The sequence below is a fragment of the Ammospiza nelsoni genome, chromosome 13 (genome assembly GCF_027579445.1).
Source record: "Ammospiza nelsoni isolate bAmmNel1 chromosome 13, bAmmNel1.pri, whole genome shotgun sequence".
Lineage (NCBI taxonomy): Eukaryota > Metazoa > Chordata > Aves > Passeriformes > Passerellidae > Ammospiza > Ammospiza nelsoni.
This window is the reverse complement of record NC_080645.1, coordinates 9,436,622-9,508,710: the sequence shown is the minus strand read 5'-3', so window position 1 is coordinate 9,508,710 and position 72,089 is coordinate 9,436,622. Positions and strand designations below refer to the sequence as shown.

The following is a 72,089-nucleotide window of genomic DNA, read 5'->3' as shown; positions in this document are numbered from 1 at the left end:
CCCCTGCCTGGCCCTGCCGCGCTGGGTAGCACATGCCTTTGTAAGCAGGGCAGAGCCCTTAAAATAGAAACAGAATGCTTGTGTAATATGTAGACAAATAATTTTTTTTTCCTTTTGTTTTCTCTCTGAAATGTCTCGTCAGAGATTTTCTTTGCTGGTGGGAAGAGATGTCTGATCCAGCCCCTTTGATTTTCCCCTGCTGTAGTGGCTGCTGTGGAGCATAGTTTGGGGTCTGAGCACAGACTAGCTCCGTTGCCTCCTGTAAGTGTCGCTAGCATCCAGAGGAACTGACTGTTTTTCAAAGCAAGAGGGATGCTGCACTGGAAAGGGCAGAGTATAAGCATTATTTAAAGAAAATTGTGGAGCTTGATCAGCCTCAGTTTTAAGGAGCTCATTGAGGGTGCTGTACAGCATGCTTTTAAAAAGTTCAGTCTCTTCGTTTGCTTAGAAAGACTGAAGTGGGGATGCTTGTCCAGACATAACAGTATATGCCTGAGTGTTTTCACAAGAAATGTCTAGATCATTAAATATAATAGGTCTCAGCTGCAGTTTTGATCACTGAAGCATGCACACAATTCATCACAGCAAATTAGGTACGTCTTTGTAACTTATCTTTCTGCAGTTTGCTGGCACTTCTAGAGAGCTGAAACTTATATTGGACGTGCTGCAGAAGCCATTTCAGATAAAATATTCTGTGTTTATTGTTGGAGAACAAGGATTCCCTAATAACAAAAACATGGAGCAGTGTGTTTCTGCTCCTGCATCTTGCAGAACCAGCAGTAGTACCAGCAGAGATCCCCAGCCACATTCATTATTTATATATTTCAGTGAATTTCTTGTCTGCAGTAAAAGAGATATAAGCTTCAACATCAGTCTGTGCCAAATTCTATGCTACAGCCCATTCAGAAACCTGAGGCAGCCGTGGTTCTCAATCATTACACAGCCCATTTATCTGATTGGAGTTTTGTCCTCTCTGCCTTGCAGAAATGTTGCATGTTCTTTAAAAGCTGAGTTTGACCTTTGGAAAGAAAAGGCATTTGCTGTTTTAATTTTAGGGTTTTTTTTAGAGAGAACCTGAGCCTACTTAAATGGAAATTGGCATTGAAAAGCAGCAGAGTTATTGAAAAGCATTTAGTTTATTACTAGAAGAGAACAGACGCTAGTGGACTCAAAAATTACATTTCAATGGACTCATCAGTTTCAGTCACTAGTTAGTCTGTGAACAGATGGATATATTTGTAGCAGTTAGCATGAATTTATGCCCTGGAATTTTACATTTGCCCTAAGAGCACTGCTATCTTAGTTGTTGCCTTGAAGGGTTTGGAGATTCATTTTATTTTTTGGAAAAAAGATATTTTTGTTTCTAATTGCAGAGATTTCTTACATCATAGAAATCGCCTCAGCTTTCAGAAATATGAATGATATATAGCTTCTGTGTAAGGAAAATGTTGTAAAAGAATCCCCAGTACAGCTGCTGCAGAAAAAATAAACATCTCAGCCTAAACCTAGATAAACCCCTGTGGACTGAGAAAATAATTTTCAATAACCAGATATTTTTAACTCTGTGTATCAAGGTAGTAATCACAGTCACCTGTATTTGCATCGAGGGTCTGCCACAGTCTAATTGCTTGTCTCTTTCCACCCCCGCCCCACTAAATTTTAAGGCTTCTGGTTAACTGAGCAATGCATTAAGCACTCCATCTCCAAAACAGAAAGAAATACTGCCCTAGCCTCTACCATGTGGCATCTTTAGGTTTCAGGGATTTCGTTTAAATCTGAAATTTATGTCCAGGAGAAATAAATTATTAGATTGTAAAAGCAGCTGGGGAGGGAGTAAATATAGTCTCTTTTGTCCTCTATATCATTTCCCCAGGAAGATAATAAATGTGTGGCAAGCGTCTTGTGTTTCCTCTGTCATACAAATGTTGTGTGTGTGCTGTATTTCAGATGTGAAGCTTAGACTCCAGACAGGAAATCCTGGAGTGATACTGTACTGCTGTTGCCTACTGCTGTGGTGCTGGTGGAGGCCCCATCACTTTTACTGCTTAGAAGGAATTTGAAAAATAATTTCATGAAGAAATTTAAAAGCCCTTGTGTGTACCCCTGATTTCCAGAGTAAGAGATTTAGGGTGTAATCCTAGGGTTTATCTCCTCAGCCAGTGGAAGGCAGCAGGAGCAGCAGCCCTGGCTGCTGCAGAGAGCTGAGGATAGGGGTCCTGCCCTGTGACCCCATCCCAAGGGCCATTTTTCCCAGGGGGATTTTAAAGACTGTAAGAGAAACTCCTATTAATTCCTCCCTGCCTTACCTGTTCTCATTCTTCTGTGAGGTCAGATACATGCAGCAAGCATGATGAGTGGCCAGGAAAAAAATTGGCCAGAACAGCAAAAGGATAAGGAATTGTTAGAAAGTCAGTGGTCTACTGGCTTTTCTGCCCCTGGCTGTGTGTATAGGACTGTCACTGCCTGCGCCTCCATGCTCCTGTCAGGAAGGCTGTCAGTATTCTCAGTCCAGCCCAGGGATCTGAAAACGAGCCTGGAACAGCCTTGCTGTTTGCTTCTTCCGTTGTTCCTTCCAGAGAAGTACATTCAATCATATACTGTTATTTGCCTAATTATACCCTGCTTTAACATTGTATTTTGAGAGTAGTTTTATACCTCCCTTTGACCAGAGGAGAAAGGAAAAACCATTCAGGATACAGCTTCTTTTCACGTTGTGCCTGTTCTGCTTATGTAAAATGAGAAGTGGTGGGAGTGTTTGGTGCAGGGTTGGGTGCATGTGTGCAATGACCCGACCTGGGCAGTAATCACCAATGTTCCCTTCATGTTAATGGAATAACTTATGAGATACTAAACTGTCTATCCTCAGTGAGGTGATGGGGCTTTGTTGGAAAAATCTGGATGACAGAGTGAGATGGTATGTGCTGATGGGATCAGTGTAGAGACAGCTCATGGCTCTGTGCAAGGTCAGCTTGGGTTCAGCGAGGCTCTGTCACCCCAGCTCTGCATGAGCCAGACCAGATTTGGCAGCAGCAGTCCTGAGCTTATCACTCAGCTGTGCTCGAGCTGATGCACTGCAGAGTGTGCTGTGTGTCTTGTGTGCCACATCCTGGGAAGGCAGTATGGACACCCAGAGGTCACCTCCATGCAGAGCCTGTCCCCACACCCCCATTGCCTTGGCTTTGCACCAAGCAAGAATGGCCAAAGCAGTGCCCACACTGTGCCAGCCTTGGGGGAGAGCTCCTGCCTGACTACCCAGCCTCCTCATTTGTTTCTGCCGCACAGTTAAACCTGAATAAATTGCCATGGGCATTGAGGTTTGGCTGTGTATGGCATATCTGTCATCTGTGTGTTACATTATTGTGTCTCCAAAAGGAGCAGTGAGGTTGTTTAAAACATACTTCTGAAAAATGTGCCCTCCTTTGGGGCTGGCACATGCTCTTAGTCTTTGCATGAAATCAGGATTGTTTAAGATGTGGCATCTTGCTGTTTAAAAAGCAGATTTTCCTGAGACCAGTGACACTGTTGTAATGGAGTAGCAATGGCTGGAGAATCCCATTTAACCCAGTTGTTTTGCACACATACCATAGCAATGCTGCCTTCCTGGTTTGTCCTGTGATGTCTTTGAGGAAAAGGCTCATGTTGGTGGTGTTTTGTCCCCTCTTTTACTTACAAGAACAAATTGGGCATGGCTCTTTCACACTCCAACTCCTCCAGGGTTAATTCCTTGTGGCAGTGGGCAAAGCACAGGTCTGTCTGCAGATTTCTGCTCTGCTGGTAGCATCTACACTAATGGGGCAGCGTGTAAAGCACTTCTGTAACTATGGCCTTGCTATTTTATAGCAGAGCTACTTGCATTGGAGGATTTTTATTCCCCTTTTGAAATTGGAAACCAGCAATAACAACCATTATGTCCAAGGCAACAGGTCACTGACCAGCTGTTTTGTCAGCACCAGCAGTGTGTGGGTGCCATGTGACAGGAATATTTATCTGCCCCTAAGGAAAGTGTATCCATAACACAAGGCAATACAATTTGTCAGATCAGTATTCCATTAGAGGGAATTTTACTTAGTTGCTGCTTCTTAAAGGAATGAGTGGTCAAAGGGCTGTGGTCCTACTGCAGGCAGGTGCTGCTTGTGTCAAGTCTGGCTGTCCACACTTGCTTATTTGGCCCAAGGAACTTGGATCAGCTGCAGCTCCCATCATTCAGTGGAGGATGTTGCCTGTTATGAATGTGAGAACTGCCCTTGTTAAATTGCATTAAAATTCACAGTTAAGACAGAAATTGTTATATACCTGTCCTTAATACCAGGAATACCTAGCTGGTGCCAAGGGGAAAAACAACAAAAAGTAATCAGATGTTCGGTGACCCTTGCCATACCAGAGAACAGCAGAGCAAGTTTTATGTTCAACTTTCAATTTCCTGGCTTTTGTTGATTTATATTCCCATGGAAACAGTCCCTCAGTGAAGCTTTCCACTATGCATTCTAACTTCTAAAGGTGTTGTGTAAAGTGTTTCACTTTTGCTCTAAGTATTTTTCCCCATGTCCTGTAATAAAGACCCAATCAGAAAATCATTTGGTGTTTAGAGGAGTCACACCATGTTCCACAATGATGATTCCAGCCCTCACAGAAGTGAACAATTAACTGGCTTATGCAATATGATTTACTTTAGATCAAGGAGGGATTAATGAGATCAGATTTGGATTGGTTTCTAAGAAATCAACAATTTCATGCTTTTAGAGGAAAACCTAAGAAAGATTCCTGTAAAATGGTTTACCTCTTGAAAATTATTTTGAAACATTGCTTCCCTGAGTAGGACCTGTAAGTAGATTGGAAACAGGTCAGCACTGGGGTGTGCATTGGGGTTTCTGGTGTAGCAGGGGCAAAGGAGTGTCCCTGTGGGCAGGAGATGCTTTCTCTGGTTACTGAAGCTGAGGTTTGAAAACAGACTGGAGGTGGGTGTTTGCATTGTCAAGGACAGCTTTGGAGGGTCACTTCAAAGCTGGGCACAGGCATGCTGGGTTTGTGACACATCATGGAGGAGCAGGGGTGGCTGTGACCCCAGTGGCTGTGGGACCAGCTTCCCAGGAAAACATGGACTGACCAAGCCCAGGTGAAAGCAGCACCACTGTCAGCGGAGCAAAAAAATCCTGCAAACCATTTTCTGCTCTTGGGATCAGAAATGGCTCTGGAATCCAGTCAGGGAGTAACAGTGGGGCTGAGGAAGGAGTGAAGGTATTCTAAAAATATTATGGCTTCATGCGCTTCTGACAACAGTAATTTGTCCCTCTCACTTTATATTTAGGAAGTGTAAGGTTCTTCCCTCGGCTTATTTTTGATCTTGTGCATGGCATACTGGAGACTACAAGGATGCTGATAAATTTGCATTTCTGAGTGAAATTCTCAGGAGCGTGTGGTCCCTCAGGACAGGTATTATTAGCTCCTTGTTTTCATTGGGTGCCTCAGTGAATCACGGTGTGTTTACAGCTAGTTTCTCTAAAAGAAGACTCTGGTTATCTCTTAATAATGTATTCCTCAGTGTTTTTTATTTCCAAAGTGCTGTGGTAAGGAGATTTTCCCAAAGGCTTCAGTTTGCTTTTGTGCTTCAGTGTTTTACCCAGTGTTTTTGGAAGAAACATAGAGACTTACTGGTGAGGCATTTAATAGAATACAAGAGGCTATGCCAGGCTTAGGCTGTGCTTGGAGTTCACTTGCATTAGGCTTAACTAGGTTTCTTCTGAGTTTTAGAGAAGAATAGAGATGGCAGATCTAGAAGACTGATGATACAAAATTATTAGTCTCAAGTGGAAAGGGGATGGCATGTTAGGTGAGTTTTCAAAGTCTGATTAGGACTAAACAATCTGAATTAGAAGAGAAATTAAATTCATAAATCGTCTAATAATTCTTAGTGGATATGAGGAAGCTGGCACTGGGAAAAATAACTCCAAGAAAGGTATTTATATAGAAAGGTAATTTTTCAAACCAGAATAACTGAGAAATGCCTATCAAAATCCAAGAATGGGTTGAAATGGGCAGAAGCAGTGTGGTCAGGAGCACACTGAGGCCGGGCGGGACGCGGGGCTCGGCCAGCCCTGCACACCCACACCTGCAGCTGTGGAGGAAAAAGAGTGACTGAGAAAAGGCATCAGCATCCAGGCAGTCACGTGTGGAACGGCTTTGCCCCACTGTAAATGTTATGTTCCCTTGGACGGCAGATGAGGTGCCGGGTCCTGAGCACTGGAGGAGCCGGGCGGGTTTCTGGAGGGCTGAGGGGGTGCCTCAGGTGAGCAGGCACTGAGGGAGGTCCTCATCCTCCCTGGTGGGTACAGAAACCCCTAGAGAGGCTCAGTCCCGGCACAGATGAGTGGATGAGCGTTTGTGTGTCCCAGCACCAGCGAAAGGTGCATTTACCCCTGGAGTAATCACGTGCAAGCATCAGAGTAACTCAGAGGCAGCTATTTCCATTGGAAACGGGCAACTTCGCTTTTCAGCAGACACCAAACCTCCAGGCATATTTTCTTAGACACTCAAAATGATTTTTTTTTCCCTGGTTCAATAACTTGTAAAGGACAGCTTTCTACCTGCATTTGTTGAAGTGCCATCTCAAAGTGTGCTGACACAGGGACTGACTGACGAATGGCAAGTTATCAGATGCTCAGAGATGAAGGCAGCCGTAACACAGGCAGCCGGTGCCTTTCACAAAGGATGTGCCACCTTTCGTTTGCCTCTACCTCCATTTCAAGGGACTCTTCAAATAAAGAAGGGACATGTGAACCTGTCCTGCCTGACAATTTTTTTTTTTTTTATTGCATACCATGATAACTTGGAGTTCACTTGTTACAAGCATTTTATGTAGTGGGTGAAATACCAAGGGAAAGGAAAGAAGTAGTATTGTGCTGCCTGAAAAACTATGATCTAAACATATAAATGTCACTGCATAAGTTACCTGAAACAACTGGAAGGGCAATTAACACCTGGTTTTATGGGAAACATTGGTTACTACTATCAGTTTTAATGAAGTGTATTAACTAAATTGTGTTCTGAGTATTCATTCAGCCCTGTTTATGGCACACTCTTGAGTACATTTACTGTTTGTCAGAAGTGCAAACTAGTGAACATATGAGGCTTTAAGACAGGCCATCTGTTAGTCTTAGACCCTTGGATAATTGTCAAACAGTTCTAAAAATAAGCACATACAAACTGCAAGGGGGTGCAAAGGTGATTTTTCTTTAGAGTCTGATAGGAAAGGGAAAGTAGAAACCAGAAATTAAAATTTAAAATAAACACTTTACCCTATAAAGCAAGCTTGCTCTCCTTTCTTTCTTTTCCACTTTCTCTTTCCTTTCCCACCCTCCTCCTTCAGTGTGACTTTTTTTTTAAATTTTTTTTTTCCCCTCTTGCTCTTCTGGGTCATGGCATCCCTTGAATGCCTCTCCAGTTTAGGATTAGAGCAGCACCAATTTAAGGCTCACAGCTTTCTGTAGAGAGCATAATCTCCAATGGTTAAAGCACAGGTCATCTTGTGTCCTCTGCCTAAAGTAATCCTTTTATAAAGTCAAGGCATAAAGATTTTTATCTTTATGGATTGCTGTTAAAGGGAAATAGTACCTGTGCACATACATGTGTATGCTTATGGATATGTAATGAGCAATAACAGCTGAGAGATTTATTTTTGGACCAGTTTGAATTCAAAAGATGCAAAACACTGAAAAAAGATTGATGCAGATGGTATTTCATAAATATTTAGACACTCTAGCTTCTGTTTGTAGCAATTTGGAGGTTTTGTTGTGTCTTTTTTTATATATATGTTCAAATGTGAGACAAACCTTTGCTTCAAGTCAGTGCCTGAATCTGAGGTTTAGTTTTTGTCTGGCAAGCTGTGCATGTTGGCAGTCAGTGGAGGCATCACTTCTCTTGTTTCCCTGCTCAGTAAAGGGAAAACGAGAGGGAATGGGGAGGAAGAGACACACAGACCCAGTGGTTCCCAGCAATGACTCCAATCTCTGGGCTTAGGATCCGACAGTGAAGGGGTGATAGAAGCCTGAACAGAGGTGGGGAGAGGCAGAAAGAAAATATCTGGGCTCTTACCTGGGTCTGGAGGCCCCCCCACACCCTGAGGAAAAAATATTGGGATTAATGATCACCCAATGGCTAATTACCAGTTCATTTTCATGTTGGCCAATTGTCACATGAATCTATTATCTCCATAATTCATATTGAAATTATTTTAGGAATGGTTTCTGTTCATTTCAGTGGCATTTGGAAGGGGGGAGAGGCTTTGTAGCCTTTCATCAGAGTCCCAGTCTCTGTGTAACACTGCAGAAAGCTTATGAATTTTACCTGGGGGTGGGGTATCACCAGCCTTGTTAGGCCATTTCTTAACCTTTCTATAACATATGGTCTTTTAGGGGTATGTGCTCATGCATATAGACAGTGTATTTGTAAATGGCTGATAGAAAATGTCTAAATCCATAACAGATGCACAATGGCACTGTAGACTGGATGTGTTATGGCCCCAAACCATTATCACACCCCTCACAGTTGCATTTTATTTTTTTCACCTGCTCCTGTGTAGTACACCTGTGACTTGTTGGCAGTGAGTGTTGTTGCAGGGTGGGAGACTCCCAGCTTGACTGCCTGGCTTGGAGCTTCGCTCCATCATGTGCTGCTTTTTGTGTGTTTTTTCTCTCAATCTTTATATAGCTTGTAAGAGTTCTTTGAACTGTTGTTAGTGATCATCTTTCAAACCTGATGCTTTCCTTCTTGACACAGAGCTCTGAAAATGGAGATTGTCATGCCAGTGTTTTCATATTCATGCATGTTAAAAAAACAGAGAAATATTCATTGTGGATGTCCTGCACAAATGGCTTGATCTGCATCCAGAGGGCAGGCAGGGGGTGTCTCCAGGGAAGATCTGGAGAACAATCAATATCTACATGGACAATAATTAACCATTCTTTGAAATCTTTTTATTTCCTGCAAAACCCATCAGCCAGTTCCTTGATCACAGACACTTCCATAAATGGTTCATTTGAGGATTGTGCAGCCAGTAGAAAATTCCACTTAAACACTGCAACAGCCCCGAGACTTGGGGTAGTTGCATTTTTCCCACTGACATAGCTAATGGAATTGCTATCCATTTTGCATGATTATTAAGAAAAGAAGAGATTTTCCAACCTTATCCTATAAATAAGCTGTGACTTACTTGATCTTGACAGGTGACTTAGTGCTGCTGTAGAGTTTTCCAGCTGCAATAATGTCTCAGAATGATGTATTCAGTGGGGTATCAGCTGTGAGCTGTGCGGAAACCAGGGGGTCTAACAGGAGCTGGGAAGAACCATTTTTCCTGTTCAGCTTCCAAATGATGTCGTGCCTCCTGCTGGCCCCAGACGGGCACGTGTATGGATGGCCTTGGAGCTGCTAGGCATGTGCACACACACAGGAGTGTTCCTGGAGGGCCTCCATTTTTGTGGCTGCTCTGTTTTCCTCTGGAAACAACCATTAAGGCTTTTTTATTTTTAACTATAATTTCTGGAGTTGATAAATCACACCTGAGCTGTTTTCAGCCAGCCCACCCTCCTGCTGGAAAGGTGGGTGAAGTTTCCTTAGGCTGCTTAGGTAGCAGCACTCCTGTAGTATCACATGTTTCCAAGCACTTGCTTCCTTGTGGTCTTCATGATTTCCTTCTGCTGCTTGGAACAGCCCAGTGGCTCCACTGGGGTCAAAACTGTTCCTGTGCACAGGGCATTCTTAATACTTGATTTTCAATTACTCCAAAAGTCTGATCAGCCAGGAGAATTTTCTGTGTCTGGGCACACAAAAAAGTGCCTAACAAAGGTATTTGAAAAACCATGGGTCAAATATAGAATACACACATGTGAGAGAAGAGACATAAGCCCTGAATGGGTGAGATGCTTTCTGACATCTACAAAGCACAATTCTAATGAGCTGCAGATGCTCAGGGCACAAGGAGTAGAAGCAAGAAGATAAGAAATTACAATTACTAGTAATAGTAGACAAGTTTTTTGGAAGGCATGTTTTGAAATACATTTCAGTATGTGAGAAACCTATATGGGTTGCAGAGGATACAGAGAGGTTCTCATGGGACTTTCAAACACACACAGTAGTGGTTATTTAGCCTTCACCCAGTGTTCACTGGTGCCTGGGTGTGCAGGACTTGGCACTTGTGCCATGGCTTGAGCAGGATGTGCTCAGAAAGGCAGGGGAAGGATGCAGAGCACACAGGCATCGTGTCCATAGGCATTACAGACCTGTTTGTGAGGCCCTGTGTAAAACCTGGCTCTATCTATTAACTGCATGGTCCAGGCACTAGCCAGCATATTGATTGTCATTAATGCATACCTGGGGAATAAATGGTACATTCCCAAGATACTAAGACAAAATAAAGATTTGCATATGAAAAATGTAATTTTTTAACTCCTAGCCCTATGGCACAGCTGATTTCTCAGCTCCTGCCTGACCCAGCTCTAAATGGCTGCAGTATTTGAGTACAATCTGTTTGTTCCTTTGACAAATTCTGATCCCAAACCCAGTGTATTTCTTGTATTGGGAATGTTCAGAACATGTTATTAGCTGATGTTTGAGAAGGGAGGGCTCCCAATAAAAGCTTCATTATCAGATTTAGAGCCACATACCATTCCTTTATTGACCTGCCTGGTGTAATCAATGCAGCAGCCACACAAGTTTGAAATCATGTTCCCTGACTGTAGGCTGTGCGTCATGCATCCAGTGCTGATTGTGCATTATCTTTTAAATGACACTGCCTAACTAAGTATGGATTTGTCTACCATGAATAGCCCTTCTTTCAATTTGAAGATGGTAAACCTTTTGGGTTTTTTATTGATATTCAGGATGACCTAAAAATAGAACCGTAATGAAGTGCACAAGGAATGGCTATTGTTAAAATGCTGAGGAGTGTATGAGCACAGAGGAGCCTGTGTATTCTTTCACATTTTCATGCTTCCCCAGCTAGGTTTAGTGGGCAAGCTTCTTGTCAGTGCTGCTATTGTGTGTGCAGGGCTTCATCCATCCTCCTCCATAAAGTCATTGTTAGACTTGAGAATAACACCCAGCACTGCAAAGGTCACTCCTTCTTAAGGCCAGGAAAATTTCCATGTATATCAAAGGAAAAATCTATTGAATTTTGTGTTTGGTGGTGTTAAATTGTCTAAAAGCAAAGCAGTTCCAGCCGTCAATTCGCTAATTTCTGATTTGTGGTTCTGCATATTCAGTGTCAGGGGTGTCTGAGAGGGTCGGTGCTATGCTGACCAGGGACTTTATGATTTCCCAGCTGGGATTTCGTTCGCAGGGGCTCCATCCGTGCTGCTGCCCCGCTCCTGCCGCCCGGGAGCTCCGGCGGTGGTTCGGGAGCTGCGGCCGTGGTTCAGAGCTGCGGCCGTAGTTCGGAGCTGCGGCCGTGGTTCGGAGCTGCGGCCGTGGTTCGGAGCTGCGGCCGTGGTTCGGAGCTGCGGCCGTGGTTCGGAGCTCCGGCCGTGGCTCGGAGCTCAGCAGCGCTTCTGACACCTGGCGGTCACGGCCTGGGAGTGCCACAAACGGGCCAAGCCGCTCCGCTCTGCCGCAAACGGGGTCACCGCCGCCGGCCCGCACCGCCCGCCGCCTACCAGCTCCTTCCACGGACGATCTCCATCAGGGAGATGTCATCTCTGGATAAAGCATGTAAAAGCGCATGATTGCTCTTTTATCCTGATCACGATGTGATCAGCTATGGAATAGCATAGAAGGACCAGATGATTTATGAAAAGTTAAAATATCTTACTTTATTTTAAAGCTTTATCACTGTAAATAAATAATTAGATTCAAAATTCATTTTGTGTTTAAAAACTTATTCTTCAAGCTGGCGGACTTGCCCGGCTCTGTTATTAGGCAGATGGAGACTAGGGAAATTGCTTAGGCTTGAAATAGCACAAATGAATTTTTATATTTGGGGATGCTGGGGGCTCAGCTCAAGAAAACCTCACCATGAACGACTTCTCTAGTTTCTCAAATAATTGGATAATCATACAAATAAAGCTAGGCTTATGTGTAAGACTGGGGTTTTGTCAGAACACAAAATGTGGGTGAATTGGTACTGCTCTAAAAATACGCTTCCGAGGTTGGATCCAGGATTTATTGGCTCCTACACAAAATGGCAAGACAGGTCAGCATCCTCTGATGTGAGATACTGTGATGACATTGAGGCTATTACAAATATACCAAAAGGAAAAAAGGGAACAAAAGAGACTCTAAACTGCTGAAAGAAATGTATAGAGAAAAGTACATTCTTTAAAGAGATTTAACTTCTGGGTTACATGTCCAGCCTTTTTTCTGCTGGGAATATTACCCTGGTGCCTGAGCTGGCGGTTCAGCTGTTATTGCCGAAGTATTTCTTGGACTGAGAAGTGTGTGTCACAATCTGGTGTCTCTTGCTGCCAGTGCTTGCACCCGGTACGAGTGAGAATAAAAGAATAAAATATGGCAAGGGTTCCCTCACAATTCAGATTTTTATTTTTTTAATTGTTACAGTGAAGGGAATCCCTAAAGGCAGTTTTTTTGCCCATGAAGTTACCATTTTCTTTATATGTATTGAAAGAAGCAAAAAAAAAAAAAGGAAACCTTCATGACTATACTTGGCTTGTCGCATTTTTTTTCTAAGTTCATGCCAGCATTAACAGATCTGTCAGAACAAAGCAAATATGTCATATTGGCAGCTGTTACTTATGAGTACTTTTTCTTTATTGCATTTTGTTTTGTAATAACTGAGAAGCTTTTATGTTGAGCTCTGCATAAATGGTACTGAGTGGGAGGGTATGGGCATGCTTTCTATTATTCTGCCCCTCATGCATGTCTCCTTTTTTCGTCTTTCCAGAACCACACATTGAGCCAGCACGCACAGTGAGCCACTGGCACTACAGGACACCTCTCTGCAGAAGACTTGACGGTGGCACAGTGGGGAGGACCATTTGAACATTACATCCAATCAAAGTGTCATTTGCAACCCAGATGTAAAACTCTAATGATTTGGCCATGAGGCGCTGCTATTATAAGCAGCTGGAAATGAATATTAATGGGAGAGATTAAAAGTATTCCATGCTCAGTATTTTTTATTGTCCTGCTTCAGCTAGTGTACTTTAGAGCTTCTGCTTCTGACTGAATTTATAGTGTTAGATAAATCTGCTTTGATGCTGTTGCCCTTTGTTGCTTCTTGTATTATATTGATAGTTAAAGATTAGGTGTGATTTTTTTCTTTTTTGTTAACTGCTTTTTAATTGCAATTTTAGGTAACTGTGCATTGTGATGTGATTGCTTGGCTATTGTCTGAATATTTCTTTTTAATTTTTTAATTAAAGACTAATGCTTTGATTGGATTTGCCAGTTCACCGGACAGTGATTAAAACTATGTAATGAATATAATCGGTTTCAGTGCAACTGGATGGTCTGCTTTATAAATGTGACTTAATCTGATTGCAATAACTAGTACAGTTCAATAAAGGGAATACATGAGCTTAGCGTCAGAGCTTGTCTGTCTGTCAGTGCCCCCTGCATTGCTGCTGCTGCTGGGGTGGCTGAATCTCAGTGATCACTCACCTGATGGCACAGAGCACTCTGCAGCCCAGGAGGAGGGAAAGCAAAAGCCATGGTTCTGTGTCTGGTATTGTGTTTGCTTCTGGATGTGCCTCCCTGGCTCCACGGTAGGTTGACGTGAGGTAAGAACATGTACTATGAAAAGGTATTGATAGCTTATAATGCTCATTAATATTTTAAAATTTTCAGCAAGAATAGAAGAACCAGACCTATAGCTGCCTTGCCCATATGTCTGTACTTCTTTGTTTTAATACAAAAAAAATAGTTTCTGCATTGTATACAAATGCGCAGATATTGGATCAGGCCTTGCAGACCGTGGTAGGATATTTTACCCACGCCAGACTCCCAGGTATTGTAGCTCTGTGTAAGTGCCAACAGAGCCAATTGCCAGGCTTTCTTTTACTCTTTTTTAACTTATCTTATGGTAAGGAGGTCAGGGAAACAGTCATTTTAAGGACCATGGACACCTCTGGAAAGTTAGAAAGATGTAGTTCTCCTGGTGTCTCCAGCTTGAGTGAATCATAATCATCATAAATATTCAGCAGTTGTGACAGCTGAAATGATGGGGTTACCCATTCCCACAGAGTACAAGGCTTTGCAAGACTGGCATGGGAACATGCACAGTCAGAGCCTTTCAAAATGGCTGCACTGAACTAAAGCACAACTTGTTGTCATTGGGCCATGTCTGGGCTTGGAGCATGTAAGTGATATTTTGTAGGAAATATGTTTTCATGGACAGATAGTCAATGCCTAAATTAGTTTATATACTGAGCTTTTTTACAAGTGCAAGGGTGGCATAGCTTGTTGATGCTGCAGCCCATGTTTTCAACAATTTAGATCCCTGTTGATGTTGACAGTGCTGTTGCACACACACGGTTCCTTCAGAACAGTACGGGAAGGCTACAATCGAAGCACAACTTCAGGCACAACTCAAGTAGGGTCATCCTTACAGCAGAAAGCACCAAAGCAGTCCTAACTTAAGAAAAGTTACATATTTCCCCAAACAAAAAAAGAATGTCCTGTTTGAGACAAATGATTGATGGTTTTTATTCTGCTGAAATAACATTGCTAGAATGGACAGTCAGAGTTTAGGCTCAAATGTGGCTTGTGATAAATTTACGAACCCTAATATAGCAAAACTAGGAATGACTTTTCTTAATTCCAAAGAGGACAGTTCTGTTTGCATCTAGACTATTCTTAGCTCAATGTTTCTTCATCAAAATCACACTGAAATGATCTCTTTCTAGAGAAGAGCATTAACTTTCAACCCGATTATTTCTCTCTAAACCACAGAACAGATGTTTACGGGCTGAAAAATTACTTAATGAAATCACCAATTCATTATTCCTGTTCATAATAGAAGGATGTTCCTAACTCAATTTTATTGCTTTAAGATGGGAAATGGGAAAGTGTCCTGCAGCACAGGCTCACAGACTTTCATGCCTTTGCAAGAAAACCTGGGAATGTACAGCAGCTGCTATGGAAAGAACTCAAGTGCCATCTTCTCCATGCCAAAGAAAGGTAGCAGGTTCTTACAATGCAGATATTGAAAAAGGAGGCTTTTTGCCTGACACTGGTTTGAAATTATGCTGGATCACTTCTGGGCAAGCCTTCAGAAATGAAAAAGACATAGGTTTCTACCTTCAGGAAAAGGTACTGCATTGTGAATCCCAAGAGCTGAACTGGTGTTTCCATGCAGCTCGGGGAGCTGCCTTAGTAGTGCTGTACTGAAGCTCATGCCTTTGTCTGAGCATCTCCCTGCTGAGTAGTTAAAAGGAGGTGCACAGTCACTGTGCTGAGATGGGGAGCTCCCCACGTGGGGATCCTGTTTGTAACTGCATATATTCCCCATGTTAGTGGGAATGTGGGCATGGGTTAGGGTGCTGGGAACCTGCTCAGCCCAGCTGTGCCAAGCAGTGCTTAAGCTCATGTTTCACATGTCCCAAACCCTGACCATGCCATGGGCAGGGTCAGAGTAAAAGGATAGCTTGGTTTTCCACCCGGCCTTTGAAAGGTAACTGTAGGTACCCAGCTTGTGGTAATTGGGACTGGGGCTGGCCCAGCCTCATCCCCAATGAGCTGCAGCTGTGAGCAGCAGGTGAGCAGCACTGACAGCAATGAGCCATGGAGTGCCCAGGGGCACTGAGCAACCACCAAAGGGAGCAGAGGGCACACAGGGGCAGGGCATGAACCATGAGGGGCACACAGGGGCAGGGCATTAGCAATGAAGGACACACAGGTGCAATGCATTAACAGTGAGGGGCACACAGGTGCAGGGCATTGACAGTGAGGGGCACACAGGTGCAGGGCATTAACAGTGAGGGGCACACAGGTGCAATGCATCAACAGGAGGGGATAAAAGGCTGGGCTAAAGAATAAGCAGGGCAGATGCTTGCAGCCTTCTGAGGTGGCATGGTGTTACTCTACATAGGTGAGTGCTCAAAGCCTTCTGCTATTGTGTGGTGATACTCTGTGTGTTGTGGCTGTCTCAACAGCAAAATGTGCTGTGACAGGTAAGAGGCTGAGTGAGGGCTGGGGTCCTCCTCCATCTTCTTCATCTCTTTTGGCATCTGAGCCTCACTCATGAGCAGCCCAAGTCAGGCTGGAGAAAGGGGCTGGACTGTGCCCCCACATCTGGGAAAAATAGCTGTGGTTCTCTTCTGCTCCTCTAGTGTTTTGGTAGTATTTGAACACCAAAGGATCAATGCCACTTCTTAAATATATTTCTTTCCTAAGACAATATGGGGGAATGTGCAGAAGGCTTGCCATGAATCTACTGGGTTATTTTGTGCTATTTTTGAGATAACCAGGCCAATACGAACAGTCATCATTACATGGTAAGGGACGGTGCTGCCTTGATAACTGCTTTCTTAGGGGCCAAAAAAATCCAGTTTCGGTTGTGGGGGTGAAAGCTACTGCAAAGAAGCAGAGGGAGAGCTGCCCACTTTTCTGTTCCTGCCATGGAGCTGTATCTGTGACACACTGGACACCTACAGCTCACAGAGGTGATCCTTAGCCTATGCCAGGGTGCAGGATTGGTGTCTGAGTCTGTTTTTGAGAGCCTGGAACCTTGCCAGGCGGGGCTCTGGGGGGCAGAGCTCTGCAGCACAACGTGGGGCCTTTGTCTGGTGTTTCCTGTGCTGCTGGTGCCACAGGGGAGTAGGAGCAGAGCAGCCCGGCACTGGTACAAAACAGCTTTGCTGCCATAGTTGCAATCACACCAGGGAGTGCTTTGCCAGGGTAGTATATAGTTCCTGTATCCGTTAAAAGCTCCTAGGGAAAACAGAGCCTAACTGCAGGTAGAAAGAAGATAATATCACAGCTTCTGGTACATGTCTGAGGTTTCACCCCCTTTTTCTTAGTGGCCAAGAAGTGCTGCTGAAGGGGCATTTGGAAAACAGTCAGAAATGTTGGGCTCCAAAGGCAGCTATATTTCAATAGCTATGACACATTGAAAACAGGCTGGAGAGCCTTTCCATAATCCCTGGATGTTTCCCTGCCTATCTGTGTAACTTGCAGCTCCTGTGTGGTGGTGTAGACAGGGGCTGCCACAGGCTGTTCAAGGTGTGGGCAATGTGGATCACTTACAGTGCAAACCAGAATTGCTGAAATTCTGGCTGAGGATGGGCTTTAGGCAAAATGTCACTTTATGATCCCAGTGGTATTAGGACCAGTGCAGTGTTGGAGATAATGAATAATTCTAAATCTGTAATGAAATGTCATACAGTTTAATATCTTCATGTTTAGAAAAATACTGAAATATAAATTCATATAAACACTAGATTAACAAAGGACTTGTATTTGTAGCAGTCTACTCTACCAGCCCTCATGCACTGAATGATCTTTGCATTTAGTTTCACTACAAACCGACACATCCAAAACACATGGAGATACTTAGTCAAGAAGTAAGCTTTACACATTTGTGTTCTACTTGATGCTTGTGTATGTTCTTTTCTGATCCATCACCTTCAGTAAGGATCACTGCTCCCAGTCTGGTGCCTCGAAATCTTGGAAAAAGCAATGTTTAGCCAATTGCCTCCCAGAAGAAAGGCAGACAAAAAATGTTTGAGGACCATTTGAGAGAGTGGGTGACTGATCACTTTGTGCTGAACATCTTGGAGTGGACTGGGCAAGATCACCCACTGAGCAGGGAAAAGTCAGGGAGCCAAGGGGCATGTTCCTCCACAACCTGACTGGCCTCCCAGTGGAGTTAATGAAAATTCTGCCTTGTAGATCTGCACATTGCATGTCCAAAGTGTACAAGTTACTCTGTCTGACCAATGTCTAAGAGTAGACGGGGTTTGGTGTGTTTATCAGGCTTTTAGTGTGTAAATCACTCTCTGGTATGAACAGTGAAGATTTTTCCTGTGGTCTGCATAAGTGATATCTGTGTTTTGGCTCACACCCTAAAGCAGGGAGGTTTCTGCAATCCCCTCTCCTCCAGAAGCACAGTCTAGGTTGGGCAGAGGTGCTGTGTCCCTGTGGAATGCTGTCAGGGATCAGCCAGGCAAGAATGGCCCCAGCGAGTGCTGTCCTGGCTGTGAGCATGAGGGCCCAATGCATGTACGGCCACAGAAACCCAGATGGTGGGAGCTGCCGCAGCCACGGGGCTTTGGAGCCGATAGGAGCATGGTGCGCTCTTCATTGCTTTGTCTTTTTTCCTTTTTTTCTCATTTTTGCCCCTTGTGAAATGCTTTGTTCTTAGTTTTGTCTGTTTTTATTACATTGCTGCTGTCCTAACAACTGTGAGGTCCCTCTCCTGCAAGTGGAAGAATATGCCTTTTGATCTGTGTATTTGTGAATTATTGTTACTTTCCTGACAAAAAGGAGCACCAAGCAGCATCTTGGCAGATTAGGCAACAGAGGGAGACAGGAGGTGTCCAAATGAGAAACACGGAGCACCCTGAGAGAGAGACAAGACATTGACTGATCGCCTTTCAGGCAGCTCCAGAGGAGCGCGGTGTGCGCTGCCCCGAGAGCCAGCTCAGTTCGGCCATCAGAGATTGCCCTTTGCTGCGGGAAAAGGGAAGCGTTTCCTGGGGGGGCCAGGAGGAGGGGGCCGGGGCCGGCCCTGTGCGGCGCTGCCCCTCGTCGGGCCCCGCTCGGCCGGCCCTGCCCTTGCCCGCGGCTGTCCCCTGCCTTTGTGTCCTTGTGCCGTCCGCGGCCATCTGTGTCCCCGCGGCAGGGCCGCTCCCTCACGGCCCCATTGTCTCCGCGCCGGGCCGCGCCTCGGCCTCCCCTCACGGCGGGGGCGCCGCTGAGGCGCTTCGGGGCGGCTCCCTGGGTTCTGTAAATCGGAACTTTGGTTCTGTTTTCTGGAGCGGGTGAGCTCCGTGCTGGACGCGAGCTGCGGGGGCTCGGGCAGCGCTCGGCTCTGTGGGGTTTTTCTCCCCCGTGACATCTGTGGGTGTCACAGCCGCCCCGTGAGAAACATCACGCTTCAACCCTGCTGCTGAGTGCTTTAGGGACATCAATGTCCCCGGGTAAGGTGATGCTGTGACAGCGTTTTCACCGTTTTACCCCCACTTGGCTCTTAAGTGCTTTGTCTGTATAGCACAGTGCAGTCAAGCTGCTCTGGCAGGGTGGAGAGGCAGTGCTGGGTATTACTGAGCTGTGGGAACATGTACAGACCAGCTTTTCTGGATTTTGCCTCTCCTGATGTTCCCAAGTACGTGTTGGTGTTTAAAGCCCTGTACAGCACTGATGGTATCCTCAAAAAGAAGAGACTGGAGAGTTAGTGAGTGCATGGTAGCCCTCTGTGTGAGAAATCCTGCTAGATGAGGCATCCCCTCTTGAAAAAACCTTTAGCCCCAAAATCTTTTCGGATCAACTAAAATCTTGCTTTGAACTTAATTTTTTAAAATTTATTTTTAATCTGTATCTTCAGTTTTCCATGACTGGAACAGATACCTGGCCCCTTCTCTGGTAACAAATGAGCGAGCAAAACGAGCCCTCCAAACTGCATGTGCAGAAGCTGTGTCCCTGAGGTGCTGGGCTCTTCCTCACCAAGCCTTTAATTTAAAGGAAAGGGAGAGAGAATTTTTTTTCCCTGGTTGGAAGCAATGCAATAAATAAGTGCATCCTCTTCCAGTTGCAATTTATAGGCACTGTTCCTCAAGAAATTGGCTTCTGTGCATGAAAGCTATAAATACAGATGCTGTGCTTCTTCTGTGTGTTTTCTGGTTTATTCAAGGTATGTCAGTGTAAGCCTGTGATGAAGAGAACATTAAGGAAGTGTGCAAATGAGTTCAGCTAATGCTTTTGTAATGGTGCTAAATGGTCAAGAGCTTCCATTAGCTTAGGTAGGAGAAACAGTTTGGGTTGCTAATTAGTAAGACAGAGTTTCACCCAAAGTAGGACTCAGAAACATTTGTCTTCATAGTGGGCTTCTAACTTAAGAGTTGGTCAGCTGTAGCATAATTCCCAATAGATATGCAATGTCATTATATGTTATATTACAGTATATAGCCTCAAATGCTTAAACACTGAAACCTGGAAGATGAAACCATGATTGAAGTCAGAATAAGGTCTCATATACAGAGCATGGAAAGAGAAATGGATAGTCCAAAAGGAGAAGGAGGGCAACATCTGACTTGTGTCAGAGCCAGTGGATGCAGTGCATGAGTTTAAATAGCTTTGCCTCTCTCTTTCTAACTGGCTTGATTGTGTCTGTGATGATGCTAAGAACAGTGGTCTTTAAATAAAATCCCATCTTCCACTTTGGTTTCAGTGCTGAAGCTGAGGGGGTGTGTGGGTGCAAGCACAGGGCCAGGAAAGCTCTCTGCTGAGTGGAGCCATGTCCATGATTTCTGTCCCTGGCTGCTGTACCACCTGTTCTGTTGCTAGGCAAACCCAGAGTTTTGGGGATGACCCTCTGTTGTGTATACTTCTCATCTGATTCCTTGCTATCTGGGTTATTTTTTTTCAAATTCCAGGTGTCTCTTTTTGCTTTTTCCATGTTCCCCTCCCTCAGCAGTGGCACCTGCACTGCCCACCAGGTTGTGAGTTTCCCAATGCTCACACAGTGGCAGGAGTAAGTCTGCCATGGGAGAATCTGCTGTGTTTGGTGTGGCTTGAGAGGGCAGGTAAGATTTGTTTTGTACTTGCAAACAGGAATGCCAATGCCCCTTCTCTTGCTGAGGGGTTTAGCACCATAATAGAGCATAAAATACCAATTAAGTCCAGAGTCATCCCTGCCCTCCATTTCTCATTTCACAGAGTATTTCCAGTTCTTGTTTCATTTCATCAAATTATATACCAACCTCATCTCCTTTCTTGAAACTGCCAGAAAAGTACATCTTCTTTTGTGCTGCACTGCAAATATGTGCACAACCATTTCCCTTGGCTTCAAGGAGCTAAATGTTCATACATGTCAGGCACACTAGGATCAGAGTCCTTGGTAATCTGGATAATTTAGGTAATCTGGGTAACCTGACTGTGCATCAATGATGCAGCAAGCTGTGGGAAAGCAAAAAACTTTTAACAAGCTGACCCCAAACCCTGAAATATTTTTGTGTGTGAGAGAAGTCTGAAGGGAGGAGGATGAAAAAAGAGTCAATATATCTTTACCTCTTTGTGTTTTGTTTTGGTTTATTTGCCTGTTTTTTTTCCAAATGTTATTGAGAATAGAAACAAAAAATTAGAGAAGAACCACTAAGGAACCCAGAATACCCCCATTGCGTGTGAAACCCAACTGGAACAAACAAAGAAGTAGGTGCTGGAAATATACACGCTCAATCTTTGCAGACACAAGTAAGCACCCGAGCTGTAAATTGGGCCTGAAAAACCAACTTTCTCTGCAGAGCTGTGTGTGGTTGCTTTTCTGAGACCTATCAGTTGATGCTATTCAGGCAGAGCTCCCCAGCTCAACTCTGTGCTACTCTGCCCATAAGGGTGTTGAACAAATATTTTGTATCCAAGAGAGACTCATTAATGCCTTTCAAACCGGATGCAAGTTCCTCATTATTCTTCTGCATAGGTCTGGTAATGGGAGCCTCCTCTAGAGATGCCCTACACAGATGTCTTTAGGAAATGTTGATGGCATGAAGCAGGAATTGTTTTCACTGAAAGATTTATAACCTTATAACCTTTCCAAGCCTAGGCAGTGCAAGTAGGCTGAGAACCAGCAGCAAGGGGTTTCTGACTTCTGCACTATACTCTAATACTGACTAACCCAGAGAAATCATTTTGGTCTAAATTTTTGCTGTTCTGGGTCCTCAGTATGAGGAGTGAAATGTCAGGGGGTTTTCAAAGGTACTGAGTGTTTCTGACTGCTATTTGAATTGAAGGTTTAGAGTCCTTATTAAAAAAAAAAAACCAACTCCCCCTCCCCCCAAGCCCATGGATCTTAATTTAGGGCTCCCCAAATCAGAAGCCACTTTGAAAGACATGCAGAAGCACAGAACAGCCGATAGATTTCCATATCCTGCAGGGTTTTGGCATGAATCCCCTTCTTTGGTTCCAGGCAGAAAAATACAAAGAGATGTCTGTGAATAGGACCTCACTGGGTGTCCAACCCTCTGAGTGAAATTTCCTGTGCAGAGAGGATGGTCTCGGCCTACATTTGCTAGTTATTATATAGAATTTGTTTCCTGCTAAGCTAGGAAAAAAAAAGTATAAAAACATAAAACCTTCAGTGGATTCCCACCTTATAGAGCTACTTCAAGCTGTACAGGCAGAATTTGTACTGGAGGAGTTGACATTGAATAGGATAGTTCAAGGGAGACACCAAAGCTCAGCAGAGACATGCTTTAAAAATTATTTGTCTTGTCTGCAATATTTTGTAAGTTGATCCAAATCAGATTTTTGAGTAATACCATTAAAGTCAACAACCAACACCCAGGATGAATCAAGCTCTTAAAGTGCCATTCAGGCTCCTTGAGAGACACACATCCCAATGACTCCTTTAGCAGTCATTAAACCAATTATCATCCCAGTCTATTTCCAACAATTATCATCATAGACTTTTTGGGTTTAATCAGCTTTTTAATTGACCTGTGAATAAAACAGGAGATACAAAATTCTCCCCTGATACCTCAGGTGTAACTGTTATACATTTAGCGTTGCTGTGCACATGAAATAATTTACACCATAATACTGACCTGGGGCTGGGATATGAACAACAATATACTCATAAATTAAAGATAAGAACAAATTAAAGGCAATAAGGGAGAAGAAGAGGAAGTAGTAATCCTAAATAGAATGTCACCATGCTTGGTGCCATTGCTTCTGGGACTTCCTTGGTCAGCAAATTTTGGGGCTGGGAGAAGGTTTTGTGGTTTGTTTGTTTGTTTTTTTTTCTAAAATGGTATGCAAAGCACAGAATGGATTGTGATACAAAATTTTTGACCATCTCAAAACTGCTGCAATTATAGAATTGTGTTGCAGAAATGCCTTCAGACAATTGCTTAGGATTTTAAAAAGAAATCAGTTTAGGCATATGTCCCAACTAACTTTTAGCATCCCCTGCCTTAGCACGGCACTGCAAAGTGGCCTGAATGCAGCAATTTGCGGGATTTGGCACTGAGAGCCCCGCAAGCACTTAGCAAAAGCAATTGTGTAGCTCTATTGAAAATCCCGCGTGTCATGCTGTGGGGAGCCAGCACTTTTTATCTGTCGGCACTGTTGGTGACAAATATTAAAATAAAAAGTATGACACTATAGGTGCTTCAAAATTCAAACTGCAAGTTTCCTACTGCGGGACTTCTAACCATGTAATAAAGTGCAGGGAAGAAAGCAGAGTTCAGACCCCATGCTGTAATAAAGGCAAGGAAATCTTAAGTGTTCAAATACATAATTCATTCTCTTCTGAGACTTTCTACCAGGTTTCTCCCAGTAAAGATTTTAATTTGTGCCTGGATGATACAATCTTTAATTTCTCTTTTACCTCCAGAGAGAGCTGGGAGGGCGCTGGGGTAGCCGTGCCCATTGCGGGGGATGAGAGGGAATGGTCAGGAGGGGTCGGGAGCTCCTCGGCAGTGGGAGGCTGTGACAGCCCCGCAGGGCCAGCCCGGCCGCAGGACAAGGAGCCCCGGCTGCCACGCGCTGTGAAAGTGCCTGCAGAAAAGTCACCGCAGCACTCAGTGAGCTTTGTTTGTTTCCCATAGAAATGCTTTGCACCTTAAATAATACCTTCCTCCAAGGATCTCAAGGCACATAGCAAACACTGGCTGAGCTTCACCTTCTTGTGGGGAGGTAAGAACCTGTTCCCACCTCTTCTTTGCTGTACTTTCTACTGACTGGAAGACTACTGTCTTTTTGTTACACAATTATCAAAACTGGAATACAAAACATATGACTTAGAATTTTTTTTGTTAGCTATGAATACTAGACTTGAGGATTTATTGCTTTGTTGTATAAATATTTTTACCTCTGTTTAATAATGTTTTATGTAAGGAACAGTGCAATTATCATAAGGGAAAAGAAACTAATGAGAAATTGGAGACATCTTTGCGTGTGGGAGTGGTACACAAAAGCAACAAGTTACTGAGACGTTATTGGCCATATAAATGAGCAAATATATCCCTGCTAAAAGTTCAGTGAAATCACTGCATTTATATCAGGGATAAATTTGGCTCAATTGTGAGAAGAATGCCTGCATCTCACTCTGCAGTGGTCATTTGACCTAAATTATATACATTGATCTGTGTTCCCCCCTGGTGTTAGCATGCCAAATTGACTGGATTACATATTCAGATGTAAAGCTACAGGAATGTGCCTCTTGACCCATTTAGATTTTCTAATCCAGGCTTTTAAGTCTAGTTATTTTCTTTTTAAACCCTGGTCTTTTTTCATTCCTTCTCCAGTAGCTTCTTAGGGACTGGCATCCATCTCATCCCAAGCCTGGTAGAGTCCTTGGCAGTCAATGCTTTAGAGATTGTTGTCTTGCCTGGGGTTTGGTCCCCCCAGGTAGGGTAATCCAGGCAGCAGTGTTTGCAGTCATGGGGTCTGTGCACTTTTGCTGCCTTTCCTAGGAGGAATCCCAGAAAGGCTTTGCGTGTTCAATGTTAAAAACATTTTTATTTTAATGCTTGTTTTTTTTTACAAAACGGTTGGAAAAATTGCGTCCCTGTTGATGCTGCTGAGAAGGCTGCCATGGATGTTGGAGGAGCTTGGCCTGCAGGTAGAGGCAGAGGACATCATGTTTCCATCTGGGTCTCCAGGAGCAGAGGATGGTGGATCAGGGCACAGCAGGGCTATGCTCCATGGTGCCAGCTGCTCCCAGGAAGCCCAGAGCCTCAGTGCCTGTGCCTAGACTTGCTCTTTCAAGAAAATATTATTTCATGCTGCTTTTTAACAGCTTTTCAGTGTAGGGAGAGTTAACTCTGATTCCTTTCTGCAAGACAGACTATTAATTAGCAGCATGAGCCTGGTGCAGCTGGGTTGAAATGCGTTAAAACAAACAATTAAAAAAAAAGTTAAGCACCCTCTGCCTACTTCAGTTTAGGGGAAAGGTCTCTCTAACTCTACCTGCTCAGAGGCTACATTGAGGCTCTTTGACTCTGCTCTGAGACTTGCTGACACTACTGATTCAACACTGTATCAAGACACTCCAACTGTGATCTGAGACCTGGAGCAGAGCAGGAGCATCTTGACACAGTGTCAAAACAGTAGTCAAGAGCGCATGGACGCAGCACTGAAAGGCTTTTGTCTCCCAAATGAAAAGGAGCTGGATTATTTTCATCTTTTTTCCTTTTTATTTCCTTTTTTTTTTTCCTATTAATGGTAGCTTTCTCTTAAATAAAAATCCCCACAGTTTATTTGCAGGAAGAAAGCATGACATGTCCCCCTCCCCCCTGCCTTTTTTTTTGATAAAGCAAAGTGACAGACAATGCCTTCACTGTACAATGCACTTCACTAAAGCTTCACTTTACTTCTTCCGCTTTGGAGAAGTAAAAGGCTATATTTGAAAATTATTCCAATTTGGGAACCAAAAGAGGCTAATCTTTTCATGATACTGCACATAATTTATCTGTGTCTCTTTGCATTTTTGTTTGTTGTATATTTGGAATTGCATATTTGTACAATAACTTAGTTTTGATCTGTCTTATAGTTTTGATCTGACTTGTAGTTTTGGACACAGTGTTGCTCACTAACCTCCCCACAAAATTCAAGCTATAATACCTGTGAATTCAGTTTTGAGTGTTGACCAATGTTCAAGAGAAGAAATTAGTTCAATTGTCAGAATGTGACGATGCCTGCTGAGACAGGTTTTGTTTCTGCAGATGAGATGGTCTTAATGCTACATGGACTGTGACTTTATAACAGGTTCAACTCATTTATTTAAAAAATGAGAATACAATTGAATTTATTTTTCCTTGCTGGGGTCACAGGTACCAAGGAATTAGCAAAACCATCTACTGCATGTTTTATAGATGACAGTGTTTTTGCTGAATGTTAAATGAAAACAATCCATTAAAATAAAAAATGAAAATTCTTTTTGTTTCCTTTTCCTCTTGGGCCTTCCCAAAAGGAGGTCGACACCGACCCAGTTTGAAAAATACTTACCTAAGCCAATCACTGCCCAGCATGTATTCCCTTGAGCAACTTGAGTGGGCATGATGCCATCTGAACAGATGGGCATTACTGTAGGCAACCAAGAGACCATGCATGTGAATCAAGTATGGGTGTTTACAGCATCATTTCCCTGATGAGAATGTCAAAATGGCAGCCCAGTCCGAGCCTTTGGCTCCGTTCACTTGCGTTTCACTAATTCAGCTCTAAAATGGACAACTTCATGAAATAAATTATTAACATTAGGTTGGGTGGTCCTGATTGTACTTCATTGGCTTGGGCAGAGCAGGTGGGTTATGGACTGGCTGAAAATACCATGCCTGGCTCCTGTCTGTAGCAGGGGGGTTTGTTCTTTTGTGAAATGAAGGCAAAGAAGCCCCCATGTCTGTGCCAACTATAACATGACAAACAGGCCAACACATCAGTACTACAGATGTACTGCAAACTGAAAAGAACATTTTTACATTTTTTTGAGGAGGCATCTTATTTCAATCAAAATTAAAACACTATAAAAGGGGACTTACATGCCTGATGTATTTGAATAATATCCCAGTGCAAGGTCATCTCCTTAAAGGTGCACATATTGAATTAGGATTTCACTGCTGTCCTAAAGAGAGATGCACACAAATTGTGTAACATTTCTGAGCCCATCAGTCATTGTAACTCCTGTATCTGTTGAATGAAGAGATTTCTACTGAATTCTCATTGGAAGTTCTCTACCATCTGTTAAAAAAAGAATGTCAAGTACAGAAAATAAAGACTGGAATTTAAATATTAATACCTTTGTCTACTTTTACAAAAAAGGCTATAAGATATGTGTTCTGGAAACTTTATATCAAGTGTATATCTGAAGTGCTGTAATTATTTTGTTTTTCTTTTGAGGATCTTGTATTTTCTTCTTGCCAGCTTCAGTGTGTGCTTGTGCAGTGCTAACTGCTTATGTACCCTTCATTTTCAGATGTGGTAATCTACATAACCTTTTGCTTTCCTGAGTGGCTAGTCAGCCTGAACTTGAAAAATTGGCATGCTGAACCATCAGGACCAGGTATGAAATACTTGAATCCATATTTCTTTTGGAATAATGCAATATCTTACAGATAATAGGTAAAATGCCTGGTGTTTTAGAATTGTTTCTGGTTTTATTAGGGATTGTTTTTGTTTTATTTAAATAATCTAATTTTTTAATCTTCTAAGAAGTGAGTGGTGAGTTTTGCATCTAATCCTATGCTTTAGTTGGGGAATTCAGGAAAAAAAGAAACAGCTTTTCAAAACCATATTAGGATTGTAAAAATGCCACTTTTCTAACACTTGGTTGGAACAAAGAGTATCTGAAATGTGCCATTTTCTGTATGCAGATTATTTAATTATTTTCCTCTCATTTCAAGCTATCAAAATCACCATTTTCATTTGTCTTCTACACTGTGCTGTGATGGTTCTGCCTTCTGCCATTAGACTTGCTAAAATGCTCTGATACCTTCTTTTTCATTTTCCAGGGAGCTTAATGTTTATTTTCTTGCTCAATGTCATGGTAACAGAAAGATTTCCTTTATATTATAGCTAAGTTTGTGCTTTAAATCCAAGCAGGGCAGGTTGGAGAGTGCAGTATATCCCATGTGGAAAGGCAGCACTTGCTTTCTGGGTGCCAGCACATACTCCCAGCTGTTGCTGTTGCTGTGGGGTCACAGATGCAGCTCACACTGAATCACTTAAAAATGTAGCAGATATGCTTGGGGACACAAGCTCAAATTTTCAGGGCCTGATTATTCTGTTAGTTTCATATGTGCAATTCCCACAGAAGTCAGAGGAAGCACTACATGCAAACCTGACAGTCTAATTTGGAGCCCAGAACTGCAAAGGATGTAATCATACATTTGATTTCTGTGCGTTCTTGGGATGTAATTCTCACCCATCTCCATGATATTAGGATATTCTACAGCTTTTGAAGAGTTGAATGAAGCTAAAAAATATTAGGTGACTTGTAATATTTCATTTTCAATAATCAGGGGAAGGAAAAGAAATCTGAAGTAAATGACTTCATATTGGACCAGCCCAGAGTGAAAAATGTGTTCTACAGTGCTCTGAAAACTGAGCTAAGAGTAATACAGAGTGTGGCACATTATGTGCAGGGAAGGGCCCCGAGGGATGAAGGCAAACTAATCAAAGGAATAGCTAATGGCCTAGAAGGAGAATGGGGAACAACCTGCTTCTTACAGAGCCCCTCAGCTCAGAGGGCTGGTGTGCAGACTGCTGGGACCCCAGCCTAAGGTCTCAATGAATTTATCCAAAACAAGTCAAATTCAAGACAATTTTTTAATGTCTATATATTTTATTCTTTTATCAGAAATTTCTTCCTCACAGAGAACAGAGACAAGTATTGGGGCTGAACCACCACTGCCACATCTGCACAGGCTTCTATAACATTACTCATGCCTGTACTCCCACAGCACACCAGGGGTAATACTGCTTGTCTGCTTTGCCTGCTGACTGATCAGCATCTCGGGGCAAATAAAATTGTCAAGTAAAATGGATTTAGCACTGGATCATTAAAAGATGATCTGCAATGGTGACCAGTCAGGTCTAAGCAAGCTGTCACTTGTTTCCATAAGCAAATGGAGACCAAAGACATCTTTAATATGATGCTCCCAGTGTCAGTATTAACTCTCTTTCTCATCTGTTTTCAAATTAATGGGACTGAGAAATCCAAGAAGGAAAGTGGAGGCTGAGTGATGCTGATTACTCTGGAAGGTATGGCAGTTGGTGCACTAATGGGGAGCAGAATTACAGACATCCATAAGAATTGAAGGAGCCTTACAACAACAAGGCAGGGCAGGCAGTGCAGCCTGCACAATGGGGAACACGGAGGTTCACTGTGCCCTCTCTCTTGAAGCCTACAGCTTTGGAAAAAGTTCAAAATGCAGTCTTGGGAATCCCAAAGTTTGTTGGCATCCCCAGATACGCTAAGATTTACAGGAGATGAAAAGTGCTCTTGGCATTAGGAACTGTTAATGATCAGTTTTCAAACTGTTTGTATCATTTTCCTGTGGTCATAGCAGAGGACAATGCTACTGAAATAGAGTAGGAGATTTCAGCCTGTAACACTGAAAAAAAAGTTAGTGCAAGGCCAAGGGTGTTTAAGGCTTGTGAATAAGAGTTAGTGTAAGATGGACACAGTACTGGATGGCCCCAGGGATGAGGGGTGAATGCAAGGTACTTAAAGTTTCTATTGATTTACCTCAGTGTGAATAAGGGAATTAGTGCCAGGAGCCACATCCTGGTCACTGGGTGCTGGCTGACATGGTGGGCCCTCAGTTTGGGAATTCCAGGTTAGGATCAGGAACAGCTTTATCTGGAAATTTGCCTGAGGAGACCTCACTCACCTCACCTGTATGTTGCAGTTGCTCCGTATGTCAAGGACCAATAAATAGTTTTAAGATTTAAAAAAATACAGCTTCTATTTTCACCTTTGAACAGTTATGTAGAAAAGCACCTTACAAGATGAAGTTCTGGCATCAAATATTCCAATATTTGATGAGAGTAGAGGCTGTAAATGTCAACTGCATGAAAGAAAAAGATGGTTCTCTGAGAATTCAGGACATCACAAATGCAGAGGAGAAGTTTGAAAGATGGTGGTGGGGGTACCTGGCTTAGGAGAGGCATAAACCAGGAGCGGACAAGGTTGGAAAGAGGGCAATAAGGGATAGCTTGGTAGAGCCACACATAGGGTGGATGGGGGAGTGGGATTGCTGAACCTGGATTCAGAAATGATTTGAAATAGTTGGCTACGTTCCTATAGTTTATGCAGGACAGTTCTAAGCCTGTTTTGCAAAATTTTAAATGTTGAAGGAAATCAAGAAGGTGAGCAGGGCAGACAGCATGTATTGTTAGGGAAAGCAGTAAATGAAGCACAGCAGAAAAGGAAAGCTTATGGATGGAGAATAAGTAGTCTGATTTTTAGGCTAGTGAGCTGAAAGCAATGGTGGGATATCCAGAAAAAAAGAGTCAGAAAATGTCAGAGATACAGAGGTAGATAGGGAGATAAGGAATCAATAAAATAAATTTGCTGTATAGTCTTGAGAAGGGTTAGGTTGCCTTAATAACTAGTGTGAATGAAGGAGAAAATACAGAAAAATGTGAATGCTGCTGACTTGTACTGGGAGGAAAAAAAGCTGAAGGTTACCAGAGAAAAAACCAGGGATCTGTCAAAGTAAGAAGAGATTTGCTTTGGACAGAAGGAGGGATTTATTTTATGAAGACTGATTAAGGAAAACAAACCTGGTATGAAGACCTCTTGATATGGCCAAGATGTGATCTTTTGAGGAAGAGTTTGTAGAAGCTTTCTTAGTGGAGGGACAATGATTACTGTGTGGAACAATTAGCCATAAATTAACTTTCCTGGTACTTTGGCAGTTAGATATTAAAAGCAGGTCCTAGTATGCCTATGTATATGTGTACATATATTTATATGTAAATATATATATTCATGCTGAGGCTGTCCCTGAGCCCCAGGGTGGTTCCATGTGAAGCCCAGTGCCCCAAAGTGGCAAGGGGGTTGTCCTCTGCATGTGTTTTGTACTGCAGCTATTCTGGCTCATCCAGTGATTTTGGGTTCCTGTAGGAGGCTTATTCCTACAGGGAGTAATATATGCAGCAGATGTTTGCAGTGACACAAAACAGCCTTTCCAAAGAGGCTGCATTTTTTCAACCCAAATATGTTCCTGTGTGAGAATGGCAATGCAGACTGACTGAGGATGTGCACAGGCTTGTAGTGTGAATTTCCAATGCACATAGATTCCTTTTCTGTGAGGGACACATAGATCTTATAGCTGTTTCTCTTACATGCTGGCCCTGCCTTTTGCAGAGGTTTGGATTCTGGTTTGTGGGTGGCTTGTACTTTGTCATTGGTCTTTCACTGCATCTCTGAGGTAATTCTGGACATGTGATTCTGCACAAGTAATTCTGTTCATCTCTGGACAGGCCTTCACAGCACTTAATGTGTTCCTACATGGCTCCTACTTCCATGTTATAGGGCAAAGACGAGCTTTGTCACTCTGTGTGACAGCAGTGATAGGAACACTTGGTCTAGGTTCTACATTCTGTTCATAAGATAGCATAGAAATTCTCCTCAGTTGTAAATAATTGTCCTTTTTAAACTAGTGAGTAGAAGGAAGCCTCAATAGCCAGTGCCAGGTAATTCATGCAGCACACATGAGTGTGTTTGCTTCAGAGGAGAACTTGGACAGAGGTAGACAAATAAATACAAACTAAAAGCACTCGTTTTAAATTTGTTTTGCAGGTGTCATGTCATTGATAGTTTTTGTTTTTTATGCTGATATTAACTATTAACTACACACTGTAAAGTGAAACCAGGATTTGGAAACTGTGAATTGCTACTCAACAAAATGAGTGAGGAAAGAAGTTTCAGTGGGAGACTGTAAGTAAAATGTGTTAATACTGCACTTAGCTGTGACTCATTGTGCAGATCCTTGCATTACAGGCACATATGTTTGGACAGAGATTTGCAGCTGGATTTCAGAGTGATTTCTTATTTCACCGTGCTTGGAGTAACTGCTGGCTCCTGGTGAAAGGGGCTGCATTGCCTGTTTCTGCTTCCACTCTGCTTGTTTGCCTTGCCTGTCCCTTTGCATAAACTCTACTGATGGTGTGGCAGCAGAAAGGAGAAAGCTTTCCTCAGAATTCAACAGAAGTAGAGTCTTCTGTCATGCAGGGGAGCTGAACTGAGTCATATGATAATTGCATGGTGTCCACATCCTGTGTGAGGGAGGGGCTGGAAATCTACTGCTGCTTGTGGGAGGAAAATGTGGGAGCAGAACCATCCCTTTGGTGGTAGCCTGAAGTTACACTGGGTTGGTTAAAGCAGGAGGTCTTTTGTCACTCTTGAGGCAACTGAACACATGGGACAGGTCAGTGTGAACTCATCCACGTTTGGTGGTGCGCACACAGCTCTTGGTGTCTGCACCAGGGACTTTGTGGAAATGAGTCTTAGAGAAACAAATCTGAGGTGGAATTAGCTTTTGGTTAGTGTGTTAATGTGTATAAAAAGAAAACCAAGAAATCTGATAAATTATTTACAAAACCAGCAGTCCAATGGGTGAGAATTTTGCTATTTTTAAAAATGCTTTTATGCACTACACCTGTTGCTAAACAGCTGTTATAAAACTCTCCTGGGTGTCTGTCAGGGTGAAGTCTTTACCAGTTTAGGGCTGGGTGAGAAGGGGAGCTGTGTTCCTTCCCTCAGCTTGTATGCATGCCAGAATTCAGAACTTCAGCTGCTTTTCCCTGCTCCCTTCATAACATCCATTGTCTCACACACAAGGTGTCACAGCTATGAGCTTTAGCAGCACAGATCTGTAGCTGTCACCAGCATCTGGTTTTTAAATCCCTTTCTGTGGGCTCATATGTTTAAGTTACTTATTTTTAAATTGCAACTGAGTCAATATTTTACATTGTTTGGGGGCATAAGCATCATGAATCAGGAGAGGCCTGATACAAGAACCTTACTCACATGGAGGATTTCTTCCTGATAATGCACAGATTATGATGCTCCCTGTAACAGCAAGGGTAGGGGAATTGCTCCACTTTGAGGCTTTTGAGTTCTATCAAAAGTACTCCTTTGTGGTTACTGCTTAAATCCTGTAAACACTTGTTGCTCAAAAGTGGCCCTCCTTCTGTCTTGAGTCTTTTGATTTTTTTTCCCCTTCTTGTAGGGATACACTAACAATGCTTTTATTATGTATGAGGAGGTAACATTTCTCAATAAAACCAGCTGTGTGTACTCCCTAGATTCCTAATCCTGTCCTCCCCATGTAATGGGCTTCATATTACAGCTGTTCCTTAACATTTTATTTTTTTAAAGTGGTCCTGGTTTTTTCGTACCTAAATATGGTTCTGTTTAGTTTTTGTGATTCAGTTTGGTTTGTGAGAAATGCTTGCACTTTATCTGCTTTGCTGCAAATGCTAACTTCTCTGAAACAAAAGTATGTCCTTTTCCCTATTTAATTGTGGGACTTCCTCAGCCTGTGTTGAACAACAACCCTTCTTTCTCTCCAAAGCTGAGATCTCCACAGTAAGATCTGAACATGGGCAGTTTTGGAGTTGGATTTTTTCTGTTTTGTGATGGGTTTGTTTCTTTGTGGATTTAGGGGAGGGAGGTTGGTTTGTTTTTATTTTTTGCCCAATGTTCATTAAGCAACTAGGTTTCTTTGGTGCTGAAAAGTGCAGTGAAATATGATGAAATGCAGTGTATCTGTCATTCTAATGTGAGTTTTAGTGCTGTTTAAATTCTGAGTAACTATGTGACTTCGGCTGACATGCTGTATTCTCTGTGAAGAAAATCAAGAGTGTTTGAAGTCCAGAAGACAAACTGAAAGCGTGATGCTTCCCCATTAAAAATAATTTTATATGTGGAGAGTGAACTAAATATTGCTTTTCTTTTCCTTATGATAGCCCTGACTCCTTTTTAAAATAAGTTTTTAATTAATTTCAGTTGGAACTTGTGGCGTAACTGTTTCATGGATATTCTTAATGGTACTTTGATTCCTTCTTGTATAGTACTATAACTATACTTTTTTTTCTGGCTGTGTATTGCCTGTTTGCCCTTCAGGCTACACAGATTACAAAATGAGATTTCTCTGCGTCTGGCCACTGATCTACAGTCTCTTTTCTGTCCTCTAATCTGCTGTTCTTTAGTACTTTGATTCCTTATGTTCTTGGGTGGCCTTTCTTATCCCTCTCTTTTGGATTTAGTGTTTTCTCTAGTTTTTCCAAGGCTGCTTTCTCAATGTTCATTGTCTGTTTGGCATCAGCATGATCTGTAGCTTCGCTCTTTCTTCCTTTCATCCTTCACAAGATCTCTGCTGCATATGGTGGACCACCTTTCTTTTAAACTGCTTTAGCAAAAGCCCTTTCAAAAACTTAAGCAATCTCCAATCTACCTTCTTGCCCATTCTTATCCTTACTGTTCCCTCCCCACTATGCTCCTAGTTTGAGATCTGTCAACTCTGCATGACTAAATCAGTGTAAATAGGCTTGGCAAACAGTTTTGGGTTCTTATATGTTGGCTCTCCCTGGGTCCTCAGATTTTTTTCCCCTCCCTCTCTCTGCCAGAAAACCTGCTCTTTTCTCTCTCTCGGCACCATCTCTTGAGCGCTGTCTCTTTCTCTCCTTTTTCTGTCTTTGTCTGTTGTCTCCAGGGTCTCCACTGTCACATCATACAGTTCTTCCATCATATCTGGCATTTCTGACCTGATCTTCCTCTCTAGCTTGCTGGCATTTTCTCATTAGTTACAGGCGTCCCCTGATTCTGTCAGGCTTTTTTTAAAGTTATTTCCTACAGCTTTTCTAATTTTTTTTTTCCCTGACTTTTAAAAATGTCCTCTAACAACTAAAGCAAACTGGTGGGAGTTTTGAGTTATCTTGCTTGCTTTCTTCCTTTTTTGTTTTGCATATTGACTTGCTGGAGCCATTCTGAAAACCTTCAGACCATCCCATTTGTAGTGCTGAACACCATCTGGATATCTGCAGCTACTGAGGAAGGCTGAGGGTAGCGGGTTACCCTGCCTTTGTGATTTCAGAGTTTACATAAAACTATCTACTGACCATCCTGATGCAATTTTTAGGGCTTTTAATATGGTTTGCAGTATGTTTTCTTCACTAACAGTTTATGTTGTCAGCGTGGTGCCTTGAGCTTCCAGTTGCACAGCTTTAGCAATCTTCACTTACTGACATTCTCTTTCCTAGGGCCAAGTTTCCCAGGAGATTTTCCTCATGTGACACAATCTTCTGTAAACTAGAGCACTGAAATCTCTTAGCAAAATTAGTTCATCAGGCTTTAGTACTGGGTGACCTCACTGTGAAACAGCCACTAAAATACATTTTATGTGTCCAGATTGTCTAGGTAATTCCATTAGTATCATTCTCATGGTAGCTGAGCAGGTAGATTGTCTTATTATCACAGAGCCTGATTTAAATTCAAGCTAATTTAGTGATGGTAAACTCTGCTGCTGCTGTGGGTTCCATGTAATTCTTCACTTCCATAAACTTCTCTCTGTTTTTAATGTGAACTTGTAAAAGAAAAATGCACTTCTCTTTCTCCTTGTTAACAGCTTCATTTTTTAAGTAATGCACACAAAATAAATGCTGGCGATGTATTTGGTGTGTTGTAAAAGTAGAAGAACTGTTTCGTTTTATTTGTCAAAAACATATTTGAATTAATATTTCACTCTTTTGATGATGCCACTTCTATTGGGACAGTCAAGACTGACAGGGATGGGTGTAGTATAAGCTCCTCTTTAGTGAGACTGAGCAATTAATTTTTCATTACAGAAAAGAAAAGCAGCCAATCTTTGCATTGTTTTACCAAGTTTTTTTTCAAAATTCACAAAACTTGTATTGCCTATAATCAAGTGGACTCACAAAATCCTGTTTATAGATTTTTTTAAACTTTAAACTAGACAAAAAAGCAGCATTGGATGGGAAGATTTGGATAATTATAGGACTTTTTTTTTTTTGAGATGTTGACTGCATCAAGGTGAAAGGGGAGGAAGGATCCATTGCCAGTCTTGCCCCAAGTGACTTTGTGACTCTGGATTTCTTTGCCTTCTTCCAGTTTCAGCCATGTCAGGTAAACAGTAAAGTCCAGAAACTTATTTTCTAATCTTTCTGTGAAGATACAAATTTTACCAGTAGCTACTGTGTTTTGCTTTTGTTGGTTACATTGCCTTCAGAACTGCCTTCATCCTTTCATACAAAGCAACAATTTGAAGTATGCTAAAGTGATGTGCTGCTTTTGTGAATCTCATTTATTCCTTCTCAAGATTTTCATATTTTTTTTTAATGCTGGAGCTCCCTGACAGGAAAATTTCATGATGTTACCAGGAAGTAATCCCATCCTCTCCACCTGCCCAGAAAACCCCCTCTTAGAAAAAGCTGTAGGAGGTAGACTGTTTCCAGTAAAATCTTTGGAGTTTAGCAGTGTTGTATGGTGGAATGCAGGATCTTTGAACGTAACTTTAATTTACAGGCTTGGCTGCTGAGTTTTTGTAACAATATTTGCTTTAAAGTGTAAAAATACCCAAACAGATGAGACTGGGGAAATAAGAAGGTTGCTTTATTAAATCATAAAGATTAACCTGCCTTCCTGACCAGCAGAATTGTTCAGCACTTCTGGAGCTGCACGCTCCTACTGAGGGAGGCAAAGCTTTTGAATCCCTCTGGTCAGGCTGCCTGTGCCTTGGGTTCCTTCTCCCAGGACATCAGGGTGTTCCCAGTGGATGACCCTGCTTGAAGAACGGTTGGGGAACAGTTGGGTTGCAGTGCATGTTCTGCTGCTTTATACACCATGTAAATTCTCTTGTGAAATCTGGCACTCTGTATTGGTTACTAAATTCTTCAAGGGGAGATTTCTTGATCCTGTTGAGAAGACAAAGCTTTTACATGCTGTGCTGGCAAGTGAGTATGAGACGAGAACAAGACAATCTCCTTTTCTTTTGTAAGGAGAGAGTATATTCATAGCTGATAGTTTGTTCACTAGTTCCATGTGTTATTTTCTCAGAAGTTGCTGTCTACAGCAGGAATACTCTGCTTTCACAAGTAGAACAGTTTTTAAATATTAAAATAATTCTATTAATTTACCAAAAGAAATAAAAAGAGGAAGTAAATGGTTTAACTGTCTATTGTCACATGCAAAATCCTTGATTTCTTAAAAGGACCATGTAGAGAGGAAGCAGTTTGTTTTAATCTCTCTGAGTTCTGTTAAGCAGCAAAGAACCACTACTTTTGTGGTGCAGAAGTCCACAGATCTGGCTCTGTGGTGAGTATGTCCTGTGGAGATCTTGCTCAAGGTTGGAAAAGTTCATACACTGGATCAGTAGAACCCAATTATCAGCTCTTTTTCCCCACCATCCCAATGTGTGTGTGTGTGCACGTGCTCACCATGGCAGCCACAGCCACCAGTCATGCACACACCCCTGGCTGAGACAAGTGCTGAAGCTTTTTAATTTAGAGAGCTCTTACTTGTGGGATTATGGTTTACACTTAAAATATCATCAGCTTTCACTGTAATGTAGAACACACAGCTGCTACTGTGTTTTCAAACAAGGTATTTTCAGCAGTAACTTTTGCTTTAGCAAGTATTCACACGTTCATGAAACCCCCCCGAACAAGTAAGTCCCTTTTTCCCTGGACTAAACACATAGGATACAGGCATGGCTATAGCCTTGTTCCTTCTCCATCTTACCCAATAATTTGACAGCACAGGCTCAAGTATTTCTATAAATTGATTTCTGGGCCATGACAGATACCTTTCTGGAGGGGCCCTGCAAGGAAGAGACATATGAGCTTTGTGAAGTACCTTTCTAGCAGCCAGCACATAAACATGTCCTGTTTATTTTTTTTATTTACCCTGTAATAGAAAAGATACAGTGTTATTTTCAGGCTTATCTTTTTCAAATTTCACAAAAGGACTTGAAGTTGTATTAATTTTAAAGGACATGCTATGGGAGATGAACTTTTCAACTTAGAGGAAGATAGTTTTTGCTGTAATTCCTTTGATAATCTTTGATAATGGAGTAACATATAAAAGGCTTCTACTAAATGAACAAATCTTCCTTAAAGTTCCAAAACATTTCTTCAGAAGAACATTTACTAACTCTTACATAAACTCTAAAATTTTCATTCTTTATACTGGGTGTCTGCTTTGAGCTTGACTTAGTTTTTGATCTTTTATCTTTCTTCATCCTCTTTGCTTAAGTTTTTATACTGTGGTTTTTATCTAGACTTCTAGTATTCTATGATCTCTGATTGTTTTATGTTTTCAGGAGTCCAGAAGTTTTAGAATATTTAAGATCAGCTTTATTCTCACTGCTGTCTGTCCATACACTTTTTTCTTAGTTTTAAAGAATTACGTGTTTCAAGGTAGAACCTTCTTTGCAACATTTTCTTCTTGCTAATTAGTAAAAAGAAGTTTGTGAAGTATTTCTGTCCTCAGCATTTCACATCATGGCCACGTGACAAGTGGGTAAAGAACAAAGTCCAAATTACAAAAACAAAAAACCCCAAATAATATCATTGTCTATAAACCCAGCCTCCTAAAGTGAGAACTGATTTTCTGAGAAACTTGCAATTTTTTGTATTTTTCAATTATCTTTCAGGAAAAAAACAAGCTAAAATTCAACTTGACTCTACCATTTTGAACTAAGCAAGTAGAGGTCACATGAGCTTTGGAGGGGATAGATGTGGTGCCAGATTTGAGGTGTCATGGTTTTGTTACTTTTCCTTGTGCTGTCTGAACCTCCTTTAAGCTGTAACTGGGAACACTTGCTCTTGGAACTCTTGGCTCTTGTGTGGCTGGAATGGCAAGAGGGGCTGCTGGGCTAAGGTGGCTGCAGTCACTTTATGCTTTAACAGAATGGAATGATGCAGCTGTGTGAGCTCATACACAGAGTGTCCTTCATCCATGACAGAAGCAGCTGAGCCTCACCTATAAAATAAATAACCTTGATATTTGGTGCCTAATTGGTGTGCAGAATAGACAGGGCAGGTTTTATAGAGCTGGCTTGCTTAAGTGGTGGTTAAAAAGCTGTGGGATTTACCTGGTAGTAAGCATTCCTAGAAATGCAGAAGTAATTATTTATATTTTTTCTCAAGTAATGAAGCAGCAGGGTGATTGTCTCTATTAAAGGCTTTCATTTAATACTAGCCAAAAATGAAAGTTTGACATCTTTTCTGTTACAGAAGAGTGTAGGTTTATTAACATTTGGGAGCTGCATGAATAAGTGCTGCTGACTATAGCTTATGTTTGTTTTCTAGAAATTGGAAGTTCCTCCTGATGATAGTTCCAGGAAATGTCAAGTACCAGGTTTCTGTTCAAAAAACTGCTCTGTACTGTTCAAAGTGGTGTAGGTGGCATGGTCAAAACCAATCTTTTGTTCTTTGGTTTATTTGTGCAAGAGCTTTCTGTAGCTTGATGGGCACTCTGCATGTGTTCTTTATTCTTCAGAAATCTCATTTGCCCCAATATTGTAGCTTGATACCCAGGTAATTCTGTGAAAAGCAGGAAGATCTTACTCTGCATTCCTCACCTGAGGAATGTAATGGGCTATTGCAATGGGGGCTGCTGCTGAAGGTCTGTTCAGGTTTTGTTTCGGGCTCTGGCTGACATGGCCAGCACTGGGCTTTCTGCTGACAGGTGTGCTCAAATACTGACTTCCTAGCTAGAGAGAGGTGCTGGACCCCCAAGTTAAATCACTAGTTATACACTCATACACTTTAAATTGACCTTGGAAATAGTCACCAGTACAACCGGAGGTATGGTACAAATTTTTTCTATATGCAGCATTAAGATTTAAGTTAATATCGCTCATAAATGAGGTGATGATTGGAGGAATTCCTGTTGAATTCCTGTTACTTTTTCTTTTTCCTTTTTTTTAATACAGATTAAGTTAATGGATTTCAGATAGACAAAATACATGGCTTGAAGAAGGCTTTTTTGTTTGCTTTTATTTACTTATTTATTTGTAATATGAACCCAGTCAAACTCTCAGTCTACTTGGATCTGGGTGGCACTGAACTTCAGTCAGCTTCAACCTTAGAAGAGGACATTGAGCCAAACAGAAATTATTCTATGTACGAAGAGAAATTCTGTCTTGGCACAGATTCTATAAGGTGTGTGCCCATTACATACTTCTGAACCTACAATGTCGTTCAAGGGATTCAGAAGACACTGACACAGAGCAGTTCACTTAACAGGACATCTAAATCCTGAAAATGGATGCTCACTGGTACTTCGTGCAAAAATAAATCAGAAACAGAGAACACAGCTCTATCTGAATGCCTCTTTGAAGCCTTTTAGGAGCTGTCCAGAATTGGGTGCAAGTGCTGTTTATTTTTCACTAGTTTCAGATGTATCAAATATTTAATCCTAAAACCTTACTGAGCTGTATGATTATTTTAACTAGTCTGTGAAATACAAGTGAAAATCTTAGCAAATGCTCTTCAACCCTTCCAGCTCACCCACACTGACCAGTCTGGCATTGCTCCAAGAGCAGCTACAATTCATAAACTTTAAGAAGCATTAAACACATTGATCACGTTAACCAAGAGAATAAAAGTTGCTGCCTTCTACCATTAGGTTCAGAAACAGCAATCAGTAGGGTTCTTTGGGACTATCATTTTGTACTAGTGGAGAAATTTAATTTCAGACATAATTTTATAACCTCTGCACAACTGTTCTACAATTTTCCATATGCTTTATTTTAATGCCACCCATCAGAAGCTGCCCAAGGCAAGGATGTCTGTCCTTTGCCTTTGACTTTTTGCTTTCATTCCTCTGCTCAATACACTTGCAGTAGCTGTTACTCGGGGTACACCCACCATAGCATGGAGCAGAGTTCCTTCCACAGCTTCAGCCTTCATGAGTCAGGAAAACACAGCTGGAACTTCTTGATCAAAAACCTCTTTGTCCCCAGGGAGCCCTGCTATCAGTGCTGTGGTTTTGTTTAAGGGAAATTCTGCCTCCATGTCTGATGTGAGGACGTGTGGTTGGGAACACAAACTCACATTGCTCCAACACAGCGACAAGGGCCTGAGTCTGTTGTGGACTCTTGTACTGTTACATCAAGGGTAGGATAAGGAAGAGTGCCCACAGCTAATGGCAACAACACTTTCACCTGGTTTCAGCATTTATTAAGGACATGAGAGTTACAACTTCAGCCCAAAGGTCCTGCCTGTTCCAGGAGTTAGTGTGCAGCAGTAGATGCTTGACATAAAGGTGGTATGTGTGTCCTTTTTTTACCTTGCCACAGTTTGTATTTCACAGATTGTGGCATATTATGCCAAGCTAATGTTTTAAAGCCTAGTGAATTTTAACTGGTTTTGTTGCATATGTCACCAAAGAAAAGAGAACACCAGAAGGTACCATTTCCAGTGCTGCAGTTTCACAGGTCAGTGATTCCTTCTGAGGAGATTGAAGTCTCTCAATGTATGATTCTTGCTCAATTTAACCAGGTTAACAGTAGTATATTTGCAGTCTCTTTTAGATTACTTCATGATCTTCTGTAATGGCATCTCCTTTTTTAAAACTGATTTCAGCACACTGGTAAATGCTGATGATTGTCCTTGAAGAGCTGTCATAACTACCCACAACATTCTGCTGCATGCAAAGGGATTGCAAATCAGCTGGAGGTTAGGATATGGTTTTCATTTCTTTTATATCGTCTAGGTTTGGTGAAGGTGTTTTGGAGAAAGTGATTTAGAAACTAAGCTGCTCACTGTTTGGCTGTCTCATGTTACTTTAAGCAAGAAGCCAGTCTTTCTCTTTTTTTTGGTATGCATTGCTGTTCAACACCTTAAGCCCTGAGCAACACTTTTGTCCTGTGTGCTAACATGATGCAAAGAAAACACTGTTGTAAATTTAGAGGGCAGCTGTGATTCTGCTGAACCTCTGAGGACAGGTTTCAAAGGGCTAAATATCCATATGTGAATCAAGAGTACAGGACATGGGCTGTTTTCCTTGATCCAACTGGGATGTTTTGTGAGTTTATTGTCTGTAGTAACAAAAACCATGGAAAGTCATAGGTGAAGCCAGAATTAGCAAGAACCTGTTGGAAGCAATCTAGAGAATCAATATCACTGGTGACAGTTTTATCAACTGTAGGGTGCCTATATCTGTATCCTGCTTCACTAAATAATCAATCTACTGACTGCCACTTAAAGTTTGCTCTATATTCCAGGCACCATACTTGTGCCTGAGATATAATTAGTGTCTGGGATTTGATGAATATGGGGGAAAATCTATTGATTAGAATTTTCCCTTCCTTTCATAAGAAGGGTGAAGGAAGCATTTGTTTCAATGTGTTGAAAACTTGCCCTGAAATCTGTTTAACTTCTTGTTAGATAGAACATGTACTCTTTGACTGTAACACAATCATTCCTGACTGTCTCAAGACTGACAAATAAAAGCATATTTAGTTTTAAAAAAGATAGAAAGACAAGTCTGGCTCTAAATTCAAATGAATATTTATATTTTAGGATTACCTTCTTTCAGTTTACTACTAGATACATACACTTTAAAATTTCTATACTGTTCAAAATTTCCTTAGACAAGACTGTGTTACTTGAGTGACTCACAACATGGAGAAAACATGCAGATTTTCTCTGCTGCCAAGAGAATCAGGGGAAGGAATCAAAAATGGCATGGAAACTGACTTAATGGAAGTTTTTTTCTAATTTTTTTCTTTATCCCCTGTAACCAAGTTTAAAAAATCCAATGAGGTTTTAAAATAGGTTTATTTCTTTTATGATTTCTTTATGAAGTAAAGAATTCCTGTAAGACTTGTCACAGATGATCCTTTTGCATTTTATTAGAATTTGAGGGGGTCTGGAGCAGAGTGTGAAAGCTGGAAAATTAAAAAGTTGTTGCGAGCATGAGCATAACAAAAAGGAATACTGAATATACCAAAGGGAATAAGAGATTCAAAAATCTGAATTTTGTGGATTTCCTTGACTTGTACCTGTGCATAAGATATCTAAGCATATCTTTGGGTAATATTTGAGACAGAGGTATTTTTTTAAAGTCTTAAATTTGAAAGTCTATCACCAGTAAATCAAGCAGGAAAACCAGAGAAGAATAGCCTTAACATACTTCATAAATTTTCTGTGATGAATCAAATAGACAGAAGAACTTAAAGCCTATCAGACCTTCTTTACAGACATCTTAGAGCATTGAAAATGTCTCTGTGGACATTTTCCAGAATTCATTCAATACTCTTGTTTAAACTTCTGTGTTTCTCAGGTAATCTTATAACTAACTTAAAATGAGAAAGATTCAGACCTCATGTTTTTTACAGTCTGTATGGACTGTACATTAGCTTGAATAGTGAAGAACTCAAAGTAAATGTCACAAATGGAAAGAAAGAGGTATAAAACTGGTTGGCAAGTTTTTGTAAGAACCATGGCAGTTTAATTTACAGGTCACAGTCAAGTCTTTACCCCTTCTTTTTTTCTTCCCTCTAATGTTTTTGTCAATCCTTCAATTGTCTGTTATTGTCCTAGATCTTTCATGCCTTTTCTTTACAACTTTTAACTCAGCTCTTCTTGCTGAAGGCAGCCTTAACTCACACTCTAAATGGTTCTAAATGGGTTTTTGGAGACTTTAGGATTTTTGAGGTAGCGGGAATATTTTCTCTGACTTCTCCAGCACTACTGTTAGATCTGGAGTGCTTCCCCAAGTGCCACATGCTTCAGCAAAGGAAGCTCCTCAACAATGGCTTTTGAAATGGAAGAAGCTGGTAAGTACAATATATGTATGCCCTTTAAATTTTATTACCTGGTTATAAATCTAGACTGAATGGTGAATGAAGCAATTCAGAAGTTTGTAGGGCTCAATAAATTAAAATCAAAATTTCTTCCAAGGCATGGAGAATGTGGTGATGGACATAAGTTTTGTGTTTGAAAAGAGTTTACATCTGTTAGTAAATTTAAATAATGAGTTAAATGTTTTTTAAATGATAAAGTGTGAGGGCATATCCTTTACATAATTACTTTAAATGCTTTTTTATAGCTTCAGGTTTTATGTTGGTAATCACATTGCTACCTGACAGTCTGTATGCAGTAATCCTGCCTCTTTGATGGCTTTCACCTTGTTGAAGGGGGTGTTCATTTGATCTCTCTTTAATTGGCAAAGATAACTTCAGTAAAGAACAGTGCTCTAGTAATTCTGAAGTATTTTGAATGATGTACTAACATTCTATAAGCCATGGATGTTTTCTTGAAACAATTTATTAACTCTTAGGGGTTTTTGCAAAGTAAGAGTTTTAATAAAATTCTAAGCAATAATTGGGCTAGTTTTCACAAAGTATAATTTTTAGATTCAATGATAGTTCCTTAAGGAAGGGGGATAGAATGTCATTTCCTGAAATGAAAAGACAGTAATTAATTAAAGGATGCTAGATGGGCACAACTATGTTTTTCCTTTGTACTCATTAAAATCTTTATGTAACAAGTAAATAAATGAATGCTACTTGTGTCATATGGATGAAAATGATCCAGTTAGATCTTTGAAAATGTTTTATGGGCTTGGAAAACCCTGCAGCTAACCTGGATGGCTGTTTCTGCAGATTGTCTTATTCCAAGGAGCCCTAGACCCCTTGGCTCAGCTCTGTGGAGCTGTGTTTGTTTTCCCGTGGTCACTGAGCAAGCCCCATGCCCAGACACACAGCTTGCTCTTCCCCTCTCCTGGCTGCAGGTTATGGTAATTGGGCTCCAGGGAGCTGTGCTGGGGGAGGCACAGAGCATCCTCCTGGCCTTGCTGTGTTTTTCCCTGAGCAGTGGGCAGGCAGTGCTGCTTTGCACAGATGAGTGACAGTCCTGTTGGAAAGTCTAAAGGAGCTACAAAAGCTCTTCCAGCTATTAGCTCTGAAAAGCAGTTCAGATAATGGGCATTATACACCATTTCCAGCTTTGCTTTTTTTCCTCCCTAATCCAAGAGAGAGGTGAAAGACAGCACATTTTAAGAATCAGAGGAACCTGTTATTTGTTAGGATAGCTCCCACATGAAGTTTGAAGTAGTGAGATGGGCTCTCACAGGTGACCTCTGGCAAGCTGACCTGGTTGGTGTCTCACCCTTCTGGTGGAGGCTGTCCCTCTGGAGCAGGGTGCCAGGTCAGCAGTGTGCCCGTGCCTCTGGCACCGCACTGGATCAGCACTGGAGGTCACGGTGTTGTGACTGAGCCAGTGGGACACACTGCAGTGCCACCTTTCATGCTCCTGGAAGAGACTGGAGTTTTCCAGAAATGTCTGTGTTTATCTGATCTGAAAGATCCATGCTTTTAACATCTATCTCAGCTAATGCAAAAGGTTTATTCTTTTAGCTACACAGATACACTGTTGATGGTCATGGTCACTTATATACCAAGATTGTGACTGTAAGTTATTATCTCCATACAATTAAATGTGATGTGTTTTGTGCTGTACAGAGTGTGGTTTTTCTTTTACTTTTATACTGGCTCTTTGTCCCATGCTTGCTGGGCTGATGTGTATGTTTACAATTAAATATAATAGCCTGTCACTAGTAACATATTTCAGAAGATGAGGGAGGAAATCAACTCACTGCCCTCTAATCAACCCTGGTCAGTAATTTAAATATTTTCCATTAAGGTGAGCTGATTCTGGGCAAATTTGCTCTACTTTTCTTCCTTCCAAGTAGCCCTGCTGTTAGGTTTGGAAAGTCCTATACTGTAAAGTTGGCACCCTGGAAAAATAAAGACAAAAACCACAAGAAGAAGTTCAAAAGAAATACAGACTAAGAATGAAGTTTTCAAGCTACGTTCCAAGGCAAGGACTTTTCATCTTTATACCTTTGAATTGTGAATCAAGGCAGTAAAAGTTACTACTAGGTTAAAGTTTAAATGGCATAGAAAAGGTAGAAAAAAGATTAAACATATTCTGTCTGGACAGTGGAACAAAGACTTTGAATCCTTATCTATGCACCTGTCTATTGAGTATCTAAGTTCCAGGAGTCCCACAGAGGACATGCAATGAGCACTCTTATTGTTCGTATTAAGAACTGAAGTAATTGAAAGGAAAAGTAAGGTAAGGAGAATCAGAAATCAGATGTGACTGCCTGTATGGTTAAAAAATAATTTAAAGGGAAAGTGACTATCAAGCAGTTCATATTATGGAAATCTGACCATTGAAGATAGAATAAAAAAAAAATCTATTATTCTTTGAAAGAGTTTTTCCTCTCTAAGTGAGACTTAAATATCATTTGAAAACCAGTAATTTTCACAAAGTGCCTTACTGGCCACTTGTAAAGGAGCAATTCAAATGCATGTTTTTTTGATTCTTTGAATTTGTCTGATGGCTGGGTTTGAGCCATGGAGATTTTTTATTTTGTTTTTATTTTTTTCCAGTAGAGACATCTGTTTTGTGGCTTTTTTAAAGTTTAAAAATTATGCAGGTATAAGTAAGCATATTAAAATTAAAAGCTCCATTTACTTTGGCTTCTTGTTGAATACAGACATAGAAATCAAAATTGATGTGACACCTCTATTTTGCTAAGAGGGTAGTAATCCTAATAATAATTTTAATGTTTTGTATGCTGAGTTATTAAGTTGCATTATCTGCCCAAATCTTGGGTTTGGGTTTTTTTTTGAGCATTCCTTTCAGTTCATTAGGTTGGTAACTGCAGTGTATTATAGGGAAGGTGATTTATGAGCTTATGCATGTTAAAGGACTACATAAAAATTTGTTAATTAGATAGAATGAAATCAGTGGGATTTTAATTTGTATTTCATGCAGAATTTATAAATTATCAATTAGCACTATGGCTTCTGTTTCATTTTGTTGTTGGCTATGGGAGGGAGAAGGATGGGGATAGTTACTGTCTGGTGAAAAAGAGAACCTACCAAAGAGAATGGAAAATGCTTTTAAAGATAGATTTTAATGTGTAGCTTTTATATAATACAGATACTTTGTGCCCTGCAGAAGTTCAGCAACTTTGAAAATTGCCTATTGCCAGGGTGCTTACTATGGTTTATGATACATTCAGGAATATATTGTGTCTAGGATTGATATGAAGTGTTGCAGGTTGTGTCATTATCAGATGGTGTGATTTTATTTGTGTTAAGTATCTCCAATGCACAAGACAAGTTTCTGTTCAGCTTTCATTTGTCTATCACAAAGGTATTTCCATTTTAATTTGAGACCCACTCTGAAGCTGAATTCTGGCTTTACCATCCGTATTTCTGACTGAGGGTCTCAGTCTGATGCCCATTTACTTAGAACAAAACTTTGTCATGTATTTGGGGCTGTGAGCAGGAATCACAACCGATGAGCTGGTTGTGTGCAGAAATGTTGTATGCTGCAGCTATGCTGGATTTGCTGCACATGGTAGGACAAAAATGTAACTGAGTGTGTCTGGGTTTTCCTGGGATGTGTTATCTGGATACAGGAAATCTAGGCTGAATTCAGAATACAAGATGACTTGGCTTTTCCCTGTGAAAACACATACATGAGAATCCCAGATACATGAGGGTCTGCTTTATGATGTCAGAATTCTCCTGACAACGCGTTTGCCCAGACAAGAAATCAGCCTCTTGTTTAGAGCTTTGTGCAAAACTGAGCAGGTAAACAGAACAATCTCTTCAAACCCACCACACAAGTGTCTCTGTTGGCCTTGCCTTGACCCTTACTGGATGGTGCTGTGTGTATGTGAGGTTTTCACATAGGGGTTGTTCATTGTAGTTTTTTCCTTGACTCTAAAGCACCACTCAACACAGTTGGTGTTACCAGTGGCACAAGTGTGGCTGTGTTGTTACCCCATGGTAATGTTTGCATTTCCATCCTCTACGTGTCTTTAGCCCCTGGAATGCAGTTCAGCACCAGTGGATCCCAGTTCCCATGGTATTACAAATTCCTCCCCATCAGCTGCAGGCACACAGTCCCTATTTCACAGGGGTACAGTCATGTGTGATGAGCCTTTTTCCTTTGCATCCCAGATTTCAGCCCATCTCATCTCTTGTCTGTGCTGTACTGGATGGGGCCGGTCCTGTTGCACAATGATGGCAGCACTCTTAAGATGTCACCTTTAGAGAAAGCCATTATACTTGCTCATTCTGCTCTGCCACTATCCTCATAACACTGAAAAAAGTCACTCTTTTTCTTAGCTACCTTTGCTTGGTCATTGGGGCTGTGCTGGTGTTGAGCTGTTGGAGGCTGTTCTATTTGGAGTTGTGATGGTTTGCAGAGAACTGAGGAATACTGGGCACCCAAGGGTGGTAACACAAGAGAACATCAAGGGGCTATTAATGGTCTGGAAACTTTAATAGTGAGAAGAGGATAAGAAGAAAGTGGTGTGAAGAGCTCTGGGCTATCTGATAGATGCACAGGATGAACATTGCCGTTACATGATCCTTGTGATGTTTTCCTCTTAAAAATTCTTTGAGTTATATTGATCCACTGGAATGATTCGATGCTAGTATGTTGCTTTGCATCATGTTACTGAGGTGATTTTTATGTCATTCTTAATATCCTAAAATGTGCACTACATCACTGTAAATGTTTTTAAGTAGAAAAAAGCTTCAGAACTCAGAAATCGCAGTATTCTTTTAGGTTAAATATTAATTTGCAATCACAATATTAAAACTTTGTTCTCCAGATACATAAGGAGTACACATATCATGATTACAGAGAAATAAAAAAAAATATTTTTCATAGGTGTTTCTACATAAGCCATTTGTATGTGACAGAAAAGTGGATTTCCATTAAAAACAAGCTTCAGAAGAAGTAACTATGTTACTTGGATATTATTGATGTGAGTGAATCACTTAATTTGTTCTGCATAAGTATTCATTTTTGTTTGAAGAGGGTTTTTTTCTGATTGAAATATATAAAATATCTTTTTGTCTCAAGTTTTCAATACAGGCCGACTTATATTATTAACATAATGCAGCTGACTTGGTAAACATTTCAGTTAATACATACACAATGTGTATAAACTAGAGCTGGGGAAGTCTGAATAGATGCTTTACCCACCCAGATGAAGGGGCTTTTCTTTCTGTAGTATATCCTACATGCTGTTCTCCTGTAATATTTCCAGATTTTAGAAAATTAACAGTTATCTGGGATGTCCCTCAGGCAAGATGTGCTGTGCAAAGAATTTAGATGATGCTCAAGACAAAATTGAAGAGTACTCTGCGTATAAACAGTGCTAAGAAGCAGTGTTAGGAGTCAGAGGGTAGCTGGAGTGCTGACTTTGGGTGATATATGAAAGCAAATTCTTTAACAAGTGTGATAACTATAGATTTGAGGCCGCTTCATGTACAGAAGGGGTGTTACACCTCCTCACAGGCATAGCTTGTTAGTCAGCTTGGGAAATTACATTCTTATCAAAATTCCACATGAAATTCAGTTGGGATAAAATATTAATCTCTTCTTGTCCTAAACAGCTCATGTTACTATAAAGCTGCTGTGTTTCTGCTCCAAAAGACTTGCATTGCATTGTCATTAGATTATAATTTTGTGTGCTATTCAATATTTTTGAATGAAAAGCATTTGCTTGTGCCTCCTTCCTTGCCTCAGTCAGAAATTATGAACTTCAGAGTATTTTCAAACTTGAGACTTCATACTGGGCTGCACAGGAATGGGTGTATATTTTAGACAGAGATGGACATGTTTGCCATAGTTAAGGAGATAAGAGGGGGTTGTGCCCATTTGCATAATATAGTATGCCACATCCTGCTTTAAGAAAGGGTGTGTGTGACTTGTCTTTGTAGCCTGAATTTCTTTCATAGAGTAAATTGGAGCTAACAGATGAGGTTGCTGTCCTCTGGTGACTTTGATGTGTCTCCTGAGCAGAGTAGTTGTGCCCTATGTACCATAATGAACATAGTGTAATTAACCATTGGAACATCTTGCCCCAGTAGGTTCTCTGTCACTTGAAGTCTTGATTTAAACACTGTAATTTTCTTGAGAGACATGTTCTAATACATCTAAGATCTAGAGAGCTCAGGAGAGGTGCTACTGGTGGAAGACTACACCCTATTTAACCTGAAACCTCAGATGAAATAGTCCAGATATCTTTTTTTTAGCTTTAGAAACTACATGAACACATTTATAGTTATATCAAGGTAGCATCCCATGGGTAATATGTTTCACTCAGACAACATGTCACTGAAATGTTCTTTTCTTAGCAGGTGTTGCAAAACAAGGTACTGGGATCTTTGCAGATTAATGGTCAGAGGCTTTCTTTAGGCTTTATCTCATCAGTTGTCTTCCTGGTGTTCTGTCTTCAGTGGTCTCCTTGCTTCCTTCTTTAAAATCATCTCTGCCTCTTCTTGCACAACGACCTTTTCTGCAGACAAAAAAAAAACCAAAACAAAACAAAAACCCCAACAAAACAAACCTTACTTACTTCTGTCTATTACAGCTTACACTTGGTAAAAGATGTTCTATTATTTATTAGTCCCACCAGCTTGGCAAGATGTGCATTTTTATGACTTAGCAAGCTATTTTAGGATCAACTTGGTACATGGTTGGATTTGTCATCTTTCTAAATCTTCTTCTTTTACATGAGCTGAGTACTCTGGGGTGACATAGTCTTCTGTGTCTGCATCATCCAAACAGAGCAGGTACCAGTGATGGCCTCTTTTAAAGGTACCAGGTTGGGCTCAGGTGGTGGCACAGCTATGGTCTTGTTCCTGGAGAAGGAGACTGTGAGTGGAGCTTTCAGGTCACCAGAAGAAATTCATCACCAAAACTGGCCCATTTGTGTCACTAATACCATACTTACGTACAAAACTCACCCCATAACACATAGTTAGAATTTACTGCTCTGCAAAATAACTGATGAGAGGAGCATACCTGAATGGATTTATTTAGGTTAAATTGTGCCATGGGAGTGGTTGGAAATTATGAGTTATTTGAAAGCAAAGAAAATTTATATTATAGGGAAGCAAGATTTGCAATGAATTAATCAGTTGCATATGTAAAGTAGGTGTTTGTAATTTGTGTGAGGGGAACTTAGTGTAAAACAGAATCGTAGGGTTTTGTTGTGGATTTTTAGCATCTGTTTTAGGGATTGTACACAGAATTTGAGATTGCTGGTCTTTTCCTTTTGTGATGCAAGTGCAGAATACTGTGCTGTGCCCTATTATTGTGCTTAAATTGGAACTGATGCCACCGTGGAAGCACTGTCGTTCTTTTTTGCATTCAGTGCCTGTGCAGTTCTGAAGCAGCCTGCAGGCGCTCTATTGTAGTTTGCCTCGCACAACACTTGGGGCCCAATTTTGAATGGCTTATGCATTAAAGAGACATTTTCCTTATTTTCTAAATGTTTAGTATTGTTCCATGAGGAAATTTGTAAATTTTGTTTGCTTTAGTACTGCATTTTAAAGAAAACACTTTCAACCTGGCAGGTGATACCTATGTTTTGCACTTGTGTCCGATCATGAAGTGTGTGTGCGTCTGTGTAGTTCACAAAATAAATTATATTATATGTAGTCATATCTGTTGTTTTCTGGAATTTGACTAAGGCTTACAACTTCAAAGGTGAGGCTGGGCTCCTTTTTTGTGTTCAGAGAGGGTGACTACACTATTGTGGCCAGCATTGCAGTGTAAGACTTGTGAGGCTCGTCCTTTGTTTTAATCTTTAAGTGCCTCAGGAGTCATCCATAAAGGATATCCCAGTGGGGGAGTTGAGGTCTTGTGGACAGTTGGTGGAGGGGGCAGAGTAAAAATTCTGGAAAAATCTGCAGATTTGCTTTCAGGATTTCCACTTTTGTTCCCTTTGGCTAAAATAAGTCTTTGAAAATGGTGCTGTGGAAGTGGGTAAATGAAAGAGAACTACATGGGGCTAAGGAATGGTGATGTTCTTTTGGGAGTTCAAGGCATTTATACAGTTTGAGAAAGAGAGTGGGGAGCTCAGTATTTGATAAAATCTACTGGAGCCCTCTAATTTGTTGGAAATAAAAAAAAGGAAAATGGAAAAAAATTTAGGTTATTCCCTTGTTTAATTTGCTAGACTGGTACTAATTCTGCAGTTCACTTACTGTACTAGTTAATTTCAATATCCACTCTGCATTCTTGATTTCAACAGGGGAGAAGGTGGATGCTGAGGGCAAAAGGGTACAGCATTGGAGGGGGTTTGAGTGGATCTTTGCAGCAAATTGCGCATACCCTTTCCACAGCTGTACCTGAGTACAACTCATGTAATTTTTTTTAATTATTCCATGAGGTTTTTAATTGTGGAATTGTTTTTCCACTTAAGTGAAGCTTCCCAAAAATAATTATTCTGTCAGATTGTATGATACTAGATGGAAATCCTCTATCAGAAAAGATGAACTTGCAAGTAATAACACAAATAATATACAAAGTGTTTTCTAACAGCTTCTAATTTCAGAGTTACTTCATGCTGCAAGGTTACTTAAATTTCCAGCAGGGCAGAATGCAGGTACTCTAGAGATCCTGTCAGCCTGTAGCCCTCGTTTTTCATTCATGCATTGTTCCCTGTGCAAGATGAAATGTGGTTTTGCTTACAAATCTTTCCCTTGCTCCATAATCAGTTCTTTAAGCCAACTCAACTACCATTTCTGATGTTGACTTATTTTTAAAAGTGCTGATTAAACTTCCCAAAACAGTTACAATTCCTCTTAAAATATCAACGGAAGTGCGTGCTTCCAAAAGCTGGTCAGGATGAGGCCCCTAACATTGCCCTGTGTATATTTCCATATAAGCAAACAATGTACAGAGGAGTGTTTCAATATTTTCAATAGTCTTTGAAGTAAAAACTAGTTCAGTTAAGTACCTCAGCTCTCTTCTGTGGGAACGGTTGTTTTACACAATAGAATTCCCTCTTACAGTTGTCTCTTTTCAGAGAGGTTCATTTAATATTTGTCCATGGTATCACCAACTGCAGTGCTCATTGAATGGTCAAGAAGGAAAAGTGCCTGTTCTAAGCAGATTCCAATCTAAGGATGGACAGCTAGACAGATAATATAAATGCGAATGTATAACAAATGCAGAAGAAGAAAGGGTTTGCTGGTGTGAGGGGGAGGAGAGACACTTCAGCATGGTGGAGCCGTATTTTAATCACTCCAAGGAGCAGCAACAGGTTGCATTATGGCAGGTCTGTTATTTAATGCTGGTGGGGTTTCTTTTTTTTTTGTTAGGTGGCTGCCATAAAATGTATTTATATGTTTGTGCATAAGAAACCGCATCCTTTCCACATAAAATGTTGGTTGTCCTTTCGTATTGAAAGAAGGTGGGTTTATTTCAGACCTCTAAATCTCACTCTGGTCTAAAGCTGCCCAAATGGCATTTATACTGGTGACTTACTTGACAAGGGTTCTTTGTGAAGGTGCAAATGTGCTGCAGTCTCCCTGCTGTACAGTTAAACTTTCTGTGAATAAATCATTTTAGTAGATTGGGCCAGCAGAGGATTGCTTGTAGTGCATTGTGTGTGATTTAATATTATGCTATATGCAATGCTGGAGCTTAGTTCCAAATCTCCCAAATGATGTAACATGTACCAAAGACTGAGTCCAGATTGTTTTGGCACCTAAAAGGCTGGCAGTAGCAATGCTAAAGTGCTTGTGACTCCTTAAACAATTTAAAATCTTTTGTTTCTCATAAAAATCATTTGCAGTATTGGCACTTTAAATTCAGTGAACTGCTGAGCCATACCAGACCTGCACTGTTGGATTCCCACCCACTTTCCTGGGGAAGGGGATGGGCTGGTGTCAGTGTTGTTCCTTTCATTTAGGTTCCCTGCAAAAGTAGCAAACCAATTTATAAACAGTGTGTCCACATACAGAGAGCAATAAGAAAATGCCAGAAAATATTTAGGTTAATTAAAACACAGTAAAATGATATACTCAAAATTGAGTTATTCAGGTACTATTTTTTGAAATCAGGAGATTCATTCAAAGGAGAATGAATAATTTAAAATAATTATATTTTTAAGGAATCAGTCTGGAACAACATAACTTCTGTTAGATTACTTCCTTACTGAAACCAGTACTGAAATGGATGAAATATTTCACTTTTTCTGTCCTCTCAGCAGGTAAGATGATTTTTTTGGGAGGTAGAAAAAAAGATGAATTTTAGTTGTCTGGGACATCAGAATTTATAAATTATTAATTAGAAGAAATGGACCCTGTGCTTTCTGTGCGACAATTAGATCAAAATGTTAAAAAAGCAACCTTTTGGGCTGTGGCTGATGAAGTTTTTGTAGTTCTAAAATTTGCTGTGGCATTTACAGTAGCCATAAATGGTTTCCAAGAGGCTTCTAAACAAATTTGTGATTCCTTTATAATTCCTGTGAGGGTGAATTGCTGCCAGCTGCAATCAGCCAGACTCAGGGCTGTGCTCCCCTGGGCTCTGGACAAGCTGAGTGCAAGGGCGCCACAGCCGCGGCCCTTCCTGGTGAGCAGGAGCTGCTCCTGGGGGAACTGGGCACAGGGACACTGGACAGGGCACTTTGGAGGCACTGCTGGGGGCCTGAAGGGAGTCAGCAGCTCTCAGGGCAAGGGGCAGCTGGTCCCTCGCAGTCAGCTGGGCATGATGTTCTATGGCACTAAATATCCTTTGGCCAGTTTGGGTCACCTGTCCTGAACATGCTTCTTCCCAGCTTTTTGTGCACCTGCTCCATGGCAGAGCACAAGAAACGGAGAACTTGTTTTAGAGGAAACACAGCTTAGCAACAACTAAAACATCAGCGTGCTATCAATATTAATCTCATACTAAATCCAAAACACAAGCACTAAGCCAGCTGTGAAGAAAATTTACTCTATTCTGGCCAAGAAGTGGGCTTCTTTTCTTCTCTCCTTAGCTCAGTTTACAAAATAGTTTTTTTCTTTTGAAAAAAAAGTTACAAAATGCACTTCTGTTATTCATCATCATTAACTTGCCTTTCTATTTAATAAATTTTTCAGGAACTCATCTTTTGAAAATAGTGATTGTAGGTAAATATTTCAAGTCTTCCTTTTTTGACTGCATGAAAATGAAAGTGCTTTGAATCCTTCAGTCTTTCAGGGAGATGGAAAATGCTGCACATTTCATTTTGATTCTAGTTAAGTTGTTTTAATACTCTAAGGGTGATATGGAGAAATATGGAACTTCAGAAATAAGGTTAAGCTGCACATGTTTAGAAAGAGTCCCTCTTTAAAAGGGACTTCTAAGAATCAAACACAATGATTCAGCCAAACCTCTGTTTTCTGTCTGTGAAAAATCAGGCATAATTCCTGGATTTTTGTTATTAATATGAAATAATATGTACAATATATTTTCACCAATGCCCTTCTATTGGTGATGTTTCCAGTGATCTTATGGAATTGCTCTCATCAGACTTTTGTAGCAAATGGGCGTCCCATAAGAGGTATGTTGCAGAAGAGGAGAACATGTCCTCACCCTAGAGCAGAAGTGGTGTAGTATGTGAGTTTTTATTGAGAAAATGCTTGTTTTAAACTGCACTGCACTTCTAAGGATGGCATTGTGTCTAGCAGGTACAGGGATATCCATTTATTTAAGGATATCCATTTTAAGGACAGTATTTGATTACCACACCCCCTTTTAGTCCCTTTTTTCACTCCCTGCCATCTCAGGTGTGCATCTGTGACATATGAGCAGTTACTCTTTTGCAGTGTGGGGAACCTGTCAGGTAAAAGCAGAGATGCCTTTGATCCCATATGAGCTCTTTTCTTGCTTTGACCTGGCTTTGTTTTCCTTTATAAATGGCTTGGTAGTACATCTCATACATACTTCTTCCTTCTATTTTAAGTATTTATTACAAATGTAACAAGAAATCCTGGCTAGGGGTGTATTATAGGAAACTGAAAAATTCTATGGATAAGCAAAGCAAGCTTTGAACTGCAGCAATGTATGTACAAAACATATACAAAAATAAGGCCTTTACACATCTCTACTGTTGTAAACAAGAAGCAAAGAACATTTTGCTCCATAATTCCACTTTTAAACAGCCAATTAACCCTGCAGAGCTTTTAGTTCCTAAACTGCAACTGAGAACCTGTAGTACAAACAGAGGTATTCCCAAGGGACTCATATTTCAGTTTAAAGGTGTCCTGCAAAGAAGCAGCTGTTTGTCTCTAATGCAGGCCCCTGGCTTTGCCATTCTGATCTTAATATATCCAGCCAAACTAACCATAGTGGTGCACAGATTAGACATTGGGAAGAAATTCTTCCCTGTGAGGGCAGTGAGGGTTGGGCACAAGTTTCCAGAGAAGCTGTGGCTGCCCCATTCCTGCTTAGTGTCCAAGACCAGGCTGGATGGGGCTTGGAACAACCTGGGATAGTGGAAGGTGTCCCTGCCCATGGGTAAGCTTTAAGGTCCTTTCCAAGCCACACCATTCTGTGGTTCTAGGCCAGTTAGGCTCAGTCTCAGTAGAAATCCCTCAGTGCCACGCAGGTCCTTTTGGGATCTGAGCAGCTGACCCAGCACTGTGGGAAACACTATGCTGCTCATGAACTTCAGTCTGAAATGAATTCACAAAGGGACATGTGGCCTATGGGGTGGTTAAGAGAAAGTTTGGGCTAGCTGCAGTTCATACAAGTTATAATTGTAAGAATACAGCCGTGAGGACAGTAAAGCAGATTTTCTGAGTCATGCTATGGCTGTGAAACGACAGCATCCTAGCAGGGGCAGCGTGTGCTCTTTAGGTAATTCTCTGACACCTCTGAAAGACACTCTTCAACTTTATTTTTAAATGTATTGCATGAGGTATTTGTGAGGTTCTAGTTAATTTGCTAGAGAGTCAGTCCTCACTCCTGTAATCTCACCCAGCAAATGACAGGCTCATCTGTCGCAGCTATGGTGGGGTCTTGTGCTCACTGGAGTACATCAGCATGGGTCTGATTGCAGCCTGGAAATTAAATGGTGTTCTACCATTCACCCTGTAACCAACACAATTGCCAACACCTTCTGGTAATCAAGATGAGTTCAATCATATTTGAAACCTACATGACATTTCAGCCAGGTTTCTTGCAAGGACTTCTGAAATGTGCAGCCCTCCATGAAATAAGCTGTTAAACTGACAGGTTTTCTTAAGACTGAAGATCTGATAAATTATGTCAGTTGCAGAGCTTCATTTCAGTCTAGTAGTTATTCCATGAGCTTGCAAAGTGATAACACATTTGATCTAGTGCTAAGAATGTAGCTGATTTTTAATTACAGCCTCTTTCTGTAGGAAATTCATAGTAAAAAAAAATTAGGATGTGAATGTGTGAACTTGGAGGTGGCCAGGAATTTCATCTACTTTTCCTGGAAGTTTTTTCCTACTTTTTTTTTTTCACTGTGGTGGTTAAAATAGGGCTAATTTATTTTAGAAAACTATATGTGGATGCCACTATGTGAGATTATTCAGGAATTCTTGTTGATGTGCAGGAGTTCCTTGGATGTTTGAAATTGGATGTCATTACTTCCCAGAAAAGAGCTCGCAGCAGTGTTCTCACCTGGAGAGGAGCAGAGCCCAAATGAGGAAGGGACAGGTGTTTGTTACCATTGGCCTCTTTTGGAATTGTTTTTAAAATTAATATAACTGCTTCTGAAAGTTTTAGAGACAAGAGTTTTAAGTGTGGCTCTGACTGTGGTTTTATGGGAACACTTTTAAATTCTGATTTTACAAACCTTAGAACTTCACAGTTGCTGACCTGTCAGAAGAAAGCTGTGAAGACTGAATGCTTTTCCATGAACTGTTCACTGGTGTGTGTATGTGTTATTGTAATGGAAGATGATAGAGAGATTAGTTTTACTGCCAGTTTTTTCTCTCTCTGCATGACCCTTGTGATTTTCTGGTTTTCTTTTTTTTTAAAAGTTGTTGTTTTGTGCTGGAATTTACCATACTATCTTTATATTAGCTTGATTTCAAGGTCTTGAATAAATGTCTCCTTTAAAGAAGGAAGAATAAATTCTGACTCAGTTTTAATTGTAGTACACAAAGGCAAAGACCATTGCAAGCCAAGGGTGTTTATTGTCCTGACACACATTATTTTTCTCCTTAGAAAAGAAGTGTGCACCTTTGTTTCATTATTTCTTCCTGGTAAGTGGACATTTTGTAAACTCCCACCTAAGGGCATGGCACCTCAAAAAAGGACTGTGTCAAGGTTAGTTGTAATGAGTAAAATATGCAAATTCAAATTAAAAATATTTTCTTAATCGAGGATGCATAAATTATTCCCAGTGGGCACCTAAGTGACAATAAATTTTGCATGCCTGGGAATTAACATGCCCCACTTATATTACTTTTCTGTTCCATTAAAAAAATGCATTATTCATTTAAATGGCTTCCATTGTATTTAGCTTCTGAAAAAGAGATCAAACTGCTATTTCAAGGCCTAAATTTGAGCAACATATGAACCAATTTTGTGTATACTTTCATGCTAAACTTGGAAAAAATCTTACGTTTACCATGTCTTCAAAAGAAAAAAATCATACAAAAAATTCAAAAAATAAAATCATACAAAAACCAGGTAAACCTAGTCAGCTAATTGCTGTGATTCTCTGAAATGATGTCAGCATTTCTGATACCTAATTTTGGAGTATCCAGGGTCTTTCTGTACGTTTGATCTGGGGCTGCATCCCTGTTAAACCCGTGCTGTCGCCAGGCAATGTGGTACATGAGCACATTTTGTCCTCTCCTCCTCCCAGGGTTGTTTGCCTGTCCCCTGATCTGCCTCTGCAGGCAGTTCTGCTCTGTCCACCCCACACAGGGCTGAGAGGGGACAAAAGAAGCTGAAACTCAAATTTTCAATGGGGGCCAAGGTGTGTTTGAGCTGGGAATAGGCAGGAGGGAATGGAGATCTATGGGGATGGCATATAGAGCTCTTGGCTGCCCCTCTGTAGCTGTCTTTTGATAATCTTTAACTACCAGTTTGCTCATGTGAGCAGCAGTTATTAAAAATGGGGGGTAGTTTATCTGCACGCTTTCTTCTTAGCTAAGCAGGTTTGAATGTCCAAGGGTTTCTGTGAGCTCTTACCCGGTGTATACTGAGCACATTGTATCTAATCATTCATTTTTTTCCAAGCCCTTGGAGGTGCTTATAATCCTAGGGATGCCATAGAAGCTCCGATTCTCTCCATGTAAATCATTTACAGTGGGATTTCAAAAGGGCTCAGCCTAACCCTGCTTCCTTAGAAATCAATTGTTAAGGTCCTTGTGACTTCAGTGGGAGCAGTTACGCCAACACAGAGTGCTTTGAAAATGCCTCCCTAAACTGTAAATGAGAATATACATTTGAGAATGTTGCAACCTAATTTTTAGACTGAGCTTGTGAGATGGTAGTAAGAGAGTGCCCTAGATTTAGTGCTGTATCTATTTGATTATGTCACTTTGCCACCTTGTCTGAATTTGGCACTGTAAATCCTATTTACATGGGATTTATTCTTTTTGTCTGTTTGGTCTTTGTATTTTTATTGTAATGATCTTATCATTCCAGCTCTACATTGTACCCACAGAAACATTTAAGAAACTCTTTACCCTAAATGCTTCAGTATACATAAACATTTTATACTTTAATGTATGTGTGTGTATATATATATATATTTTCTATTTTTCTGCTTGTAAATGATTAGGGGCAAAATAGATGTGGACTAAATTGAGAAGTTTTGGGATTTGCGTGTTGGGATTTTTTTTGTGGAGGGGGTTGTTTTTGTTTGTTTGGGTTCCTTCTTTAAAACATCAAAATAAATATTTAGGTGGCCCTTTATAAACATTGGCATACTTTATTGTTCAATTATGACTTTAATATTAGAAATGCTTAACTGTGACAGATTTTAAAGAATATTTCAAAAACTGAGTCTGGAGGTAACAGCTTTATTACTGCATGATGACTTGACCCATATTTCCTAACATGATTTCCCTACTGTAACTCATTCATGTAAGTCTAATGATATCAGTTGACCTTGACAGCTAGACCTAAAAGCCTGTGGTTGTCCTGTTTTTTTAGGATCTTTTAGATTTTTCTTAGTTTGGTTTTTCTTATTTTAGTTTTTCAGCAATTTCAAGAAATCCATTTTAAATATAGGGTATCAAAAATTCTACCAAGAAGGTATAACTAATTCTAAGCAACCAGAATTTTTGCAATTCCTTTGAATCTTTGGACTGAGCATATTTTACATAAAGTTGCACAGTGATACCTCTCTCTAGCATAATTCTTAAATCCCTTGTAGCAGACAAATAGAGCTAATTACATAGCCACATGGAAAAATTACTGTCAAATACTTTCTGTGTCTTTAGTGAGAGATGACTTTGCTGTTCTTGTTTAGAATTATTCTTAACCTTCAGTTCTGCCTTTAAATGAATAATTTTTATTTAGTCTTTTTAAATCCCCCTTTTAGTATTTTCCACTTCCCCTAAATGGAATTTCTAGCTGGAGTACCTTGGCCTGAAGATGAGGTCAGTTTTAGTGATAATGATGAGATAAATGCTAGGTGTTTTGAAATCCAATCTGTCAGAAACATTAGACTTGTGCATAATAATGTAAAGGGGACACTACTAGCTTTCCAGTGAGCCTGTCACTTTTAGCTCTGAGATCACATCTTCAGACTTGCTTTGAGCCCTTTAAGAACAAACCTGAAAACCACCTCATTACTATGCATAGAAAAACTACTTTAATCACTTTGAGATTTCTAAAATGTATTTGTTAAAATCTTTCTCTCATTCTGAGGCTGATATCATTTGACTAAGGGCACTGAGGGAGCCTGACTTGAGAGGTATTGGGACATGAAAATATTGGAAATTCTTATAAGCAGTGTTTAAAATAGCTTTTCTGTAAATGATTTGGTTCACATAGAAAAAATGATTGTCTGGTGCTGTGGTTTGGCAAGCACTAGTGATGAATATGAATAAATTCACAGGTGATTTCACCTTTTATGAGTAACATGACCATGGTTTAAATTGTCATAGCAACTTTTCCAGCATCATGAATCCTCCCCTTCTTGTGTTAGCCAGTAGTGTAGGCAGGAGAGACATGGAGCTGGTGGACACAGTCCAGAGAAGGGCCACAAGGATGATTAAGGCATTATCTTTGTATCATCTATTCCCACAGGAAAGTCTGAGACAGAGGGGACTGGAGAAGAGAGAGTTCAGGGGATTTTATCAGTGTACCTTCAAGGAAAGGTGTAAAGAAATCAGGGCAAGGCTCTTTTTGCTGGTCTCCTGTGACAGGACAAGAAGCAATGTCCTGGTTTTGCTCTTTGCTCTGTACCCAGGTGCAGATAGCCTAGATCTAGTCCTCCTTCCTTGTTAGCCAGGCTTAAACACTGCTCTGCACACAGGAGCTGCAGTGCAGCCCCTTTGGCCTTGCTGTGCTCCTCCTGTCCTGCAGCACTAGGCCTTGCTGGGGGAACAAGGGCTCTGCTGGGCTCAGGGGGAGGAAATGGCCTGAGGGCTCAGGAGCTGCTGCCCAAGGCCTGCAGCTGATTCCACCATCCCAGTCTCATTCCTGTGTCTTAGAACCCTGGAGAGAGCAAAGCCACACTGCCATACTGTGTGCATTCCCTGGCAATCCCCTTCAACACCTTTCCTGTGACACTGAGCCAAAGGAGAGCCCTCCCACATTCCTTTGCAAGGACAAACTTGTCAGTGCTGAGATGTTGGGGAGAATACCTGTCAGGAGAGGGTGCAACGCTAGGAAATAATTTTGTTGGCATATCTATCTGTTCATACCAGATGCTGAAAGCATTGTTGAAGGGCAAAATACATTCTTTTGGGGTTTTGGGTTTTGGTTTGGTGTTGGTGTTAACCAAAATCTTTCCTACTTGACTTTTTTTTTTTTTAATTTTGGTTTTCTTTGGCCTTGATGTTTTTACTTTTAATCAATTATGATATTAGAGATATTTCAAGTAATAAAGGGGCTCTGTGATTGGTATTGAAAAGGCAGGTATTGAAAGAAATCCAAGTTGTGCAGATCACACAGAAATTTGATTTTATATTGTTTGGTAGAAGTTAATGATGACTGAGAGTTTTAAATGTGTTGATTGTTACTGACAAGCAGGTTACTTATAACAACAGATTTTGAGAATTAGTAACAATCCCGTAGTATAAAATTAAATATGAAATTACATTTATATTATAATTTTCTTGGAGACAGTTTGAAATTGAAGATAGAGGACATGAAAGACAGAATTCTCCTGTGGAAATACTCCATATTTGAGCACTTAATGACCTGAAAGAGGAGGAAATATTTTGCCTGTTAGAGACCTAATGGTTCTTTTATACAAGTCTGGTTCAGCCACATACATAGGTTTCTAGATTTTGGACACCTCTCAAATATGAGAATCAGCACAGAGGACTTGAGGAAATGTCATTATTAGAACTGCTCCAAGCTGAATGCCAACTGAAGTTGCAATGAAATTTAGGTGTAACGCTGGTGTGATGTATTTTATGCAAAGATATTTTTTCCTTTAAGTTCTGAGCAAAGTTATTTAAGTTTATTTTTTGTTTGGGGTTTTTTGTTTGTTTGTTGTGTTTTTATAATTTTGTGTGTTGAAAAAGTAGTTTGTTTACCTCATAGGCAAAGAAAGGAAAGCATGTAACAAATGAGGTGAAAGAAACTGGTGGGTACTAAATATTTGCTGCCGTTTGACAGGCGAAGTGTGGAGATCTTGGGTTTGGTTTTGGGGGGGGTAGAAGTGTTGGTGTTTCAATGGGACTTGCTTCTTTTATGATTTAAGTGTTGTGGGTTATTGGGTTTTATTATTTTGGAAAATAGATATTTGCCATGAGAAAAATATTCTTTATTTTTAGTTTTATTTAATAACTGGCACAGAGTTCTGTGGGTAGATTTACTGATAGACTGGATATCAGACTTATGAAATGTTAATACAGCTCTTCAAAATATTTTGATACATGTTAATATTGAAATAGCATTGGAAAATAAGGGAATATTTCAACATAACTAGCCCTCGTAGTTTGATCACCTGATCCAGTATTTTTGAATCCTTGCCCTTGCTGGGCTGGAATATGAAATTAAGCATTCAGATCTGGAAACCCCAGTCTCTGGAGAATTTTGCTCTTTTGGAAAAGGCGGCTCTGTCAGCACAAAGGCATTTCTGGAAGGCATTTCAATGAAGATACGAAACTGTAGAGGCCACATAGAGAGAGGGAGAGCAAGGAAGAAATAAGGAAGTGTGTGGGTGAAAAATGCTAGAGAGACAGTGGGCCAACCCCACTATTTTTGTGCTAACTTGGGTTAAGCAACCCTACAGTATGAAAACTTATTGAAAAAATACCACAAAAAAGCAGTAACAAAAAATGTTTAATATATTGCTATTGAAATGAAGATGGCACCTGCTGACTTGCTTTCCTTTTATGTGCAAATCTGTTTTTTATAATTTCATTTCTGCATGATTCTACTAGTTTAAGAAAGTTTTAATACAGGCTTGAAATACCTTCTAATTGAAATTGATTAGAATATGTTTCACTGTTTTTGTGTGGTCTCATAGAATACATTTTTGCATTTAGCATTGGTGATTTTTATTTTTATCTACATAGTGTAAGCCGTTCATGTAACTTCAATGTGTGCTGGATTAGCTTCTACTGTTAACATTCCTTTTTATTTCCAGTTGCTGGAATTATTGCAGCTGATTTTGCCCCAGGCACAGTTCACTAGGGAGTTGGTACCTGGGGTTCTGTTGATATCCCTGTCACTGGCAAGGTAAGGAGAGGTTGACTTGCATTCGCTATGAGTAGCAGGCTGGAAATAAATCATTTTAATATGCTTTCTGAAGATAAAAAATTAGGAGGGGCAGTGGGTGTCTTGCTGATTATTTATATGCAGTATACCAGTAGTAACTGGGAACCTTGACTGTGGTTTTTGAAACAATATTCTTTCTTACTGATGTGTTGAGAAACAACTCTTGCTCACAAAATGAAGGAACTAACCTATCTCAAAGGGAGTATTTTCTGTATGACAAATCAAAATGATATTTTTTTCCTTGGGAGAAAAAAAATGCCCTTCTAAATGAATATCTGCAACAAAGAAAATTTAGCACTGAAGTCCAAAATTTTAGCTTCTTCTCCATTCAACAAGTTTCTTACGTGGCACCTCAAAGCTGGTTCATGAAAAGCTTGTGGGCCATGAGTCTGTTTAATTGTTTGTTTTGTTGCTGGCTCTGATGATATTGGATCAATTAAATAACTTGACTTTCAGAAGCACTTACTAATTCCTTTTTTCCCTAATAGCATGGAAGGAGTTACACAGCTGAATGACATTTGTTTAGATAGTCATGTAATATGAATATCTTTTAAAAGAAGAGAGCACTGAAAATGAGCTCTTTTTAAAAGGATTCAGTTTTGACAAGTCAGTGCTTAGTGTTTGAATACTCGTGAAATGATTTCCTTGCAACAATGCCATATTTAGCACACTAATAAAAGAGAGGAAGGAAAGTGGATCTTTGATAAGCTAATTATTTTTGGAACTTGCATCAGAGTTTAGTAAATCAGCATGCTGCATCTGCAGTGCTAACCAAACTAATCTAAAATACTTGCCTCCCTGTGGAGGTATAGAAATGTCATAGTCTGTGGAGACCTGCACTGCATTTATGCAGGTCTGCCTTTTCTGTCATAGATTCAACAGACCTTTCCAGAGAAGAACTACAGTACTTTAAACAACATTAACGTGGGGTTTAAAGAGATTAATGAATATCAGCCTTGTACTAAATAAATCTTTATCACTTGCTTTACCTACTGCAGTAATTGCCTCTGTGCAGTGGAACCCATTCAGGCTGTCAGCTTGCCATTAATCTCAAATACATCTTTGACAAAAGAATCTACCTTATCTTCATTTTGGTTGTGTCTGTGTTTGTATGTGAGCTCTGGCACTTAATCAGATCATCAAAGTACCACATATGAATCTGTTTAGTTTCAGAGGACTTGAGGAAGGACTTGTTACATGTTTGAGGAATTCTGACCTCATGTAACATGATTTATAAATTAACACAAAACCCCAGGGCTTCCAAATCTGTTTGTTACAAATATGTACCCATTTCTGTCACCAAATGAAATGTGATAACAGATATGAGGGCCATGACTGTACTGTGTGAGATTTATGCAAGCAAACAATATGTGTGTCTTGCTTGTGAAAACATCCTCACTGGCCCTCCCACCTAAAAAACAATAATTTGCATCATACCATAGACAGCTTTGTGTGCATTTGTGTGCATTTATGTTTACAGATTATGGTTTCAAAACTGATTTTTGTTTACCTGTGTGATAAACCCCCTCCTTTAATATGGCTACCAAGTTATAATTGAGAATCAAGCTGCTGAGATATGGAATTAATGCACATATTTTATACCAGCTTCATAATGCAAACAATTTAAATTTTTATTTAGCCCTAATGTCACAATGAAATGAATTATCTACTTTGATGTGAATTTAAACTTCTTTAAGCTGTTTCTGAATTAAAAAAAAAAAAGTACTTGTTTATTTAGGATTTTTGGAGTATTTTCAGACTCATGTGAAAGGACTGTCTGCTTTTTGAGCTCACAACTAAACATGTAACCAGAATTCAGGTATTTTTGGATGAACAAGTAAGGATAAATTATATAAATGGAGTAAGTTCTCCCTGGAAAGGATAGAGGTTTAGGAGGAATATAATTCTGTATGTGGAAGGAGCCTTGCAGATTTATTCAGGTAGCTCATATCTGCACAGATAATTGTGTAGCAAAAATTAAGAACGTGAAAAGGCAAAGATTGAGTATATAGACTGAAACACGAACTTTAACATGAGTCTGAAATCTGGTAGTTTTACACTGGCAGCCTTAAATTAGGTGCTGTTTTGGATTCTTTCCCAATAGGTAGGATTCACATGAGGGTGTGATGTCCTCATTAACTTCATCAAGGGAGATGATTAACGGCTGCATTTAAGCTGTTTAACCTCAAAGGCTAGGGAGGAAGATGACCAAAACCTAGAAAACCCAAATTTGCAGGGCATAAAGCTCCCTGTGAATTGAAATATCTGCTATAATTGTTGCTGAATGAATAAGTTAGTGTTGAAGTCATCAAGAATGGTGAAGCACTTTGTAATTTATTAAAAATTAACCTATTTAGCTTAGGTTTTCTAAATGGAGACTCTTAGGGGCGCTTGTTTCATATTTTGAGCGTTGGCCATGGCTAGTAACTGCTGTAGCTGTGTGAACAGTGCAGGCAGTGGCTCTGTTGGGCAGCAAGGAGGTGGGGACCATCAGCAAGGTTTGATGCAGTGTGGCTGGGGTGGGCTCCCAGCATCCTGTGTCTGCCTGGTGCCATGTAGATCCAGTCCCAAAGCAGCCCAGGTGAGCCAGCACAGCACTGACCCCATGGGCACCGTGCTGCCTCATTCAGGACAAGCTGCTGCTCTTGTCCTGTGCTTGGAGCCAGCTTGTTCTGTACTCATTTGAAGACTTTGTCCTTCCTTGCACAGCTTAGAAATGATCTACTCAACACTACACTTAAAATTAGGAGATCTGAGGGCTCTGTTTGGCCTTTTGCATGTTTCTCATATCACAATAGTTCTGCCCTTCATTGCCTTTCTCTAAGCACATTGGCACAGATCTGGAAATCATTACGTAGAAATATTATGTAATGTCATTGCTAAACACTAGAGGATATCCCCAGCTTCTGTTTTGCCTTTGCATACCACATTTCTTAAAATCTTTAAGGAAAATAGATTTCTTAGAAAAAATAGTTTCAGTGGATAAGTAAGGCAATATATCCTGGATATCCTGGAATTTCAAATAAGTCAAGACTGGATAATCGAGGCTAATCTGTACATTTATTTGAACTGTTTTGATTAAGGGGTAGGTCTGTTCAGCAGAAAAACCACAAGTGAGAATTTGCCCTTTACATTTAGATTATTATTTTTATGCTATGTTTCTTGACCTTTCAGTGCTGTGTTTGGTGCTTGTGGTTGCTAAGCACATTTAGCTCCTTCTTTAAAAATCAGTCACAGGCCACTGATGGGTTTGAGACTGTATTCAAAAGCTGAAAGCAAGCTTGTTTTTTGTGTCTTTTGTTGTGGTTTTTTTCCCCCTCACTCACAGCAGTCCTCACGTATCTGTTGCTGCTCAGCTGCTAAGACCATGACCCAGCTGATGCTGTAATGCTTCTTCCTTTTTCTCCTTTGACCCGCTGTTTTCAAAGTTTCCTTGGAGTCCTGCATGTGAGCCACTCATACTGCAGCTTGATGCCTCTGCCTGGAGCTGCTGGCTCTGCCCTTGCTCTACAGTTGACCTTGCAAGGTCTTTCTTTCACACTAAAGGCTTGAAGACCAAACTCCTACAGAAATGTTTATCCTGAGAGCTGTTGTTCATGTGTCAGTAACAGCTGCAATAAACACATGATTTACAAATCCATGCCAGAAGAGCAGAAACACTTTTACATGTTGTCAGAATTACAGCTATTTATTCCAACAGCTCCTCCAAAGTATTCACCCCACACTGCAGAACAGAAACTTTTCAGTACACATCTCTTCTTATAGACTGTTTTTCAATCTCTGACATATTGGCTGAATATTTGAATTAGGAGATGGGCAAGTAAGAGCTGAAAAGGTTTGATCAAAATTCTTGAACTGTGTTCCCGAGGGTTATTGTGGTTTGGTCTAATTAATAATGTGCTCACTTTAGATCTTCCACTGACATGTTCTTGCAGGAATGGCCATCAGATGCTCATGGATTGAAAAACTGATATGGAAGAGAGATGAGGGCAGAGACTTCTCTAGCTTTAGTCAGTAAAGACCCTGGAGAGAAAGGGTAAGGTATAATTACTTCCAGAGTTCAGCCTGAGAAGAAAATTATTGGGAAGACTGCTGGATGCAGAGAGTGGGATGAGAATGACACAGTCAAACCAGAGGCATGGTAGAGAACCCTACCTTTAGCTTTCCAGAGCTACCAGCATTCAATGGGCTATTTTGGAAAAGGTTTTTCAATTTCTCCTCTGCAAAATATCTCTAAACTGGTTGGATTGTCATACCCTTCTTCAGTCTTACTCTGGCTGCCTAGTTTTGTTGTTGATTTTAGGGATGTGATGAGAGCTTTTTCAGCTACCAGCAGACACATGACTTAGGAGGCTTTGCTACTCCTGCCAATGTAGGTCACAACTCCCAGGAGGTATCTATGGCAAGGACCACTAGTTTATCATCCTTTTACAAATGATGATACAAATTTAGATACAAATCTAGTCATTAGAAGCCCTATCTGGATTTTTAGTAATTCCACATGTGTTTTCCTTTTTCTGAGACTCTTGGATATCCTGAGCATTGACACTTTTCTGAGTAGCCTCTCTGTGTTTTTATATACCAGCACATATTTCTTGTAAGCTGAAAGGATCTGCTCTAGTCCCTCAAAATCATAGATTATATTGTCTATATAGCAGTTCTCAATTACCTTGTTTCTAAACTCTGCTTAATAGAAGCTCAAGCTCAATGTTACATGTAGATGCATTTACTACTGTCTTCTTCTTTATAGCACATCGTTCATGCATACACATTTTTTTGAAGAAGGTCCTCCCTTATGTGAAGAATGTTAACGGGTTTAATAGTGTCTCAACAACATAATTGTATTTCAGTAGTTGTATTTTCATCTTTTACTACAGTGGTTGCTACCTATTTTTATGGGTGTAGGGGGAAACAGTGCTCTAAATATATTTGAGGGACAGCTAAAATATATTAATATTTCATACTTCTTCTTTTGTAATTCTGTTATTTTATAAAAAAAATCAAATTCTTCATCAGTTTTTAAGATGTTATTTTATTTTAAGAATTGTGCATTCCTGTTTCAGGCTTGGTTTTGCTTTCTCACTACCCACTTTCTCATGCTTTTTGGGGAAGAATAGGGAGCTGGGAACTCTGATATCTGTCCTGCACAGAGACTGGGCTGTATAAAGGGTATGATCTTGGAAGCAGCTCTCATCAGTGTCCCAGACCTTCAGTGCCTCAGGATCCTTGTTAGGTTATCGTGTCTCGTTCAACTTTTTTGTTGCTCTGTAAGATTTATGATTTTTTTATTGCTGCAAATAGTGATTTCCAAATACAAAAAGTTCTAGTAGCCTACTAGTCAAGTAGATAAAATTAACAGAGAAGGAAAATTTACTTTTTCTCTGGTTAAACTCCTTGAGGGTTTTAAGGAAGGCTTTTTGAGGAGTGCCTTGCTCTTGCATACCAAATAGCAAAATTTCCCAATGTCAATGCTGTTTCTTTATACTCTCAAAGCATTGTTACCAAAGAGAGGAGGATTTCATTCAGCCAGGTCTTGTTTTGTCATTTTGGAGTTCAAATATTAATGCCTTTTTCTGTATCACACCGTGCGGGTCAGACTTCGTGGAATATCGGAAACCGCGTGCATTGATGAAATAACTTTATTTTGTGTACTTGAGATACTTCTATTTTTGAGCCCTGTATATCTGACAATAATGGCTGGTGCTGTCCTTGCAGTGTAAAGGGACAAATACAGGCAAGCTGCTTGAAAAAGATATTTAATGTAGTTCTCAAAGCATTGCAGCAAAACTTTGAAATTAGGCTTTATTGGGAATAATTAAAGGAGCAGGTTTGGAATCAGTTAAAGACCATATCTATGTGTAGGAAGAAAAGTGGAACAATATACAGTGGATGTCACTCTTTGTTCTTGGATTTTCCAAGGCTCCTATGTGGAAAAAGATGAATTAGTATGAATGGATGAAAATAGGTTTTTAAGATATTTTCTTTCTTTTTCTTTTAAGGAACTGCTTCCATCTACAGCTTTCTTCCAAAACTTGAGATGAATGAAATCTGTTTTAACTTCAATAAAATTAGAAGTGCTATGAGAAGCCTTTGGGACAGGGAATTTTCACATATATTTTTTAATGAATGACATTCTTCAGCTGGCCCTCTACCCTGTCTAATATTTTGCAGCCTTGGAAATTTTGGTTCTGTATGCTTTATTTTCTGTGGATATTTGCATCACTGAAGGTATTTTTAGAGACTCTATTGAGAATTAAATTTTATTAACTCATTGAAGATATTATATTATTTTTATGCAATTATTTTCCAATTCAGAAAGATTTTGTGTAATATTAAAAATCAGGTTTAAGTCAAAATATGCACAATGGAATTTAAAATCCTTATTTCCCAAATGATGATGATAGAATTAATTAACCTGTTGTTTACTAAGGAGACTCAGTCCCTTATATGCTATTGAATAGAGGGGCAGAACAAACTCACCCAGGCTTGTCCATGATGTGTGGGTGCCACTTACAGCAGCCCAGTGCAAAATTCTTTCTGGATCTGGAGCACACAGCTGTCCATGCCTGTGGGCCCTTGCTCAGCTTGGAGAGTGTGGGCTCGTCCCAGAACCAGGCACTGCAGGGCCCTTTCTGTGCAGGGATGCCAAGGGGTGGCTTCTGTTGTTAAACCAATGTATTGTCTGTGCTTTCTATTAAAGGGGAGGATGATCCTCGGAAAATACTCTTGATGACACTCAAAAGGTTTCTTGTTTTGGTAGAAATTTTTTCTACTTTCCTTTAAAATCAAGTAGCCTACCTTGATGAATGACAGGTCTTCATCTTCCTTCTAGGAGAAGAAAGAAGTGAAATTGCAGGTGTGATTCACCTTTTTCTTGAAGGATGTTGCAATAAATTCAATAAGTTGCAATGCCATCTTTATACCAGTGGTATTTTCTTTTTCCAATGATCTTGGATTTTTCTTTTTGTTTTTTCTCCTCACGCGGTTTATGTGGCAACCTATGAAAATATATGTAAGTCTTCCTATTTGCTTTAATGCCCTGGAAGGTTTAGCTCAGAAACACTCACCTCAACCCAGAGAGGATGAATTACCACCAAAATGTAAATATTAGTGAGGTTGATCAGTTTGTTTGTTTTTCCTTTGTTTTTTTTTTCATTCTACAAGATGGTGTTTTTCTCTGAGCTGTTTAAGGTTCAGTTTTGGCAGTTTGCTGTGGGCAGAGGCACTGTGGTCTGTGAAGACACACCAGTACAGATCTCCACACCTAGTTTTTGGAATAAGGGATTATGAGCTACCAACTGGTTTTCATCAGCCTACAATTTTCCTGTCAAAACCTAAAAGAGCTGCAAACAATTTTGTTTGTGGAAAAGCTCAGTGCCTGCTTATAATTAACATTGTGACAGTGGTTTTCACACAAGTCTATTGCTTATTTTATATGAACTTCAAAGGCTTTTATAAACATGAAATGTTTAACTACTGGAAAAACAAATAAAATTGAAATATTGCAATAACTTGGATGAGATATTTTTCCCAATGTTTTCTGAGAAAATAGGTAACACAAGGTACATCTGGCCCAGATGAGCTCTCTCCCCTGTTTAAGGCTGTGGGCAGTAGGGTCTTTCCACCTCTTTTGTGTGCACCAGGTTTTATCAATGGCAGCAGCAGGAACATACCTTTGAAGAACTTTGTGTTCATTTAGTTGAGTGCGTGAGATACTTTAGGGTTTCTTTCTGTTTAAACAATGCTCTGTCCATGTGGTCCTGCAACCACATTCTCTTGGTTTGCTCTTCTAACTGCAGCTACCCCAAAGTCCTTTCTAATATGTGTTCTTAATGTATATTTTTGTGGCTAAGTGCCTTTCTGTAATGAACTTCCTTCCACATTTTCTTACATCACAGGGTTCTGGTTTCAAAGTGGAAGATTTAATTTTATTTATGTTGAATTGAATTAAAGAACTCAGTTGTATGGAGTTTTTGAGAAAATCTTTAGATTGTTTGCTCTTAGGGTGCTTTTAAATCCATGAAGTAAATTATTTCAAATTTTTAAATTTTTTTTGTTTATTTGGTTATTAATTAAACATTGACCTAATACCCTACAGAATAAGGAAACATTTTGACATCTGAAAGTAGAAAGTGGTGTAATTTAACAAACAGAAGGTGTTTTCTTTTAAGATCTTTAGCCATACAACTCTATAGCAAAGTGAAATTGAAATTTTGTTGGTTTTTTAATCTAATGTGCCATTTTATTTTAAATTATTTATACATTGCTATTTTATTTTGGTTTAAGAGCCCATTACCAGCACAAAAATGACCTCACATGAGGTCAGATAAGAAGTAATAAAATCATATGTTGTAATCCTTCACTTATGTTTATTTAATTGGAGGAGGGTGCCTGATCCATACCAGACTTTGTCACACAGAATAGTATTTGTTATACAATTTTGAGTTGAGGAAACTACCCCTGAATGAAATTTTTTCATAGCAATTATAGTGTGTAGCTCATACTGGGGAAGAGAAGAACTTAAATCAGACTCAAAACACACGCTGTGAATTCTGTAACATTTTGTGTAATTTTTACAGTCACAAGATTTATCTTATCCAGAGTGTTCAGGCATATCAGATCTATCACCAGTTTCCACAGAGAGTTAGATATATTCTGGGTGCATGCAACAGCATTGTGATGATGTGTCCTCTTTCTTTTGCCAGTTTTAAAGCAGCTTGATGGCAACTGGAGCGTGGTGGTGGGGTTCTCCA

The 72,089-nt window shown here is 40.4% G+C and overlaps 1 protein-coding gene and 1 long non-coding RNA gene across 4 annotated transcripts in view; both read left to right on the top strand.

The window, feature by feature from the left end:
* Nucleotides 1–13,521, top strand: part of ZNF423 (zinc finger protein 423) — a 225,754-nt gene extending 212,233 nt beyond the window's left edge. For all 3 annotated transcript variants that reach the window (XM_059481589.1, XM_059481590.1, XM_059481592.1), the window contains one exon: nt 12,887–13,521. In XM_059481589.1, coding sequence (XP_059337572.1) covers nt 12,887–12,916 — 30 coding nt within the window. In that variant the 3' untranslated portion in view covers nt 12,917–13,521. The remainder of the gene's footprint in view (nt 1–12,886) is intronic.
* Nucleotides 13,522–27,071: 13,550 nt separating this feature from the next.
* Nucleotides 27,072–70,809, top strand: LOC132079227 (uncharacterized). Its single transcript, XR_009419365.1, has 4 exons — nt 27,072–27,160; nt 35,646–35,755; nt 63,206–63,297; nt 70,169–70,809. It is a non-coding gene; the product is annotated as an uncharacterized LOC132079227 (long non-coding RNA).
* The last annotated feature ends 1,280 nt before the right edge of the window (nt 70,810–72,089 follow it).